Source organism: Lacerta agilis, chromosome 5, assembly GCF_009819535.1.
Source record: "Lacerta agilis isolate rLacAgi1 chromosome 5, rLacAgi1.pri, whole genome shotgun sequence".
NCBI lineage: Eukaryota > Metazoa > Chordata > Lepidosauria > Squamata > Lacertidae > Lacerta > Lacerta agilis.
Window position 1 is genome coordinate 61,234,062 of NC_046316.1, and position 69,871 is coordinate 61,303,932.

General features: G+C 41.5%; 6 protein-coding genes across 14 annotated transcripts in view; 5 read left to right on the plus strand and 1 right to left on the minus strand.

Moving 5' to 3' along the window:
* Positions 1 to 1,283: 1,283 nt before the first annotated feature.
* Positions 1,284 to 6,082, minus strand: FBXO45 (F-box protein 45). The gene is made up of 3 exons (XM_033150163.1): positions 5,510 to 6,082; positions 4,160 to 4,516; positions 1,284 to 2,708 (listed from the first exon to the last, which is right to left on the minus strand). The coding sequence occupies exons 1-3, from the start codon at positions 5,819 to 5,821 to the stop codon at positions 2,523 to 2,525; spliced, it is 855 nt and encodes a 284-aa protein (XP_033006054.1). The 5' UTR covers positions 5,822 to 6,082; the 3' UTR covers positions 1,284 to 2,522.
* On the plus strand, positions 5,577 to 11,059 carry WDR53 (WD repeat domain 53). Of its 4 annotated transcripts, none has more exons than XM_033150162.1 (3): positions 5,577 to 5,677; positions 7,815 to 8,305; positions 10,310 to 11,059. In XM_033150162.1, the coding sequence occupies exons 2-3, from the start codon at positions 7,826 to 7,828 to the stop codon at positions 10,883 to 10,885; spliced, it is 1,056 nt and encodes a 351-aa protein (XP_033006053.1). In that variant the 5' UTR covers positions 5,577 to 5,677; positions 7,815 to 7,825; the 3' UTR covers positions 10,886 to 11,059. The 4 variants fall into 4 exon arrangements, with proteins under 4 accessions (XP_033006053.1, XP_033006052.1, XP_033006051.1 ...); XM_033150161.1 differs by lacking the exon at positions 5,577 to 5,677 and adding an exon at positions 6,086 to 6,244; XM_033150160.1 differs by lacking the exon at positions 5,577 to 5,677 and adding an exon at positions 6,296 to 6,408.
* Positions 11,060 to 13,179: 2,120 nt separating this feature from the next.
* SMCO1 (single-pass membrane protein with coiled-coil domains 1) lies at positions 13,180 to 16,274 on the plus strand. Of its 2 annotated transcripts, none has more exons than XM_033150172.1 (3): positions 13,180 to 13,475; positions 15,139 to 15,200; positions 15,590 to 16,274. In XM_033150172.1, the coding sequence occupies exons 2-3, from the start codon at positions 15,148 to 15,150 to the stop codon at positions 15,972 to 15,974; spliced, it is 438 nt and encodes a 145-aa protein (XP_033006063.1). In that variant the 5' UTR covers positions 13,180 to 13,475; positions 15,139 to 15,147; the 3' UTR covers positions 15,975 to 16,274. The 2 variants fall into 2 exon arrangements, with proteins under 2 accessions (XP_033006063.1, XP_033006062.1); XM_033150171.1 differs by having other exon boundaries at positions 15,051 to 15,200; positions 15,590 to 16,269.
* A 2,090-nt stretch (positions 16,275 to 18,364) lies between these two features.
* RNF168 (ring finger protein 168) lies at positions 18,365 to 29,002 on the plus strand. 2 transcript variants are annotated; one of them, XM_033150169.1, is made up of 7 exons: positions 18,365 to 18,857; positions 21,108 to 21,445; positions 22,327 to 22,403; positions 22,551 to 22,727; positions 25,767 to 25,876; positions 26,348 to 26,435; positions 28,235 to 29,002. In XM_033150169.1, exons 2-7 carry the CDS (start codon positions 21,145 to 21,147, stop codon positions 28,937 to 28,939), a joined length of 1,458 nt encoding a protein of 485 aa, XP_033006060.1. In that variant the 5' UTR covers positions 18,365 to 18,857; positions 21,108 to 21,144; the 3' UTR covers positions 28,940 to 29,002. The 2 variants fall into 2 exon arrangements, with proteins under 2 accessions (XP_033006060.1, XP_033006061.1); XM_033150170.1 differs by having other exon boundaries at positions 18,365 to 18,680.
* A 4,655-nt stretch (positions 29,003 to 33,657) lies between these two features.
* UBXN7 (UBX domain protein 7) lies at positions 33,658 to 58,498 on the plus strand. 4 transcript variants are annotated; one of them, XM_033150164.1, is made up of 11 exons: positions 33,659 to 33,874; positions 39,011 to 39,158; positions 41,703 to 41,770; positions 44,474 to 44,539; positions 49,101 to 49,213; positions 54,810 to 54,956; positions 55,123 to 55,213; positions 55,783 to 55,910; positions 56,602 to 56,992; positions 57,416 to 57,495; positions 58,161 to 58,498. In XM_033150164.1, the coding sequence occupies exons 1-11, from the start codon at positions 33,802 to 33,804 to the stop codon at positions 58,320 to 58,322; spliced, it is 1,467 nt and encodes a 488-aa protein (XP_033006055.1). In that variant the 5' UTR covers positions 33,659 to 33,801; the 3' UTR covers positions 58,323 to 58,498. The 4 variants fall into 4 exon arrangements, with proteins under 4 accessions (XP_033006057.1, XP_033006055.1, XP_033006059.1 ...); XM_033150168.1 differs by having other exon boundaries at positions 33,872 to 33,942; XM_033150165.1 differs by lacking the exon at positions 33,659 to 33,874 and adding an exon at positions 34,084 to 34,154.
* Positions 58,499 to 68,536: 10,038 nt separating this feature from the next.
* TM4SF19 (transmembrane 4 L six family member 19) overlaps positions 68,537 to 69,871 on the plus strand; it is a 9,293-nt gene continuing 7,958 nt past the window's right edge. The window contains exon 1 of the mRNA XM_033148110.1: positions 68,537 to 68,835. The gene's annotated coding sequence lies outside the window, so the exon portion shown is untranslated. The remainder of the gene's footprint in view (positions 68,836 to 69,871) is intronic.

Here is a 69,871-nt window from a genome sequence, read left to right on the forward strand (position 1 = left end):
GCACAGGGAGACTATATTACTCTAACAAATGCTTCTTTCCTTTTATTTTAGCTCATGCCATAGAATCTTGTAGTGATATATTTTATAGCATAGTATACAGTCAACGTTTTCTGGAAGTGATACATCTTTCCAAAATCATTCATTTCTTTGTAGTACCAGTGTTGAAATGATTCATTTGCTTAATTTTAGAAAGAGACCAGGAATGAACTTGCTAAGCGGCATACTACACATAGAACTAATATTTGAAAAACATTTATTCACACATGCAGACCTCAAATGCAATTCTGTGGAATCTGAACATGGAAAGAAAGTGAGGTGAAGATCTGGGAAAGCCTGAACAGCTGAGAACATGCAACATGGACTCCTCTGGTACAGTCACTGCCCTCTTTTTTGAATCCACATTTTATCCCTCACACTTTCAGCAGCCTCATAAAAGAGCCTCTTTCTGACTAGTGTGATGCTATCCACTACAGTCCTATGCCACCAACCAAAGAATACTAGCAGTCCCAAACCAATAATCAACCATAACTTCCTTCTGCTGCTTCTACAAGGAACCAAAGGGGTTTGGAAACAATAGTAAAGCAAGATGCATTAGTATGTCAAGATGGTAGGACAGGTAACATGATGGCTAAGCCTACAGCAAGGCTAGGTTGCTGGGAAGGTCACACAGCATGACCAATGTAGGTATTTTTAAGTATTGAGGACCAATGGCACTACCCAAGATACTGAATTGCCATTTTAAACCTTGCATGAAGCAAGAATGTATGCTTTAAGCTATTTTTAAAAAATACAAACATAGTGTTTAGCAGCTTTCCCCCGGCTTTAACAAAAATAAGAATGCCTGAGGGAATTGTTCTCTTTTGCACACCTAAGGAACTAAATGTCTGCGAGACCACATAATTCTGATTATGATGTAAGGAATGTAAACAATACCTCATTTCCTCCCAAAGGCCACAATCCTACACATACTTACCTAGGAGTACATCCCACTGAACATAGTGGGGCTTGCTTCTGAGGGGAAAAAATGTCCAGGACTGCACTGAAAGTGTTTTCTCACTCTACACTAAATAAATAGATGTCTAAGGCAGAACAAAATAGCACTTTAGTACCAAGAACCAGCCTGTGGACTTACACGATTAAGACATACAAGCTGTGCAGGATATGGATGCCAAAGAATGGGGAAATGCAGTTGCTCCATCATCTGAAGGTGCTTTCTTTATGCACAACAAATTAGCTTTGTAAAACGTTTCTCAGCCATTAATATAACCAAAGGGCAGACTCCATAATTGTGTCAGAAATTTGATTCCTGTTTGAAGTTCAATTTATTTACGCTAAAGATTGAAATATGTTAAAATATTTTTCTATGCAATTTTAACATAGTATTATTTAGGTAGTACTTTTGGAAACCTATTTTTCAAAATATTTAGTTACCGTAAATATGCAATACTTGCAATCTAATATCTATACTGGGAAGAGAGCAGTACATTTGGTAATAGACCAAAATGAAGGGTTGGGGTACTGCAGACCATAATGGGAACAACCCACCAAGCATGGCCACCCACAACCACAATACAATTCTGATTAAAATGGGTAAAGAGCAGCATTATTTGGTGGACAGCTCATAGTTTGCAAGATTAATTTTAAGTCTTACTTTACAAGGTGGATTGAAAGACATATGGTCATTTGCAACACACACTCACATTTTAAGTAAAACAAAAACACTCACGTTAGAAACTGACTTTATCCTTCCACCTGCACAGAATTTTCAGCTATCAAATCTAAAGCATTTTACAATAGACATTCACATGAGATGTTGTGCAGCAAAAGAAGTGCACTTGTATGTATGCTGTTCAACTGGACAGACACCAACACCTGTTATGTAGTGGGGGGGGGTTCCAATTAACAAAATTACATCCCAGGGAAAGCAACAGCAACCCTTTGTTTTGTTCTGTTTTTTTTTTAAGTGTTCTGTACAAACTGTCTTTAAAACACACTTTAACATAACTGCACAATGTTTTGCTCTGGAGAAGTGCAATACATTATACTCCTCATCACAATGAAAATACATTAAATAAAATCCAACCAATTTCAGTTACCTTTGGTAAAACATACTGGATCAAAGGCAGGAAGGAAACAAATAATTTTAAAAATGAAGTCTTTTTCACAGAACACACTACTTACAGGTCTCAGTCAGCTTTCCTTACCCACTTCTACACAGGAGTCCCTTAGGTATGTACAGGATTCCATTCTGCCACCTTTGCAGTGAAATCTTATGCAACATGCATGTGGTTAGCTGCCCATTCAACCAACTGCAACCCCCTGAGAATTTTTCTGGTCCGGCAGAAAAAGGAAAGGTAAAACTCTCTTCCGTACAGCTGGCCTTTTGGATCGCAAATTTTGGTTTTCCTTGATGTTTCTTGGATATGCATCCACACACTTCACTCATGCTTCCCTATTAACCCACATGCAAAGTTTCTCCATATTGTCAACTTGATGTTCATGTCCCAGTTAAAAACTAAATGTCATCCATCTAAAGGTTTTCCCAGATAAACTAACGTCACTTCAGTGTTTCCATAGACAGCAGACACTGCTGGATACAGACATGTCTTTGGCAGTCCTCGGAATGCAACTCCTAGAAACTCATAGCCTCGCTCAAAAGCCAAAGTCTTGTCTTCCATGTCCAGGATGACACGAATTCTCTCACCTATCTGTAAACAAAAATAAGATTGATTGAAGAAAAGGGATAATGAAAAAGACAAGACAAAGTGATGGAAAACAGATGCTGAGACAAAATAACTTGGGGGGGGGGGAGAAACACACACAATTAACATACAGAAAAGCCCTTCAAAGACATTTTCTGCTGATCAATGGTAAAGCTAAGATTCAGTCATGGGGCTTTGAACAACTACACTGCTTCACCAGAAATATTCCTCAATTTGATGCATGCCTTACTGAATTCAACTTGGCTAACTCCCAAATAAGTGAGGTTAGGGTAGAAGCCTTACCAGGGAGTAAGCCCCACTGAGCATATTGGGACGTATTTCCAAGTAAATGTGAGTAGAATTGTGCTTAAAACAGAATGTGTCAGTTTACTATGCAAAATTCTGGAATGTATAGCTCAGGGTGGTCCAACATGTGGCCCATGAGACCTTCTTTGGTGGTCTTTGCCCTCAGACCTGTTACTACTCTTCAGCGACTCTTCTGCCTTTCCTGTCCTGAAGAGCAGGAACTTCCTCCTCTTGCTTGCTGGTTGGTTGCTTCTCCCCTCAGCAGCAAATGAGCACATGAGAGTATATGTGATGGGGAGGGATGCTTGAAAACCCACCAATAGGAAGAGGGGGATCTGGGTGCCACATTTCCAGGTGTTTGAGGTCGCACCTTTTGATTGGTGGGCTGGCATGGCAACATGGAGCGGGAGGTGTGGCTGGCGCCTCTTTGAAGGAACAACAATAGTGATGGCAGAGAGAGACAGAGCAGAGCTGCCAGGACGGAAGGAGGCCGCAACACAGCCCAGGCTCAGCAGAGGCATGTTGTGCGGCCAGCCAGCAGGAGGGATGTGGCGGGGCCTCTCTGCTCAGGACTCTGTGGGCTGCCCCTTGCCATGGAGGCTTTGCTGCTGCCCTGTTTGACAGATGGGGAGGGGCTGCCTGCCTGCCAGGGACTGCAAGGGGTCTGACTACATTACCCTTGGGGGTTCCCTTCCAACTCTACAGATCCTTCCCCCCTCAGTCAACAACTGGCCTGAAGAGGCTGTGCGGGAGGTGGGGTGGGGAAGCAGGATAGATGGTGGTGGCTGTAGTGACTGGCTGGCAGGTGAGGAGGATGAGGCAGCTGTTGCCTGCCCTACCACCCCACCTTATGCTGTCTTCTTCTCCATGGGCTAGAAGTCTTCTAAAATTATTTTATTTTGATTTATATCCTCCTCTTGCTTGCTGAGGGACTCAATCTATCAATTGTGTATTTCATTATATATATTCAATTAAATATATTAATTGCTTACATTAAATATATTAACTATATTGTGTACTCTTTAATTTACAATATGGAAATTTAATTCAGTGTGTGGCTCTGGAGGCGCACTTGGTCTAAGTGGTTGGACCGCCCTGGCATAGCTCTTCACAGATCCAACAGTCTTGTATACATTCCAGGTTTCACTCACTTGATATTTAGGGGCATTGTTGCACTGGGGGAAGCTGCCATTGACCTCTCCATTATGTAACAAGTTGTTGTCCACCAAATTCCAGCCCCAGCTCTGGTCATCACTGCCCAGGAGTGCCACATAGCCTTGACACTGCATGGGAGCTCGTTTTGTAGCAATCCCAATTACTGCTACTGTGCCAAGAGGGCCTTCCCACCAGACTTCCCAAGCATGACGGCCTTCACTGAAACCAATCTTGGTCCTTGCTCCATCTGTACTCTGTGCAATGGGATTCCGATGCAAAGTAAATCCATTCTTCTTAATGTAGACATTCCTAGAACAATCATTGGTGCTGAAAGCGTGCTGAAAGGCGCGCACCTGGAACAGAAGGTATTTTTTTTTAAAGCAATGCTGGAAATAAGATTACTAAACTAGGCAAGGCTATTAAGATATCAGCAGCAGCAACTCTACACACCTATTCTTAATAAGGCACGGTAAACCCAAATATACCGGTATGTATAATTAGCCTATCTGTGAAAGAATGCCACCCAAAGTAAGAATGCGTTGTGATTTCACAACCTCAGTCCTCACCACCTGCCCAGCTGGGCTAGTATTGGCTACCTGGCTCAACATAGAAAAACAGGCCTGCCAAGGTCTTTTGGAAACAGAGCAAGCGGGAGAAAAGCATCATTTAAACAGCAGTTATTCCAGGCATGCTGGAAGAAGGCATCAACCCCCCCCCCGGGGGGGGGTCCTCAATCCAGCTCCCAAGATGGTATCTTATTGAGCATTATACCCTTCTGCAGCTCCTACCATGCAAAGCATCTGGGCCATAGACAGCAGCTGGAAAGAGGAACCACATCCAAACAACATGTACTCAATGAGTGTTTCCACCACACTGGTATGCATATATACATGTGCAATTGGGGGGGGGGGGATGAGGACAGATGCAGGTTGCATTTTACTGGAGCTAGCAAACAGCCCAGAATCGGTGCCAGAGTTCTGCCTTGGAACAAAGTACTGTAATAAGCAGCCAGTGCTTTTGAGCATGTGCCTTAGTGCCTCTCTTTCTCACTCTCTCAAACACAAAACGGAACAATTTTCTCTCCTCCCCGCACATCTGGGTTTAAGAAGAAAGAGGTCCGTCTCACAAAACACAGGAGACAAGACCCACGGCACCTCCAGTATCTTTTCTCGTGCAAGGGATGCAGGGGCAGAGAAAGGTACCCAGATTATATTTTTATTTATTAATTTATTTTTATATTCCATATCTATCTATCTATCTATCTATCTATCTATCTATCTATCTCCTGGGTTTCCTCGCGCGCGCAAAAAGGAGGGTCGCTCCCTCCCGTGAGGGGCCATCCTGACCTTGCCCTTGTAGGTGGGTACGTTGCAGAGGATGTCGGTGCGCAGCGCCTCCTCCGCCAGGCTGCGAGCGGCCAGGCTCCGCCACACCTCGCTGTTCTCGTCGCCGTGCAGGACGCGGCACCACAGCTTGCACACCAGCGCGCAGCTCCGCAGCTCCCGCAGCTCCAGGTAGGAGAAGACGAACTCGAGCACCCGCCCGGGAAGCCGCCAGCCCCCCGCATTAGCAGCCGTAGCGGCGGCAGCAGCAGCAGCAGCCGCAACAACCACCGAGCTCGGCGCTCCTCCTCCTCCTCCGCCGGCAGCCGCCGCCATAACCTCCGGGCGACCACCGAGTCCTCGCGTCCCGCGGCGCGCGCACGCCTCGCCAACCGACCGCCCCGGCCCAGGCAAAGGCGGTGCGAGGCCGCGAGCCCACCAGGCAGCCAACCGGCCAATCCGGCTCACGCCGTCAGCGAAGGAAGGAAGGGAGGCGGCGCAGCCGACGCTCGACGTCCTTCCCACCAGCTGCCGGCAAGTGCGGGCGGAAGTGAAAGCTTTAGCTTGTGCCTGAGCTGGGCCTGAAGAGACGTCGGAGAAAGTGCTGTCTTTCCCCCATCACTGCCTCTTCGGTTCGCGGTTGGAGGAGCAGTGAGACGAATTTAGGTTTCCTGCCGCGGGTCTCTCCGACTGCGGAACTTTTATTCGCTTTTTGTTACTACTATTGTCGCGGTGGTGATTGAGAGCTAGGCCCTGAAGGTGAGCCAACCATGTTGGGTAAGGGCAGAGCTGTCAAGGGGGCTTCTCTAAATCCATGCGCGAGAACCTCACCTGTTAATGTAAAGGGGGGGGGGTGATAATAGGGTGACGTAATTTCTCTTCGCCGGAAGAGGACACTGTCGCATGGAGAGACGGCGGGACGGGTAAGCCTGTTTGAGGTAATTCGGTTATTTTTTGGCCTCCTCGGTATTAAAATACAGCAGTAGGGTGGCTTGGCTTGAGGCTGTCACCCTATTGCGTATTTATTTGGCAATAAGTCGTACTGAAGTGGTGTAGGGCTGGACTGGAGGGCGTGTTTCTGACTGGTTTGGTCCTCATAGCTATGAAGAATGCTCACCCATCTCCCTGTTTTCACGCCTTTTCTTTTCCTTCCCCCACCCTTCACCGAATGTTTCTCTAGTCCGGAGTATTGTTTGAAGGCGCTTTGCCCGTCTTTCCTTGTCAGTACTGGTCTGGGCTAGTCAAATGCCAACCACTTCTCTGCCTCCACTTGACACCCTTGTGATGATTAATGTTCGTCTGTTAATCCGTATAGAATGTTCCTAAGCATATTTATGAAAAAGTAGTAGTAGTAGTAGTAGTAGTAGTAGTAGTAATAATAATAATAATTAATTCATTTCCCCAGCCACTCTGGGCGGCTCCCAACAGAATATTAAACAGAATAAAACTTCAAACATTAAAAACTTCCCTAAACAGGGCTGCCTTCAGATGTCTTCTAAAAGTCAAATAGTTGTTTATTTCCTTGACATCTGGTGGGAGGGCATTCCACAGGGCGGGCACCACCACTGAGAAGGCCCTCTGCCTGGTTTCCTGTAATCTCACTTCTTGCAGTGAGGGAACCGCCAGAAGGCCCTCAGCACTGGACCTCAGTGTCTGGGCTGAATGATTGGGGTGGAGACACTCCTTCAGGTATACTGGGTCATCTCCAGGGAGTTAAATACATACTAAGGAATACCATTTATTTTCAAAGACTTTCTTTCAAAGAACAGACAAACTGAGCTTTGTTTTCCAAAATGCCATGCTAGGAACTTACTGTCAGTGATTTACTTTTCTTCGATCCTATTTTGCCATTCAGGTTTCTGACTGCAGTTCTCTGTTAGTGCTATACATATTCATCGTGGGTACATTAGTAAACCAGATGAACTGTTGTGGGCACCGCTTATGCTTGGTTGTGGTGCCCATATCACAGTGTATTCTGTTGGCTAGTGCAGAATGTTCCTTTCAATAGGAAAAGGATCCTGTGGTGCCAGGGAAGGCATCTGTGATTTCATGTATACTAGCAGGTGCCATGTTGGCAAGCTTTGCTATAAACCAATTGATTGAAGAGAACAGAGGTGTATATTGCATGCCTAAACACATGTCCTCTCATTTAAACAAAATCAGACTGATACTTAAAGTTGTTTTGGTTCTAGGATTATAAATTATGGTTTCAAATGTGGCATTAAAACATACATTCTGTCCATGCAATGAAGTGATGCATCCTGCATCTTTTGAGGAATTAGCTATACCAGAAACAACTTCTGTCTAATCAAGTGTTTGTGTTTTTCAGACTCTCCTACTATGGCGGAGAAGTGGGCCAATGGACACTCTTCTTCAATATTATGTTTGAATGTGAACAAAGATGGTCTGTTGGCTTCAGGAGCAGAAGGAGGGGAGCTAACCATCTGGAGTGAGGAAGGGACTCCATTAGAACACACACTTCTCCAGAAAGCTGATGATGTCACCAGTGTTGTGTTTTCTCCCACCTGTTCCAAAAGACTATATGCTTCTCATGGAGAGACTGTTAGCATTTTGGATACTAGATGTCTCAAAGAGCCAGTTGAACATTTCCATGTAAATGATGAAGAGATCAATTGTCTTTCAGTAAATGAAACAGATAGCTTATTAAGTGCTGCAGACGATTCTGGAGTAATAAAGATAATTGATCTGGAAAGCAAGAAGTTAAGCCGTTGCCTTAGACGACACTCAAATATTTGTGCATCTGCTGTGTTTCGCCCTCAAAGACCTCAAAGCCTTCTTTCATGTGGTCTGGATATGAAGGTGATCAGCATAAAATGAAAGCTTCCTATAGGGCACATACCAGCAGTGATCTTTGATACATGTTTCTTTCCTCTCCTACTATATGTTAATTTTTCTATGAGCCTCCTGTGGCATTAGATGAAGTAATCCTCCTGTATATGTATTGATCAGGAATTTATATAGTCCCTTGTGAAAGACAGTGTGAGTGCCAGCCAAGGTAAAACAAGCAGGCAAGATAAAAAGGAATCATTCTTGAAAAGTTGGCTTCCAGGGAGCCCCAGTATCAATTAAATGGCTAAATCAAATGCTGAAGTAGATTAACAGAGGGGACATATTAAGTAATAAAGAATACATCTGAGGGTGAGCAAAGTGCCCTTATGCCACTGAGTATAGAGCAAATCCCAATTTATTGGGTTTTTATGCTATATTAAGCCCTGGCATTTCTCTTTATAGAGATATCCAGGTTCATCGTCTTAAATTTCTGCTGTGTGAGAAGTTTCTTCAAGTTAGTGTAGTGATTAAACGTCTTGATTATGCATGTAGAGAAGTAAAAATGCAAGAATATTATGGCTAAAGGTAAAGGGACCCCTGACCATTAGGTCCAGTTGCAGATGACTCTGGGGTTGCGGTGCTCATCTCGCTTTATTGGCCGAGGGAACTGGCGTACAGCTTCTGGGTCATGTGGCCAGCATGACTAAGCCGCTTCTGGCGAACCAGAGCAGCGCACAGAAACGCTGTTTACCTTCCCGCCAGAGTGGTACCTATTTATCTACTTGCTCTTTGACGTGCTTTCGAACTGCTAGGTTGGCAGGAGCGGGGACCAAGCAACGGAAGCTCACCCCGTTGTGGGGATTCGAACCGCCAACCTTCTATCGACATGCCCTAGGCTCTATGGTTTAACCCACAGCGCCACCCGCGTCCCATATTATGGCTATGTTTCCAATCTCCAAACAGTGACCTAGAGATCGGGAACGTGTTGCAGGCTGTCATGGTCCCTGCTTCCCTATTATGCATAGATTCCCCTCTCTTTTCCACAATTTGTGGTATTCGTTATATTCAGATTCAGCAAACTAAGATTAGCATTCACAGAGGGCATCTCCTCCAAAACATGGTTTGAAGCAGGTTGGCACACAGTGTTTGGAGGCAAATCTGGTAGTGCTAACCTGTATTTTGTTAGATTCTGATATTGTTTTAAACCATAGTTATCACAAGAAAGGAGATGAAGAATTTGGAGTTGAAGAAACGTGAGCGTAGCATATTCTCTATCTTCAAATTAATGACCTGAAATGTGGTGGTTGATGAACCAAGGAGTCCTGAATCACACAAGCAAATTACGATGCAATTTGAACCATGTCTACTCAGAAATAAGTTATGTGGGATTCAAAGGGACTTACAGATAAGTGAGATAAGGATTGCAGTCTAATTTGGTTTTTGCAGAAGCCAATTCTATTTTAACCAACACCCATCTATAATAAAAGCAGTATTAAACTATTTAAAATGAATTATGGTATACATCTTTCAGTTCTTAGTTTCTATAATGAGGCTTCTGATTTAAGAAAGAAATAATTTTTGCTCAGTTTTTGGTTACTGGTCATTGTAATTAATACAACATAGAGGTCTGGGTGTTGTCACAGGAATGCTGATGAAGTTTTCACAGGTTAGATAATGCAACATTTTGAGAACCTGTTTCTTTGGCACAAGGTAATTTGTTCAGCTTGGTAGATGGATATAATAAAACAAATGTAGTAAAAGTACTCTTAAGAAATCTTTTGTATAATTTGTTTAAAGGTTCTCAAAGCTTAACAGTGAAACATGCTACTATATAAATGATAGTAAACTGTTTTTTCCTCTTGATTTATAGACACAGGGAAGCATCACTTGGTGACAGCTATCTCAATTTATGACTCTGGGAATAGAACAACATAAAGGAAACAAAATTGTGTGCAAATAGGAACATGAACTCATTTAGTGTGTGCTAGTATATGCTGTATACAAAGAAATAATTCTGATTTGTTCTATTTGAAGGTTATGATGTGGAACTTGCAGAAAGCTCGCCCTCTGTGGATTGTGGACTTGCAAGAGGAGGAAGTCAATGAACATTCAACTGGTCAGCTTTTTAATCCTCCATTGGCCCATTCCTTGTCTGTTTCTGCTTGTGGCAATGTTTTTGGCTGTGGAGCTGAAGATGGAAAAATCAGAATCTTTAGGGTAACAGGTACCAAGTTTGAGCAGGAGGCAGCATTTAAGGGCCACTCCTTAGCAGTGTCACAGGTTTTCTTTCTACCAGAAGCCTACCGGTTCATTACAGGAGGAAATGATGGCAGAGTGTTGTTGTGGGATGTCAGCAATGAACTAGGAAAACAGAAGAGTCCAGTCAAATCCATCCACAGAAGGAGAACTAGGATGCCCAACACCACCAAGAAACTTGACAAAGTAAATGCAGAGTGTTCAAATGAGCATGTGCCAATTTTACCAAAACTAACGATTGAACATGGAGAGAAGGTGAACTGGATTTCATATGCAGAGATTAAAGGCTCTAGAAGAATACTGGTTGCTGATCAGAGTACCAGTATATCAGTCTATCCTATTGCTGAACCTTAGACATGCCTTGGCCTAACCGTTTGTTTGATGCACCACCTTTATTACCCCCAATGTGTTTTAAACCAACTGCAGCCTTTCTGTATATTGCTAAAAATATTTATTTTAGGAGTGGATAAAGTTTAATTCATTGTATCAGTAACGGGATATCTTATGATAAACCAGATACTGTATTAACTTGCTGATGAGTTTGAAATAAAATTCAGTTGTGGATGTGTGTGTGTGTGTGTATAACTTTTTGACAAGCGGAAAAAATTGCATATTGGTACATGCTATTGTAAGTTCCATTGCCATCAGAAGACTTTCAAAATAACTTGTGCTTATGATTTAACTTTGATTTCCAGATCCCTTCATGCACACTTAAGTCAGCTGAACTACATCTACCCAGTATTTGGATTTAAGTTTTAATGTATAATTTATCCATGAGTATGCCTGAATTTGTCCATGGTGGATCCTAGAAGTTGTATTTTCCTCTATTGTGGTTCAAAAGCAAAAAGCTGACTCCAAGGAATCCTTAAGTGTTAAATTATGCAGCATAATCTAGGTTTCTTCTATGAAGAAATCAAACATGAGTTCCTAAATAATTTTTTCAACCTATTGTTACATACTGTTATCAAAAAATGTTCTCAGTATGCCCAGGTTTAGATACTTCTGCCTAGTTTATTTACATTAATATTCTTTTGCTGTTATTAAATCACAACTCCTTACATTTTACTTTTACTACACAAACTGAAAATGTAAGTTTTAAAAGAAAAAAACCAATATGCTAAATTTTCTGCCAACAAAAGCAACTTTCCTTTTATCAGGGAAGTATTTCTTTCATAGCATAGTGATTCCTGGCTCATTCTCATCCTTTTGTTTGTAAGAGCAGAAGGTGTGATAGATACAGTACTGACAACTGTATGGTACAAGGGATAGTAACAGTATACTGTACTATAAAATCCTGGGTTTCTTCTTGGTCTTTTCACATTTATGGAGAATAAAGCTTTCACTGATAAGGCTTTTGTGAGATCTGTGTATACAAATGGTGACTTAAACCTTTTATAAGAGCCTGATATTTCTGGTCATTTTCTGTAATGTAGGAAGTTTTGGATGATTAGAACAATAAACAAAAGTGTTAACTTTTGCTTTTGCCACAGTACCAAACTTATGGGTATGCAATTGTGAAGAAGGTGAAGGGACCCCTGACCATTAGGTCCAGTCGTGTCCGACTCTGGGGTTGCGGCGCTCATCTCGCTCTATAGGCCAAGGGAGCCGGCGTTTGTCCGCAGACAGCTTCCGGGTCATGTGGCCAGCATGACAAAGCTGCTTTCTGGCGAACCAGAGCAGCGCACGGAAACGCCGTTTACCTTCCCGCAGGAGCAGTCCCTATTTATCTACTTGCACTTTGATGTGCTTTCGAACTGCTAGGTGGGCAGGAGATGCAATTGTACTGGTATCTTAAAATGGCAGGTAGGCATTGACCATGCTATTCAAATCAGCAAACTCTGGTTTAGAGGGTAAGCCATGCATTTCAAGTATGGAGTGCTAGAATACAGTTTGTCAATCTGGATTATTTAGCAAACATGGAATGACAAACTGAAAATGAAGCTGTGTGCTTGAGGGGAAGAGGAGGTACACAAACCTGCAGTTCATTTCTAAACCTCTAAGCAATGGTTTGAGGGATTGGATGAACTGAGACATTGAATTATATAGCAAACATTTCCTGTGCCCAAAATATTTACCTATTTGATATAAACTGCCATATATTCTGAGCAAATTGCTGCACAGTTTTGGAACCACTACATACAGTATTTGTCCCTGCTCTGCATGCTATACGAACGAATGTCTTATAGGTTAAGTACCTGCTTCTTGGAACATACTTTGTCTTCTGGTTCTAATAACAGAATACAGAAGTCATTTGTACTCTTGTATCGACCAGAGGACAAATGAGATACATGCATCTATAAATAGCTAGTTTTTATTTACTTTAAAACAGATGTGTTCCTTTCGCATGTTTCGTGTATGCATAGGTATAGATATGTATATGTAAGGGATGGCAATTTCTTCATACATGTTCTCTTTGTACCTGATGTGACTCATGTATATTGCTACAGATGGGTATTGGGAGCTGAACAGCAATTTACCATAAACAATGTAAATGAAAAGAGATGTATTTAAAATGGGTGGCATCATTAATATTTTAAATACATAAAGATTGAAGCAATAAGCTGCTGTACCTTCCACATAGCAACCCAATATGAATCTAAACATAGATAGAAAATGAGTAACAGGTTAGTGTAGTTTGTGTGAAAATAATTCATTTACTGTACCTTCATGTAAGCAAGAGAAACTGTCACAACTGATCTGCTGTGGTTCAATAAACAACGTGCTTGTGGGCATGTGTTAATAAGCTAAACTTGGATGTCCTGGCTGGCTATAAAAAGATTTAAGTGAAAATTGACCTTCAGCACAAGTTGGAACTCCTGTTATATGTTTGCTGTCTGCTGCAAAAGAGAAGCTAGCCAACGTTTAAACATATGATTCTTTTTCTCTCACTGAAGATGGCCAGAGAAGCTATATCACTGTGTGCTCTGAACAAGACATTAAACAGGTTGTGAAGGGGAAACCAATCTGCTTTGTTGGGGATAGATTGTGAGAAACAGCAAGAAAAAATCACACCTTATAAATTAGATGTTTATAATATTGATACTGTTTTTCTGCCTGATGAATCTCCAAGGCAGCTAACAAAAAGTGATATAAAATACATTATTTTGGAAGGCAGCAGTTACTACCTTTATATAGTAACTGCCTTTATATGTCTGGATGATGGTGGAAAATGTCTACTGTCCAAGCCTTAAATACTGTATTGTTGAATATGCTGTTACATATTCTTTTATTTCTAATGAAATTATATAAATAATTAAAATATTAATGACTTGGTTTGCAGAGTTTACAGTGTTTCTTCTTTACTCTTTTAAACACCACCAGGTGTTTATTTTTGGACTGGGACTCTGCACACGTATACTGTATTTAGATATAAATGCCCATGGGTTAACATTTTGGTAAATGTATTTAGGACTGAAGTTTTTGTATGTGTTACAATATGCATCAATTATCTTTGCAGTAATTCAAGGTTAGGGAATTGTTTCCATATTATATGCTGTTTAAAAAGTGGTTAGCCTGTGATCAAGACTAAAACATGGCTTTCCATGTGGCTTTGATTCTGGTTTTTCTATAATTAATAATAATAATAATAATTTATTACTTATACCCCACCCATCTGGCTGGGCAGCTTCCAACAAGAGATTAAAAATACATTAAAACATCAGTCATTAAAAATCAACTTAAGAATCAAATTAAGTTGGAATGCACTTGCATGCTCACTGTGTTATGCATAAGACTTTGTAAGTTTTGGACCCACATCTCTGGAACGTCCCTATTGCGCTACCATTTGAAGAGTACCATCTAATGTTGATTTGCTGTACCCAATGCTATTTTTCTAGAAAAATTGGTGCTCAGCATGAATGCCTCCCTTGTTCTCTTATAATGGCAATGGCGTCCACCTGAGAGGTGGCGGAACTGAGTTCCAGTGAGTTCTGGCTGAAAAAAAAGACCTGGTTATATCCCAAGCAATGAATAAAATTCTAGTTCTTAAAGGGTCTGTGAATAAATGAAAAAAAAATGTGATGCTGAAAACTAATTCCCTTTCAAAGGGACCTGATGTTAAGATACCTATGAAATAATTGATCACTTGAAACTGAATAGTATGTCCTTTATTCTCCTGTAGTTCTACATTAAATCTATGTATAAAAGGCAGTGAATAAAAACTCTGTTGTGTACACAATGGTGTACATATTTGCTTGAAAATAAATGTGAGCTCAGTATGATTTGCTCCCAGATAAGCACGCTTAGCATTGTAGATTTAATATTCCTTAGTATCATCTGCTTTGTGATAAGTTCAGTTCTTTCACAGTGGCAGCAGCCATAATGCAATACAGTACTGTACAGAGTTTAACATGCTTCCTGATGGCAGAAAGTGTATTGCTCCAGAGCCATACGCTGATTAAATTCATCAAGTGATTACAATCAACCTGTAGATATGAGTCTCGGGATATGCAACAGAAGTGGAGACTCCTGACTAACGTATTCTGACTTTTAATAACTTCTGGCTTTTAAATCGTAACAGAGTGGAGAACAAACTGCAGACTTTAGAGGGTCAGTTTACAGTGCTAGACTCTAGCATTCAGAAATTAACAGAGAAGTTTGAGTTTCAGACTACAGTAATGGAGCATCAGTTCGACCAGGATGAAATGTGGTCATCACTGCTAGAAGACAGGTGAGAAAGAAAAACCAAGGGCAAAAAATCTAATAAAAGTTTTAATAATATTAACTTGGCTGTAAAGTGCCTGATAATGGTATCATAAGATTGTAACCATCACTTAATAGGTTTAACATATGGGCAACACATGAACATGTAGTGATTGATGATTTTAATTTATAATGATGGAATATTGGGAGAGAAATAATTCCATTTAGGACTTCTGATTAATCTTGAAAACTTTCAAACTTTATGTCCAAAATGTAAACCTAAACATCGACTTAGCCTTAGTTTTAGGGAATTACATCAAATAAACATTTTAGGATTGGGCTTAATTATCACAAACATGGTTTCTTTTGGCTCGAATTAAATTTCCACTGGTCCAATAATTCTTTATCTTCTTGCAGATTCTCTTCTGTGGAGGTAAATCTTTTCTACAGCTACATTTGTGAAACTATTAGCTGCTTACATTCTGAAGTTGTAGAAATGCTACCAGATCTGGCAAAAGCCCTGCCTACTCTGTCATCTGTTCTGAGGCGAAAAGGCAGAAACCAAAGAATTAGGCTGGCCTGGGAGTCTGTACTGGAGAAACTCGGGCTGCAAGAAGGAGATGTTAAAGCCCTCTGTGCATTTTTCATTACAAATTGCCACGATGCCTGCTATTATACTGCTGATCAAAGGCAAGATTATGCCAATGACATCAGCTCTATTATAAACAACGTGGTGAAGAACCAGCTGCTTCAGCGCAGTCTGCTGTCTGCTATTCGAGTAGTGGAATACAGAAAAAACTGAACATGCTTGCAAAGAACAAGAGACACACCCTAAAGGATAATAACCGAGAAACAAATTATCTCCAAAACTGCTTATAACTGGAAAGTAGATTTATGCAAGACTTCCTCTCAGTATTCACCCCATCTTTAACTGAGAAAAGTAGCACTGTACTGGCCCAATTCACAGAGAAGTTGTACGGATTATGAAGATTGCAAATGTGAAGCATGACTAAAGCTATGCATTATTATTATTACTACTATGAACAACTCCCATTTTGCTCCTATCTTTGGAAATCTATCATCCAGATCCTACAGTAGAGTATACGGTAATCTTAAAGTTCCCATTTTTTGGTTTCTCACATGAAATGCAGGGCCCATTCTTGAGAGGCAGGCATAATTGCATATATCACAAACATGTCTTGGTGCAAATGTGATGTACATATTTGCTGGGTCCTGCTGCATACTTCAGGGAGTGCCTCCCAATTTGTTGATCAATTTTCTCACAGTAAAAAGGGGGGTATGCAGAGGAAGGCCTCCTCAGGCGATTTTTTTAAATGCATAGGCCTACTTCACTTGCAACCTCAAGTGCACTAAGCCATCTATGATTGGCCATAATTAGCTTGACTTTTGTTCATTATGTATACCCTCATAGTTCCTATGCTTTGTTTTGCCGTTTAGATACATAGCTGCATGTTGTTATCTTCTCTGTTACCAATGTGGTTAAAAGTTAGTCACCATGTCTTATTCAGCCCCTTTTAGTTTTAAAAGCAAATTGACCTCAGAGCACACTCTACTTCTAATATGTACTGTTTGCACCCGATGAAATCACAAACTGCTCAATAAAGCGATTCATAGTTTAAAGAAAGTATTATACACACTTGTGTATGGCTGGGCTGCAACACTTTATTATTAGCCATTTTCAGTGTCTCTTCATCAGCAGAAACTACTTAAGTTTTGTTTGGAGCATAAAATGGGTAAGGGGTAATCTATGAAACACACCTAGGGCATACCTTTACATATCCATTTATATATGCTGCCACATGACATGACATGACATTCTCTATGGGTTAAATTAATATAACTGAAATAGATCAATTTTAAAAACTAAAGGAGAGGAGGGGAGATGATGACAACATGGCTTCCCGGGGAGGGGGGCTGAAAATCTCATTTTCTCCTGCTCATACAGCTCTAACTAGACTGCATAATAATTTAAAAGAACAGAAAGGTATTCAGTGGGTACCAAAACACCCAAGATGGCATCAAGTTGGTCTCTATGAGAAAAACATTCCATAGCTAGGTGGTACTACTGAAAAGCAATTTTCTTCATCCGGAAGAGGCCAGGGCTGGCCTATGCATGAGGCAAGGTGAGGCAACTGCCTCAGGTGGCAGGATCCAGAGAGGCAGCAAATCCCGCTGTTGATTTTTCTTCCCTCTCTTGCTCCAGATGTAGATCTTCTCTCATCCTTTCTTTCCTGGTGGGTAGGGGAGTGCTATTTTGGGGTACAGCCTGCTTTCCCTAATGAGGCCTCCCGCCACTGGTGCCCTTCCACTGTCTGGATTCCGTTCTTAGACAGAGGTAAAGTTCGCAAACCCAGGCACTACTTCTGGTTTTGCTGAGTTCATAAACCGAATCGTTCATAAGCAGAAATATTCTTAAACCGAGGTACTACTGTATGCCTCTGAAGAGGATCAAGCTCTGTGCCCATTTCCATCACAGAAGGAACTCTTTCAGGTAAGCTGGTCCCAAGCCGCTTATTGCATTTATATACAACTCCCCCCCCCCCAGGACCTTATGGTCCTCCAAACTCCTCTTAATCTAAAAACCCTGTCTAGATATAATTAACTGCAATCTTAAAAAGCAAATGGTTGGTTTGCTTTCTAAGTCGTACATCCTTGCATGCCAAACAGACTGAACCAATTGTAGGCTATAACACTTATGGGGGGGGGACAAAACATTTGAGCATAAACACACAAAGAAATCTCAAAATGAGTACAGCAATCCTGCAGTTATTAGTGTTTCATTATTTTATACATTGTGGCTCAATAAAACGCTTTCCCACCATAGTACTCAGAAGCCTACGGTACTGCGAATAAAACAGCACACAACTGCACTGGCCCTCCCCGCACCAGTGCAGTATTGCAACCCTATTATTCCACGCTCGAAGCCTGCGGCAGCACTAGCACAGAGGCAGAAAGAGGCGGGATTCCCCTACGCGCGCTTGTAGGTGTGGCTGTACAGGAGTTTGCAGGCACGCATGCGCGCCTCGTCTGCGCGCGCAGAGGCAGGGTAGACGCCTCTCGCGCTCCCTCGCACTTTCATAAAATAAAAGCGAACCGTTGGGCGGGCTCTCTCGCGCACGTACGCGCGTGGAAGGGGAGCGGGGGGGGGGGAGTAGCGGGTCAGAATTCCGAGACAGGCGGACAACGAGTCGCCGGGCTCGCGCACGATTTCCTCTTCCGGGGTCTCTATTTTGGCGCCTAGCAACGGGAAGTCAAGCGTTGGAACGGTAAATTGGTTCTGGAAGCCCCGCGGCCTCAGGCTCCGCTTAGTTCCCACTTGTCAGCCGGGGCCCCCTGAGGTGAATGTTTCCTAGGCCTCTGGCCTAGAAATGTGGGGCGGACGCCGAGAGGCTTCTTGGCCTTCGCTCCTGACAGTGGGGACGCTGAAGAACTTTTCTCCAAGTGTGTGAGGAGGAGAAGAAGAGGAGGAGAACCAACAGCAGTAACAGTAGGACTCGCAACCCACACTTTCCCGTGTTTATTCACTGAGATGTTCGTGGAAGGGAATTAAGCACACATATCTCTGGCTAAATTTCCGGTTGTGCGCGCACACACCTGTAGTCTTCGGGCAAAAAAAGAGAGATCTTATTAAAACAAGTTGGGAACCATAAAACATTGCATGTAGGTGAGTTTCAGGTTAAATGCGAATAGGATATGAAAGGTGATTCATACTGGTTTGACTGGACATACCTTGAGTAAGCTTTTGTTTATGGGAGTGGTCTCTCACGGTCATCCCCGCCTCATTTTTCTGTTTAGAAATTATCAGTGCTTTTTGAATTGACCTCTTGTTCCTGCACCAGTATATATCTGCAAATTGCTTTGTAAAGCTATTTTTGTATTTAAATTGGCAAGCAGCTTTTAATAAAAACCTGCCTACTTGTATCTTAAACAGCATGATTTATTGTTGTTCAGTCGTTTCCGACTCTTCGTGACCCCATGGACCAGAGCACGCCAGGCATGCCTATCTTTCACTGCCTCTCCCAGTTTGGCCAAACTCATGCTAGTCGCTTTGAGAACACTGTCCAACCATCTCATCCTCTGTCGTCCCCTTTTCCTTGTGCCCTCCATCTTTCCCAACATCAGGGTCTTTTTTAGGGAGTCTTCTCTTCTCATGAGGTGGCCAAAGTACTGGAGCCTCATGATACCTACTTGTAATGAAAATACTGTTTTATGCAATGTAAATGCATGTAACTACAGTACTCAGAAGCTTGCACTGACTGCCCATATGCTTCCATTCCAGGTTCAAGGATTTTGTATTAATTTACAAGGCTTTTAGCAACTTGGACCTGGGAAGCCTCAGGGACTGACTGATCCTTTATATTCCTAATAACTGGGGCCGTCAAGGGAGTTGTTGTTAACACACACTACTGCCCCATGGCTCAGATGCATGGCTTGTACCCACAAGGAGCCTTACTGTCAGTATTTTGGGGCCCCTTCCTCTTGATCTTCTCATGCTTACTGAAGATGTTTTTTGCAACGAACTTTTAAAATGAATTCTGATTGTATAGTGTTCATTTATTTTTCATCTTATTGTACACTGATTAGAGATGACTATGACTTAAGCAATAAACAAATTGTTGAAATTAACAATACTAAGCAGGATTCTTATTAGAATTTTGAGCTTCACAGGCACATGTGAAAAGCAGCTGCAGGTTTCTCTTTGGACTAGGAAGTGGTATTTCAATTCATTTCAGCCACTTTCAGTTAGTAAAATATGAATATATGCTTGTTTTCATCCCATTTAACAAGTCAAGATAAGGACTTGTGCTGTCTTCCTCCATACATACATAGAGAAGACGGAACCCAATAAGGCTAGTTGGTTGTTTTGACACTGATCACATTTTGTTTTAAACAAAGATCCTTAGTTCATATGTAAAGCTGAGCCACAATTCTTTAACAGCAAAACTAAACTTCGTAGTTGTAAAGAGAGGGGAACATGCAAGCCCAGCACTTCTAATACCTCAAGCTAAAAATTGGCAGAGGACATCATAAAATACAGCAAAGCACAGGCTCTTGAATGAATACCAAATATGTTAATGCGGGCTCATAGTTGATAGGGCTGCTCTATGTAGAACTTATACAGCAGGAGTCGGCAAACTAAGGCCCCCGGGCCGGATCAGACCCACCTGACTTCTAGATCTGGCCCGCGCCGTGAAGCTGGAACCCACTGTGAAGCTGAGACTCCTGGCGATGGCGACGGGAGGAAGAGGCTGAGCAGCGGTGGCTCTGCCAATCAAACGTTGCGCTTGGTTTACCTCGGCAGCGTTTGATTGGCAGAGCCGCCACCGCTCAGCCTCTTCCTCCTGCCGCCATCCTGGTGCTCCTGTGGGCCAGAGAGTGGAGCAGATGAGCTCGCTCTGCCTACCCGCTTTACGAGAAACGGCAGTGGTGGTGACAGTGGCGGCAGCCCCTGGGAAGGTAAGCACAGCACCTTCTTTCTCTAGGTGGGGAGGAAGCCCCTTTTGCGCCACCACCGCCTTTGGCGAATGAGGCAGGAAGCAAACCGAGAAGGCGGCTGGGGCTGGGAGGAGGACTACTTGCCCCCCTTGCAGTGTGCATAAGAATTCTCACACACACACACACACACACACACACACACATATATATATATATATATATATATATATATTCATATGATGATCGGCCCTCCACAAGGTCTGAGGGACAGTGGACCGGCTCCCTGCAGAAAAAGTTTGCTGACCCCTGTTATACAGCATGCACATCGAACATACGCCATGGGAGAGGTGTAATAAAAAGGTTAGATTAGAGAAGGATGTTGAGAATATTGCAAGGTAAAGAGCCAAATATCTGATCCAATAGTGATAATTTTCTGCATTTTTGATGATTCTAAGCAGATGCTGTGTCATGGTTTCAGATGCTGAGGATGCACTAGTCACCTTCCCTTAGACAGCATGTCGAAGAAATCGGAGGCTCCACTGTCCTTATCTGACTGTCGCTGTAATATCTGCATGGAGATTTTACTGGAACCAGTCACACTGCCATGCAACCACACTCTGTGCTATTCCTGTTTTCAGCTTACAGTGGAAAAGAGCAGCCTGTACTGCCCTTTCTGTCGCCGGCGAGTCTCTTCTTGGGCACGATATAATGCCCGCAATAACACTCTTATTAATTTGGAATTATGGGAAAAGATTCAAAAACATTTTCCAGAAGAATGCCAACGCAGAATTAGTGGGCAGGATGTAGAAGAAGATAGTAAGTAAACCTGGCATATATGGCTTTATAAATATGTTACAAATGTTTAAAAGGTTAGAATAATGCTTTTGGGAACACAGTAAATTAAGTATCCAGGCAGCCACCTTGTGGTCTGGAGAAAGTAAGGATATCCTCCAGGTGGCGAGACAAGGACTCATTTGAAAGCTCAAAGAGGACTGCTTTGTTAGGGAATGTATTTTTAAGGCATTGGCATGCCTCCAGTGTGGATAGTGGACAGGTGGATAGTAAAACATTTGTGGATACCAGCATTTCCTGGTTTATTTGCAAGGCTGAAGTAATAGAATATGGAAAAGTAACCATTGCTGAAAGTGAGCACTACAGAGTTGGAATAGTCTTGTCTACTTGAATGGCTCTGAAACCTCTGGGCCAGAATTTAGTTTTATACTAAGAGCTTGTCCTAGCCCAGTGAAATAAAAAAAAAAGTTTCCTTTGACCATTAGCCAAATTATAAATTCTTTTTTAATCTTCCCTCTATTTCAGTAGCATTTAAAGCCCTTTTGGATTCACAGAACTAGTTGTGTAGTTCTTTGAAACTTAGTTCAAGTATTTGTCCATTACTAAAGAAGTCAAATCAAAGAGTGGAAGGGCTGAAACAAACAATTGCAGTTTCTTTTGAAAAACTTTGAAGCCTTCTTTTACTTATTTACATTGGAGGTTTACTTAATCCTTTAGTGCCAAGGAAGTCAGAAACTGTCAGTGATAGAACAGCACTTAAGTGATCAACTACATTTTGATGTGACTTTAGAAGTGTATTCTGTCATATAGTACTGAGATTAAACTTGATGTTTCTTTATAAGAAAACTACAGTCCTTAATTGGTTCATTAATAACTATTTCTTAAATCTTTTCTTTTCTGGATAGTGTGCCTACATCAGCCAGTGCGCTGTTTAAGTAAACCTGGAGAATTAAGACAGGAGTATGAAGAAGAGATAAGCAAGGTAAATCTAGAAAGCTGTGTGGAACCCATTAATAGTCAGTTTTCAGAAAAAAAACTGCAGTCAAAAGAAAAAGCTTTTGGCTAAGGTATTCAGTCTCTAAACTGCAAGAAAAAGTCAGAAATAAGTTATGTTAAACTCTTACTTCAGGTAGAAGCAGAACGACTGGCTCATGAAGAAGAAGCAAGCAATGCAAGCAAAGAGTATATTCAAAGGCTATTGGCAGAAGAGGAAGAAGAGCAGAAGCTAGCAGAAGAAAGGAAAAAACAGATGGAAGAACAATTACTACTGGATGAAATATTGGCACGGAAACTAAGTTGCGATCTGGTAAGTTTGATCAAGATGAAATTTTAAGTAGCAGCTTGAACTTGATGGTAGACAACTCAGTTCAATTAAATTCTCAGGGTAGAATGCACCCCATCAGTTGAAGCCCTGAATAAGGGCTTTCACTTATGCAGTGAGGCATCCCCCCCTTCCCCCCCAGTGCCTTCTGAAATTGGCATAGAGGGGATCAAGAGAATCATAGAGTTGGAAGAGACCACAAGGGCCGTCCAGTCCAACCCCCTGCCAAGCAGGAAACACCATCAAAGCATTCCTGACAGATGGCTGTCAAGCCTCCGCTTAAAGACCTCCAAAGAAGGAGACTCCACCACACTCCTTGGCAGCAAATTCCACTGTCAAACAGCTCTCACTGTCAGGAAGTTCTTCCTAATGTTTAGGTGGAATCTTCTTTCTTGTAGTTTGAATCCATCGCCCCGTGTCTGGTTCTCTGGAGCAGCAGAAAACAACCTTTCTCCCTCCTCTATATGACATCCTTTGATATATTTGAACATGGCTGTCATATCACCCCTTAACCTTCTCTTCTCCAGGCTAAACATACCCAGCTCCCTAAGCCGTTCCTCATAAGGCATCGTTTCCAGGCCTTTGACCATTTTGGTTGCCCTCCTCTGGACACGTTCCAGCTTGTCAGTATCCTTCTTGAACTGTGGTGCCCAGAACTGGACACAGTATTCCAGATGAGGTCTGGATACAGTGGTACTATTACTTCCCTTGATCTAGATGCTAAACTCCTATTGATGCAGCCCAGAATTGCATTGGCTTTTTTAGCTGCTGCATCACACTGTTGACTCACGTCAAGTTTATGGTCTACCAAGACTCCTAGATCCTTTTCACATGTACTACTCTCAAGCCAGGTGTCACCCATCCTGTATTTGTGCCTTTCATTTGTTTTTGTTTTGTTTTGTTTTGTTTTTTGCCCAAGTGTAGTACTTTACATTTCTCCCTGTTAAAATTCATCTTGTTTGCTTTGGCCCAGTTCTCTAATCTGTTAAGGTCATTTTGAAGTGTGATCTTGTCCTCTGGGGTATTAGCCACCCCTTCCCATTTGGTGTCATCTGCAAACTTGATCAGGATGCCCTCAAGCCCATCATCCAAGTCATTGATAAAGATGTTGAATAAGATTGGGCCCAAGACAGAACCCTGTGGCACCCCACTAGTCACTTCTCTCCAGGATGAAGAGGAGCCATTAATGAGCACCCTTAGGGTTCGGTCAGTCAGCCAGTTACAAATCCACTGAATGGTAGCATTGTCTAGCCTGCATTTTACCAGCTTCTTTACAATAATATCATGGGGCACCTTGTCAAAGGCCTTGCTGAAACCAAGATAGGCTACATCCACAGCGTTCCCTTCATCTACCAGGCTTGTAATTCTGTCAAAAAAATACCCCAGAACAGTGCACAGAGTAAGGAGAGGGGGAGATTGTTCCACCTAGCAAGCTGTAATGCTTGTGCAGACAGAATGTTCCAAAAAGTGTACTTAGAATACTATCAGTTTATTTTGTTAAATGTTGCTTTGAGCCTTAAAATTTGAAGAAGGTACATACCAGGCACCTTTTCAATGTTACTTATCTAAATAACCTATATATGCCCCAAGATGGGGCTCATCAGCATGGGAAGGCAGCCCATCTAGGAGAAGGAAAACTGATCCTAAACCTCTGCTGCCTTGCAGCTATACTCATTTGTGAGAAAGGCTTTGGGAGTAAAACCACAGCAGAATATCTCTACCTGCTACTTTGTGGGACATCTTTGGGAGAAGAAAAGGCTAAGGAGTAAACCATACATAAATTTGAAGTCCTTAAGGCGGTTGGATGGTGTTTTGTATGCCTCTTTCTGGCAACTCCTGCAGACAAGCTGGTACAAAATGTATTTCTCTACTTCCCTTTGGACCACAGCAGCGATGCCAAGAGAGAGGGCTCTTATCATTTGGGCAGCCCAGGGCCTCCATGCATACTGCCCAGGCTAGCACCTTGGAGAGGTCATTTCTGTGCTGCTAATGCAGCAAAAACAATGCAGGAGGCAGCAGTTAAGAATTATCCGTCTCTGCAGCCACAGCAGCCACTATGATTCTCTAGCAGTTTGACTTCACCTCTGGAGGAGTAATCCATTGTCTTTTGAGGCAGATGGATGCCAACATTTAACTGCTTTCTGCATAAAACGTAGACAGATAGTATCAACGTATTGAACATTTATTCTATGTAGTCTGCTTATTTCACTATCCCAATGTAACATTTTCCCCTGGTTTCACAGGATCTACCTCCTTTGACTATTCTGTTTAAACTGGAATTGAAAAAAGCTGTGTTAAAAAAAAAATGTAACATGGAAGAATTCTAAGTTTTTTAATTACTACAGATTACACATTTATATTACAAATGCAGGAAATTCCAACCCATTACTTTTAATTTAAATTAGTGGGCTTCACTTGTGAACATTTTTCTTTAATATTCCTACTTCTAGTTAAGAATATAATGCCTGTTATGAATGAATCTTAAGTTTAAACCTAGAAGTATTCCTAGTGAAATGAGCACATATTAAACCAGGTAAAACCAAAACCCATTTTCTTCTGTGATGGGAGGTGGTGGCAATGAAAACCCACTGGATTCTATTGTACATGGGAGGAAAGTTCCACCTGGGTTTGGTCTCACTAACAGTGGTTTCTTTCATTGGTGTTTTACATTAGAGCCTACTCAGAGGTTCTGTCCCTGAATTCTTCAATCAGATGTATCTGAGGGGGGTGGATTCTGCCCTCTTCTGCCACACAGATGCTTCTTTTACACCTCCCTCTTATTAGGGAGATTTGGTGGGTGATGGCCTCATGATAGCATTTTATTTCAACACTCGGGGAACTCTGTATGATATAAATAAGGGCTCTAAGAGTTTACTTTGTTGGGAACAGTACGGATATATTAGAGTTTGTTTATAATGGTTTAAATCATTTGCATGCATTAGGATTGTATTAAATTATGCCAAAAGACTAATGGCTGTATAAAAACATGTTTATTTATATTGCTGTGCTTTTTTGTCAATACAGAACAGCTCTGCTGAGGAGCACATGAACAGCAGCCTGTCACCTGGACCCTTCCCCTCTGATTCTGGCAAAACATCAAAAAGCAAATGCTGCAGTTCTGTGGACATTAAAAAGTAAGTTGGATCCAGTAATTTGTCTCTTGGTTTCTTGGTACATAATTCATTATATACACAGTGGAAGGAGACATTTAACAGTATGATAATAAGAGCTTTATGATATAACTTTATTTTGGCAGTTTTCAATTGATGGGTTTAAAAAAAACCCAAAAACTTAATATGAAGATAGTGCATTTTCTCATTTTTGAAAACTTGGCCTGGTTTAGACTTCCCCAAGCTGGTTCTGTCCACATGCTTTTCCACCATCACTCCTGGCAACATAGGCAATATCAAAAGCTTAGTTTTATAACATTTTGCCACATACTCCTCTCTTAGACTGCAGTCTTAGTCCCACTTACCTACTGACTTCAGTAGGACTTACTTCTAAATAGAAATAGCATTGTATTAAGTCAAGAATTATGCTGACTTTGCCTTAAAACTTTGTTTTTAACATGCTGTAAAAGTATGCTTATGTTCCTTTTTCCTAAGGTATTTGTCTCCAAAGCCCTTTAATTCCTTGCCTCCAAAGAGGTGCTTTAAAGAATTGCAAGAAGAACCCTCTGGCTCCTTTTCTGAGGTAATGTATACATATCTCGATTCCTGTGGAGTATAAAGATTTCAGCATTCTCATATAAGTACATGTGATATCTACAGGTGAAACTCGAAAAATTAGAATATTGTGGAAAAGTTGATTTATTTCAGTAATTTAACTTAAAAGGTGGAACTAATATATGAGATAGACTCATGACATGCAAAGTGAGATATGCCAAGCCTTTATTTGTTATAATTGTGATGATTATGGTGTACAGCTGATGAAAACCCCAAATTCACAATCTCAGAAAATTAGAATATTGTGAAAAGGTGCAGTACTCAATCCATAACATCTGCAAAGAGTTCCTGAGCCTTTAAATGGTCTCACCCTGGTTCAGTAGGAATCACAATCATGGGAAAGGCTGCTGACCTGACAGTTGTGCAGAAAACCATCTTTGAGACCCTCCATAAGGAGGGAAAGCCTCAAAAGGTAATTGCGGAAGAAGTTGGATGTTCCCAAAGTGCTGTATCAAAGCACATTAATGGAAAGTTATACAGAAGGGGAAAGTGTGGAAGAAAAAGGTGCACAAGCAGCAGGGATGACTGCAGCCTGGAGAGGATTGTCAGGAAAAGACCATTCAAACGTGTTGGGGACTTTCACAAGGAGTGGACTGAGGCTGGAGTTAGTGCATCAAGAGCCACCACACACAGACGGATCCTGGAGATGGGCTTCAAATGTCGTATTCCTCTTGTCAAGCCACACCTGATCAGGAAACAATGTCAGAAGCGTCTTACCTGGGCTAAAGAAAAAAAGAACTGGTCTGTTGCTCAGTGGTCTCAAGTCCTCTTCTCTGATGAGAGCAACTTTTGCATCTCATTTGAAAACCAAGGACCCAGAGTCTGAAGGAAGAATGGGGAGGCACACAATGCCAGATGCTCAAAGTCCAGTGTGAAGTTTCCACAGTCTGTGTTGATTTTGGGAGCCATGTCAGCTGCTGGTGTTGGTCCACTGTGCTTCATTAAGTCCAGGGTTAACACAGCCGTCTACCAGGAAATTTTGGAGCACTTCATGCCTCCTTCTGCAGACGAGCTTTATGGGGATGCTGACTTCATTTTCCAGCAGGACTTGGCACCTGCCCACACTGCCAAAAGTACCAAAACCTGGTTCAATGCCCATGGGATTACTGTGCTTGATTGGCCAGCAAACTCACCTGACCTGAACCTCATAGAGAATCTATGGGGCATTGCCAAGAGAAAGATGAGAGACATGAGACTGAGCAATGCAGAAGAGCTGAAGGCCGCTATTGAAGCATCCTGGTCTTCCATAACACCTCAGCAGTGCCACAGGCTGATAGCATCCATGCCACGCTGCATTGAGGCAGTAATTGATGCAAAAGGGGCCCAAACCAAGTACTGAGAGTACGTATGCATGCTTCTACTTTTCAGAGGTCCAATATTGTTCTATTTGCAATCCTTGTTCTGTTGATTTCATTTAATATTCTAATTTTCTGAGATAGTCAATTTGGGGTTTTCATCAGCTGTACGCCATAATCATCACAATTATAACAAATAAAGGCTTGACATATCTCACTTTGCATGTCATGAGTATCTCATATATTAGTTTCACCTTTTAAATTGAATTACTGAAATAAATGAACTTTTCCATGATATTCTATTTTTTTGAGTTTCACCTGTATGTGAATTTTAATATCCCATACATTTCCATACTCCGTATTGCAAATATGAATGCCAGTTCTTTTTCATATTTATAACACGAGTACATGCAAAATCTTTTGGGAATAGTGAACTGTATTTGACAGCTATAATTTGCACACTTTCTTCCAGGAGAGCAGCAACACTAAAACCATCTGTACATCAAGAGAAAAAGGAAGAGAAAACGAAATGCCCACACTATCTCCACAGGCAATCAGGGAGGCAAAGAGAGGTGCGGATGGTTATGACTATAAAAATGAGAATTTTACAACAGACATGCAGTTGAAAACATCTCAAGAATCCTTCCCCGAAGCAGCAGTTGATTCATACTTAAATGATAAAAGGAAAAGAACTTTGTCACAAACTGATGATGAAGAAGAGATGGATGATATAGAAATGCAGATAAGTTTGGAGCAGCAGTTTTATGAAAGGCAAAAGCAAGAAGAAGAGGATAGACGTCTGGCTCTGAAGCTTCAGAGGGAAATGGACAAAGAGCAGAACATGCTAAATCGCAAGAAAGGGTCTCCAGATGAATACCATTTGCGTCCTACAACATCTCAGTCAGTAAAAGAATCTCCAGTTGCAAGGAAACGGAGCAGGATTTCAAAGAACTCAAAGTCTTCAAACAACCTGCTTGAAACAGATAAACGAAAACTACACAGAAGTTCCCAGAATGAGAACTGGAAACCCTCTAACCAGCTCCAGGCAAAGTCACCTTCTGTAAAAGGAGAAAATGTTTTGAATTGTGTCAACAACTCTAACTCAAAAGATGCAGAAGTGCTTTCAAGCAAGCAAAAAACAATTCTTCAGATGTTTAAGAGGCCTGCAACAAAGTAAATGAACAGTAGTACTTTCATGACATTGATTGGAGTTAATGAAGGGGCACTGTTGAAAAGCTGACCGAGTCAAACAATTATTTCTTCAGGGAACGTGCTCTCAGAATTAATGTGAAACTTGATTGGGAACCAGTAGTGCCTGCTGTATCCCCACTTGCTTTTACTTGTTGCAATTCAGTTCTTTAACACATGCATGGTAACAGGTTGCTCTGAATGTCGAGAGATGTTTGTTTAAAACCAACAAGCACTACAGCTCATGTAGTGTTCACTGTGTAATCAAACCAGTTTCCTATTATCAGCTCCCAGTTCCCTACCACAGCAATAGTAAGAAAATTTGAAAAGATATGTAAACTTGACTTGAACTGAGACATCACTCTGTTTGATGGGTCAGCATAACCTTGACAGTGTTGATGTTGTTGATTCAGACTTACACTTTTATTGCTGGAACACATAGTAAACGACCCAAATCATCCTTCACATTTCCCCTATATATATCTGCCATGAACCTAGGAATTCCTATTCCCCCCCCCAAAGTGTTTTTTCTATTTCTTGGAATTATTTGATTAGAACATAATCCATTAAAATGACTTTCAAGCTTCATGAAAAAACTATCCTATCTTGAATGAATTTCCACAGTTCAGTAGGGGATCTTAATATATATTCAAGCAATGTCTGAAGATGGAGCCTGTGCATATTTTTGTTTTCATTAATAATTAATTCATATTTTTTACAGTAATAAGTACATTTCCCATAAAAAACATGGTGACATTAAATAATCCCCACAATATTTATAAATGAATATTATTCATATTCTAAATTTCATAATAACCATCTCCCGAGCAATATTTTTATAATGTCCTACAATCTGTAAACTAGTTACAGCTCTGATAAAAATGAAACTTAAAGACCCCTCCCTGTACCTCAGTTAGTTTGATGAAATGAAGATTACAGCCATACCTCATGTTGCATATGCTCCGTGTTGTGTACGTTCGGGTTACGTACGTCCGCAACCCAGAAGTCTTCCGCGGAGCGTGCGTGACACGCAGGTGCGCAGAAGCACAAAAACCTGCGAACTTCTGGGTTTTTTCTTTTTTGTGTGTGTGCATTCGCATTACGTACGCCCGTGTTACATAGCACGACCCGGAACGGATTGCGTACGTAACATGGGGTACCACTGTAGTTCAAAAATTTCCTAGCCAATGTTATGTGGAAGACTTCTCAGTTATTTTCTCCTTTTTTGGAATATTTGCTGCAGATAGTATATTAATCAGAAGTTAAGGTCATCTGGAAAGTAAGTCTTAAGATACATTTGGAGTATGGTTACCAGATGTCCCCATTTCCCGGAGACAGTCCCTGGATTTACAAATCTGTCTCCAGACAAAATCCGTCCCCAGAATGTCCCCTCATTTAACATCCCCAGGTTTATAGTTTAAGTGTTGTAGATTTATTAGTAGGGAATGAATGTTGCGTGATTGGTTCAACAACACAAGACTCATCATATGGGGACTTCCGGTGAGGCAAAATGGCGGGCACCACAGCAGCGAGCAGCTCCTGAAACCAGCCAGAGCCAATTGCACTACCAAGCTGGCTCCGGGCTACTGAGACTGCTGCTGCAGCTGCCACTGCTGAGGGGGAACCGGGGACGCCCGATGTGTCAACTGGGGGATCCGCTGACACACACACACTGAGACTCAAATCAACCTGGTCAACTGCCCAGCAGCACTCCAGGGCCAGGAAAACCCCGGAGTCGACCTGAGCCTACTCTACGGCGGCTAGCACTCCAAGAGAGGAAGGCCACACAACAGAGGAGACCACAGAAGAAAATATATTAATTATTATTTTTTTAATAACCCCCCCTTAAAAAAAATATCATCAGATTCTTTGAAAAAAATCTGGTAACCTTAAATTAGAGTAAGTAATTGGACAGTCTCCTTCCTTCCACAAACACATTATTTCAGGCTGTTTGAATAGTACAGCAACTCCATCACATTTACAGGCAACTCCCAATTGCACACAACCAGCACACACGCTCTTGCTGACATGCACGCCAAAAATGGTACCAAAAGAGGGTGGGACGTGGGCTGAACAGGGTAATTACCTGTTTGCATACATCCCGTAATGGAACTGCTGCATAAGTGGGGATTCCCCTGTAGTTGTTTGCTCTTAATTTGAAGCACTGCCAACTTACATCCAATATTGTATATATTCAACTGGATTGAGGTACCGGTACACTTTATAGAAAACTTTAAAAATATCTCTTTTTAGTTCTAATTGATTAAATTCACTTTAAAAACAAATTTTGCACATTTCAGAGAGATTATCATGGTGGACTGCCTACCATTTTTAAATAAGCTTTTAATCCTTTTATCATACTGAATTAGAATTGTGGAGTGTTCCTACTCAGTGTTCCAGTCAGCCATACCCTCTTCAATGGCATTCTAATTGTTAATTATAGGTTTTTAAAAATTTAATGATACCCCATTTGATATTCCCTCACACCCATTTTTCATCAACAGTATTCTGTGACCACTCAACATGTTCGGTACTCATTAGACTATTGGGGATGGGGGTTCTTCCCTCTTTAATATTTTCAAACCTCAGAGCAACATGCTGATACCGCCATTTTGTGCATGAATTGTGCAGTTTTGGCTATAAAAGCAACAGAACTCACTTCCACATCAGAAACATAGTTGACTTACAACTTGCATGCATTTAACTTGCACAATCACAGCTTTACGCGCTTGGTGGCCAGTCAGAACTCAATTGTACCGATTTCACACTGGATTTCTTCTGTGGAAAGAGCTTTTAAGCTCTCTGATTGGCCTCTGAGAAGGTGTCACAAGATCTTGCGGGACTGTCCAAAACCTCACAAAGGCCTCCAGGGTCCATGCAAGACCTTCCCTTTCCCTGCTACTTCTACCTTTCACCCTGGTTGGTGCAAGGACGGCTGGATGTGCTATTCCATCATACTCCCACTTCTTCCAGTCGGATTAGGATTGCAACCTAAACTAGGAATCAAATTGACCTGACCCTGCTTCAAAACTCACTTCATGAATCAACTAGATAGCCTTAGGTTCACTACTAAGTGCCAGCCCTTTTTGCAATGTGGGAAACACTGACTTACCTTATATGATGATATCTATACAGCAGAGGTAACCAGAAATTGGACTACAATTCCCATCAGCCCCAGTCATAGTGACCAGTAGTCAGGGGTGCTGGGACTTTAGTCTAACAGCATCTGGAGGGCACCACGTTGGCTGTCCATGGCTTATAGGATAATTGTAAAAAGTGTAGTGCACTTTGGGGCATAAGTCAAGCAGGAGGAGGAGCAAACGTACATTTACCTATCTGATACTAGAACAGATACTGCATGGAAGCAATATACAAAAATGATAGCTATCATTTCCAGTCTAGATTTTTTACCTAGCGCAGCTGGACGCGGCTGTGCTTATGTGGTCCACCAGGAGGACTCCACTTGAAGGCAGCTCATGTCAGTCCCACTACTTTATGTGGCTGTGCATTACTTTCCATGAAGCGGTTGGTGATCACGGCCCATTCTTTATTATTACTATTATTAATTAGATTTGTATACCACCCTTCATCTGGATTCTGAAGATGGCAGGGCAGTTCACAACAGAAATACAAAACGAGAGCAGAAAATACTAACAACCCCGCCCCCAAACAAACCAATAAACTCCACTCCCATAAATACATTTTAAAAGGCCTAGTTACAGAGAAATGTTTTTGCCTGGCATCAAAAGATAAGTAATGAAGGTGCCAGGTGAGCCTCCTGGAGGAGAGCATTCTACAAGTGAGGAGCCACCACAGAAAAGGCCTGTTCTTGCATTGCCTCTGAAGAAGGGCCTCCGCTGATGATTACAGGGTCCAGGCCACTTAATATGCAGGGGGGGCATATTTTAAGTATTTTTAGGTTAGGTAAAGGTATAGGACCCCTGGACAGTTAAGTCCAGTCAAAGGCAACTCACTTTTCAGGCAGACAGCTTTCCGGGTCATGTGGCCAGCATGACTAAACTACGGGCACATGGAGGACTGTGATGGAGCGCATGGAAACGCCGTTTACCTTCCCGCCTCAGCGGTACCTATTTATCTACTTGCACTTTAGATGCTCAAACTTTCTTGCCCCAGTGAGCAACCTAATCACCGAATTCTGCATCAGCTGTACTGAATTAACCCTGCATGGAAGCACCATGCAGCAGTGCTTCTAATATCTACCTCAGGGAACATGGCATGGGCATAGCAAGGATTTTGTTGGGGGAGGGGGACCTCAGCTAGCTATGTGTTTTTATTGATTCCGGGAGCAGCTGCCCCTCCCTGCCCCCCGTGGCTATTCCCATGCAAGGGAAGCAGGACTTCGCCACTACTCCTGACGGTATTATTATTATTATTATTATACCGCCCTAGAGCTTTACCTTACCTAAAAATATATGCATTACTTGTGTCAATGACACAACCCAGAAATGGCAACAGGCGTGAGCTGCCACGAAGCAGCTTCTTCCTCCCCCGAGTCCCGCGGGAGAACTGCGCTGCCACTTCCTCGGTTTCCACTTTATCTCCCGGGGCTTCCGCCGGCCGCAAGTTTAAGGGGAAATGCAATCCGCCGGCCGCTAGAGGGCGTCAATCGGCGACTGGGATGCCATCTGTTGGGGCGGACGGCAGGAGCGCAAGCACCAGCACACAGAACCCCTCTTCCTCTTCCCTGTGTCTTTCAGCCTCGCGCTCCCAATAAAGCTTGGCTGTTGAAGTTGAAAGCGAGCAAGGGGAGACTGGGGTGCGGTGGTTCTGCGCCTGCGCACTGCAGCCGGCAGGTGGCGGGTGTTGTTGTTCGGCGGTAGAGGCGGCAAGATGGCGGCGCCCGGGGGCTCCGCTGCCGCCTCAGCGTTGAAGGGGTTAATCCAGCAATTCACCGCCATCACGGGTGAGGCGCGCGAAAACCCGGAATAAGCTTAAGCGAGGGCTGGAGCCGTTTCTGCTATGGGGCGGGATGTAAGGCTGGGGGGAGAGGGGCTTTGCTTGGGGTCGGGGGAGGAGAGGAGAGGAGGGCGACGTCTGTGACGGAGTTGGCGGCAGGCAGAGAGGAGAGAGAGACCCAGAGGGAGCGGGAGGGGGGAGCTGGGAGGGGGTGGCGGTTCCCGTGTGGAAAATGAGATTGTGTGGAGGGAGCCGAAATAGGAGCCCGGGGCTGTGCTTTACCACGGGTAAGGGCAAGTAACGATGTGCAGCGGGGAGTTGAGGGGGGATTCCTTTGTGGAGGAAGGTAGGGGGGGCATAAGATGGGGTCGAGTATGCATTTGGCAGAGAGCGAAAACGAGAGCGCTCAAGCGGGCCGCAGTGTGACATCCTCCAGAAGGAGTTGGGAGTTGAGGCTTGATCGTTGCCTTGGGGGGTGGGAGGGAAGAACGAGACCTGACGCTTAGAAATGCCCGCCCCATTTCATTTCCTGAGATGAAAGCTCCTCTCCTGACCTCCCTTCTTTTTTGGCTTTCTGTGCTGCTGGGTTGAGTCATTATTGACACAAGTAATGCAGTAGAGCAAAAATCAATTTTTAATAGACTGATAATGATAAGGAAGGGATTGCTCTTGGTATACATACTCTGTACAGTTGTGAGAGGAAGAATATCCTACCAAAGTATTCATTATTATCAGATACTTACTAAACAGAATTTCTGCAGGGCGACTTTATATCTGGGTATTTGAGAAAATTTGTAACTGCGTGAATTAGGCAACGCACATAATAAAGACAACAAAATACAGTTGTACTAATGTAACATGGACCATGGCAATGGATGTTTCAGGGCATGGGGAGAGGCAGCTAGTGGTAGCACATTAATTGTTTCTAAGGTAAATGACGGTCTTGTGGCAAGGCATTTCAAAGATTAATCGTGAACTGTTTAAAGAAGTCCGTCTTCTGTCCTGAACTTTCTGCCTGTCAGTTTGTTTAATGATCTTGAATACTAATCTTGAGGGAGTAGAATGTCTGGTAATACTGTCTATATATTGTTCATAATTTTACAAAGTTCTCTTAGGCCACCACTTAGCAGTCTTCTCCAACCTTCTTCCAGCCTTTTCCTGAGATGAAGTTATCCCCCTCTATGTTTTCTAGGACTCACTGACAAATTAAGGCTGCAATTCTATATGTACTTATTTTTGAGTAGATATACCAGTACATGAAATTGCCCTATAAACTTTGTTAGATTACATGAACAGTTTAAACTGGTGCTGCAAGAGGCAGATCTTTGTTTTTTGTTTTCTTAATCTGTTGCACCAAGTTAAATCACCTTGCTTTAATTGGTCTGTGCTACTGAATCCTTAACGTCAAAGTAACTTTACCCTAGGGAAGCTAATGTACCTTTGAAATGTGGTGTTAGAACTCCTAAGTGACCATAATAGTATTGAGTATTCCCTTTATCCTAGCAAGGTATTGTTTGTTAGGAAGGTTTTTTCTACTGGCTAGACTGATGTAATTGGAACTTTCTGTTTGCCTCCTTTGTGGGAGTGGGGAACTAATATCTCTAAAAGTGTGTTGAATAACAAAGATACATTTGACTGTACTTTTTCTAACTTATTTTATTGTAAGTTCAGATTTACTGTGTTTGAGGCAAAAAAATACAATATTACTACATTGTATAGTTGTAAATCATTCTGGTGTCATTACTTGCTGCTGTGTTAATTCTGTAGTGAATAGGACAGGCCTACATCAAGTATTGTGGCTGAGAATAATTATTTTACTAAATTCCACATCTTAAAAAATATTTAGAATGTAGAATTAAGTAAAGAGAGGAAAACAGAATCACACTACCCTTTTTAGTAAAAGGAAACAGGAAAAGATCAAGTTCACTATTTAACTTTCTTTCAATGTAAGGAAGTGCATATCATCTATTAAAAGGAGACAAATGTATCTTAGTATATACCAAGAAAATATTTATCCCCCATTATAAGTCTGTCAGGGGAAATGTCCCTTGGGAAGAGTTCTTAATTGGGATGCATAATCCTGTTCATCAGCTTTCTCATGTCCATTGAGATAATAAAATTACACAAAAATAGTTTTATTTGTTTAAGGGTTAATGATGAATTCTTAATTAGATGAATTTGGTCACATTTAAATGAAGGCTCATCATACTAGAGAGTGTGGCAGGAATCTTTTACTTTGAAGCACAGCCTCTTAAATAAAGAGAACTTATTTGTTAGGACTGGTTTAACTGTTTATAGCTCATGGAAAGAGGAGAGACGGTGCACTGAGCTGAATGATCCTGCTTGAATGAATGAATGCTTGTGGGGTATTTTAATATAGGTAGGAGTCCTTCTCGCCCCAGCAAAGAGGCACCTTATCTATGAGAGGCGCCATATTCACTTACTTTAATTTCTGTCTGGACTACATGGGAGTGAAGCAGAACTGACCACCCCAGTTACTTCTGATTGTTCCGCCTTGTTTAATGATGATCCACCCCACTGGATCATCACCTTGTCGTGATAAGTGGGCTTTCACATTCCTATGACCCTTGTGAGCAAAGCTGCTGGGAGTCTTCTACTCCCAGCAGAGTCACCCAAGGCGGTAAGGTCAAAAGAGAGGAACTGGACAAAGAATGATCCTAGAACAGGCAGAAGATAACAAGCAGTATGTTACAACAGCTGTGAAGGCAGATGAAGGCTGCAGCAGATAAAAATCTACCGGTCGTCATGATACTCATGCCATCAGAATAGAGCATTACTGCGAAGACTCTGCGTTGGTCAGCATGCACTGATCTACACACAGAAAACGAATTATGCACAGGCATAATCCAAAAACCAATCCCAAACCCAAAAAAGTCCCATGGCGATCGGCAAATGGTAATGGGGGCAGGACCATGAAATCTGGAAGCCCCTAGTCATGAACCGGCAGATGGGCGGTGGATACAGATTCATTCGTTCTGACTCAAGGAATGAAGCAGTTGAGTAGCTCGGCAGCTGTATCCACAACATAGCAGTCCTATTTAGGATCCACTCTGCTCACTCCAAAAATGGGGAGGGGCTAGAAAAGGTGTCGTAAACATTGTCTGCCTCCCCAGTGGTCTTAAAAGACAATTGAATTTTGGAACATGGAATATACAGACCTTGTTAGACAACACAGATAATGAACGTCTCAAACGCAGGCCTGCCACCATTGCAAGAGAATATTGCAGCGCTTCAAGAAACTCGAAGATCAGGTGTCGATGAAGACATTAAAGAAAAATTTCATTCTCAGCTGGATGCCATCCTATCAGAGACATCTAAGGAGGATAAAATTATCCTCCTGGGTGATTTTAATGCAAGAGTTGGGCGAGATTTCGATCTGTGGCCTGGGACTATTGGGAAGAAGGAATTGGCAACAGCAACCAGAATGGAATCTTACTTTTGACTATATGTGCAGCGTACAACCTTGTTATTACCAACACACGCTTTCAACAAATTAAAAAATTTAAAACGTCATGGAGGCACCCTCAGTTAAACCACTGGCATCTCTTAGACTATGTAATTGTCTAAAGATTGCCGCAATGTGCTCCTTACCAGAGCTAAGACAAGTGCCGACGACTGCTGGACAGATCACTGATTAATATGTTCCACAATGGCTATCCAGATTATACTCAATGCAGGCTTCAAGGAAGGAAACCAAGGCGCAAAATGAACACCCAAGCCCTTCAAGCTCCTATTAAAGTAGGATTGCTTCCAAACGACTCTTAACGACCAGCTGCTTTCGGAGTTCCCTGGTAACATCTAGAAACAGTGGACTAAAAAATCCATTATTGCAGCATGTGAACAAACTATTGGATACCAAACCAAGAAACACCAGGACTGGTTTGATGAGAATGGAAGTGAGATTGACAAAAAAGGAGATTAACAAAAGGAAGGCCTTACAGATCTGGCAAAGAGATAGAAACTGCGCCACTAAGAAAAAAACCCTATGCCAACACTAAGGCTGAGGTTCAAAGAAGAACCAGAAAACTAAAGAACACCTGGTGGATAAAAAAAGCTCAAGAGATCCAGCACTTAGCCGACATGCATGATGCACAGAGCTTTAAAGCCACAAAGATAATCTGTGGGCCAATAAATCATGGCGTATGCCCCCTACGCTCAACAGACGGTACCACACTTCTAAAAGATAAAGAAGCTATCGCATTGCACTGGAAATAACATTACCAGCATCTCCTTAACCGCAACTCCCCCATAGCTGCTGAGGCCCTCTCACAAATTCTGCAAAAACAAATTAGAGGTGAGTTTGCAGTATCTCCAAATCTGGGAGAGTTGTGTACAGCTATTAACCAAATGAAAAACAACAAAGCCAGCAGACCTGATGGGATACCTGCTGAAGTCTTCAAAGTGGGCGGAATTGAACTTACACAAGAACTTAACAAGCTCATAGGAAAAATCTGGGAGAGAGGAGAGATCCCAGCAGACTTTAGGGATGCCAAAATTATCAACATTTTTTAGAAAGGTGATAAAATGGGTTGCAGAAACTATCAAGGCATGTCTTTATTACCTGCGACCAGCAAAAATCTTGCAAGGATCTTAGCAAACCATCTCCTAACTATATCCGAGGCTACCCTTCCTGAATCCCAAAATGGTTTTCAACCTTAAGTGGACATGATTTTCACTGCTCAAAAGCTTCAAGAAAATGCAGAGAGCTAAACCAACCCCTGTATATGATGTTAATTGACCTGAAACTAAGGCCTTCGACACTGTAAATCGTAATGCCCTGTGAACTGTCTTACTGAAAATTGGCTGCCCATATAAATTTGTGAACAGCATATGCTTTTTTTGTTGTAAACTACCCTGTGATCTTTGGATGAAGAGTGTTATATAATTTTAATAATAATATGCCTAACCATGATACAAAAGAGGGAAAGGTAATCTATTTCTGTCTCATTCATTTGTGTAGGCTGCTGTTTCAGTTGGGTATTTCAAAGAGCATAACATGCAAAGCAAATGTATTATGAAATGTCATTTTATTTAAGAAACAAAAAGTCTTACCTTTCTGATCGCATGTATTGTCCAATTTCTTTTTAATAACTGAGCACTAATGTTTTTCCTTGTATCACAGGTGCCACTGAAAGTGTAGGCAAGCATATGCTTGAAGCATGCAACAATAATCTGGAAATGGCTGTCACTATGTTCCTTGATGGTGGAGGGATAGCAGAAGAGCCCAGCACTAGTTCTGCAAGTGTATCAAACCTTCGACCACATACAGAGTATGTAATTTTGTGAATATCCATAGGATGGATAATTTGCTTTAAAATATGGAAATGGCAGATATCAACATGTTTTTCTGTAGATGTTCTTAGTTTCAGTTACTAAACTCCTTGCATCTTACTGTTGTTCTAGAAACCTAACAGTTTAGTTCAGGTTACAATTTGCACATGTCAGAAGTGGGAAGGCAGATGTACAGGCAGGAAACAGTTCATACAGTGCTATATGTAGCACTGACTTTAATCAGTTCCCCCCCACCCACCCACTTGTAGAGAGGCTACATCTGTTTATTATTCTTATATTTTAAAGTTGTTTCAGTTGAACTTATTGCTCGTTGCCTAAATAATCTGTTTTATAGGGGGGCTCATAATACATTTATATGTAACACTTGAGGTTTATATTTTTAGGACCCAGCTTATTTTTATGATTGCAAGTTGTTTTACATTGTTTTAAATATTGTGTTTTAATTCTGTAACCTGCCCTAGGACCTTAGGAGGAAGGGCAGGAAATGAATGAATGAATGTTGTATCCAACTAAGAGTAGACTCATTGGAATTAATGGACCTAACTTAGTCACATCTATTATTTTCATAAATTTAATGTTAGATGCAGTCCTAAATAAATAAATTGAAGTACAATTTTGGCATTATATGGCAAGAAGGGTAAAGTTGATTTTATTTTTAAAATAAATCTTGCATATGGACAGAGGCAAATAACACAAATTAGAAAAAAATATCATGTATTATTCATATTTCCAAACAAAAAAGTGGGTTTAGAAATAGGGACTGGGTCCAGCAAAACCTTTGCAATTACAGGTGTCCCCCAACTTGTACGTGATTGACTAACACATCAACGCATGTGTGTGTGGCGCTGGGACATACTGTAAATAGATTCAAACCAAGAAATGGTGGGAGAGAGCTAGAGAGTCCTCATGGCTTGCAAGGAGACCCTCCCCAGAACCCAAAGAGGACTTCAGTGAGGGTGGAGGAAGTCCCAAAGAGACTGGTGTAGTGGGGTTTTGCTTAGGTTGCTCATCCTCACTACTTAACAGGTGACACATGTGGTAGCCCAGCAGCTGCTGTCCTACATGTCCTGCAGCCAGCTCCAGAGCTTCAACTCAAGTTGAAGAGAGAGTTGTGTGGAGAGAGAGCAGTGAAGAGAGCAGGAGAACAGGGGGAAATGGTGTTTAGAGGCTTTTTAGAGGGTGCTCCCCACTTAGGCGTATTTCGCTTATGCACGTGGGGCCCTGGACCCTCTGCCTATGTCGGGAACACCTGTAAATGCATCTACGCTTTCCCTATATATGTGATTATATGTGCAAATTCCTTATTTTCCTCAAATTGCTACCCTTCTCTCCCACTACTTTTTTGTACGACTCTGAGCATCTTGACCTGTCATACCCATTAAACAAGACATGTTAGCTCCTTAGATATGGGAGCTAAAGATTCCCATATCTGTAGGTTAAACAGAAGAGGTGGCTCTCACAAAAAAAATGTGTTGACTGCCAATCCCTTTTTATATATACTAAAGAGCATCTTTACTTTGATACCTACCAGAAATATCTCCATTCCAATACAGTCGTACCTTGGGTTACGTACGCTTCGGGTTGCGTACTTTTCGGGTTATGAACTCCTGTAACCCAAAAGTGTTTCCCATTGTGCATGCGATCTGTGCATATGCAGAAGCGTTCTGTGCACTTTTCGGGTTATGTACATTTCGGGTTACGTACAATGACCCAGAACGAATTGAGTACATAACCCAAGGTACCACTGTAATACACTTTAAAACCTTGTACAGGTGAAACTCGAAAAATTAGAATATTGTGGAAAAGTCCATTTATGTAAGCAATTGTTTTCATTAGCTACTGGAGTTTAATATATGAGATAGACTCATGACATGCAAAGCGAGATATGTCAAGCCTCTGTTTGTTATAATTGTGATGATTATGGTGTACAACTGATGAAAACCCCAAAGTTGAAATTGTTAATTTGGGGTTCTCATCAGCTGTATGCCATAATCATCAGAATTATAACAAATTAAGGCTTGACATATCTCGCTTTGCATGTCATGAATCTATCTCATATATTAGTTTCACCTTTCAAGGTGAATTACTGAAAGAAATGAACCTTTCCACGATATTCTAATTTTTCAAGTTTCACCTGTACAGTGGTACCTCGGGTTAAGAACTTAATTCGTTCTTAACCTGAAACTGTTCTTAACCTGAAGCACCGCTTTAGCTAATGGGGCCTCCCACTGCCGCCGTGCTGCCGCCGCCCGATTTCTGTTCTCATCCTGAAGCAAAGTTCTTAACCCGAGGTACTATTTCTGGGTTAACAGAGTCTGTAACCTGAAGTGTCTGTAACCTGAAGCATCTGTAACCTGAGGTACCACTGTACAACATAGTTAGCGCCTATGCTGTTCTGCCTCTACTGCGTTGTAGACCCAAAGTATTGGTTTAACTACCGGTAAATGAATATAGTCCTATTTTGGGCATGTAGTATAGCTCTTGCTGTCATATGCAAAAACCTATGTTTCTAATCTTTATAGAGATGAAGTAAGAGCACCTATTCCTCAAAAACAGGAAATTTTGGTAGAACCTGAGCCTTTATTTGGTGGTAAGTGAGCTTCATTTTAATGTTTACCCTTCCAAATGTTGTAGTAAGGAAGGTAGAACTCTGCAAAACTGCCTCTATAGTTATAGCATGTGCTCTTGCAATACTGAAGTATTTATACAAAAGTCATATTCCCACTACTGTCAACTTAGCATACATAATTGGTACTCCTGGGAATGATATTTCAAATACTCATTGCTGCTGCTATTCTCATTTTCTAGATATGGAACAGTGCCAAAATGTCAATGCTAGCTGCTAAGTAAATTTCTAGTAATTTTTTTTTGCAATAAAATATTATAGTAAAATATCCATAATAAAATACTCTGAGGGGCTGCAAATAAATAGTAATTTATGGGGTTAACATGTGTTCATAAGAAATTGCAGCTATGGGATGTGTACTGTTGAGTATTTTGCACTTGAGAGTTTTTAGAAACCGAAATCCAAGATTTCCATGATATTTCAGCTTCCGCTAAATATAGTTTCCAAAATTATCTACTGATAGATTTCCATTATATTAACAGGTTAATGGGGAACCTATTAGCTGTATTCTTAAAATAGTGGAATAGTTAACAGTAAATGCTGCCTGCCTCTTTAAGGAAAGGCTGCTACTTTGGGATATAATGAGAAATGCATTTTCTAGAGGCCAGTTGAGTTTGATGACTGGAAGCCATGTGATAATTATAAGTTACACACTGAAAAGTATATTTGCAGTTAAGACAACATAAGATCTGGTGAGAAGCCCTTGAAGTTACATGAAGCTGTTTACTCAACTGTAGGAAATCAGCAGAGAATGACTTGGGGATTGTAACTAGCATTTGACATAAGATTCATCACATAAGATATTACATAATATGCACCTCAGTTTTAAAGGTGAAGTGCCATAAATAAATTTGCTGCAGTAATGTATTGAATACATGTTAGAACAGTTGCCATGTTAGCCTGCTGCAAATAACAGCAAATGGGTTCTACTACGCAAAAGCCTAAGTCATAATAAATGTGTATTTAAGGTGCCCCAATAAATGTGTATTTAATGTGTCTTTGCTATAAAGCATCTAAAGTAGCAAAATGAAGTACAACAGTTAGAACATAGACGTTCACTGAATGCTTACAGTCTGGTTTAATGTATGCTGTTCACTTGAATGGGATAGCCAATATTGTAAAAAAAAAATTTTTTTTTAATTAATTTATGAAACAGCATAGGTCAAGGGTCACCCACATGGTGCACCACAGGCACATGTGCCAGCAGAAACCTTCCCATGCATTTACAGCATTTCCTCACTCCACTGAAATTAGATTTTTTAAAAGCATTATATTATAGGCAGTGTTACAGTTCCATGAGGTTTTTGTGTGTGTGTGTGTGTGTGCGCGCGCGCGCGTGTTTGGGGCCATTACTCCAGTTTGGAAATGTGTCCACAGGCCCCCCCAAAACTGGCCACACATTGCTTTGCAGATTGAATTGTTATTAGAACTAATCTCACTATCCCTAAAGCTGTTGTCTGCCATTTTTGACACAATTTATGGGTGCAAAAAGAGTGTGGCAAATGCTTTCATTTGCTTACCAGCTATGCTATGCATTATAATCTACTACAAAAGGTGTCATGTTTCAAGCATAGCTTAATTCCTGATTCAATCCACTTTGAGAAATTGCCTTATCAAATAGCATGTGCTTAAAGGAATAGGACAAAATCATGCTTTTACCTTTTTCTGGGAATTGTTCCCAGTATAGTGAGATCAGGTCAGGCAGCATATGCTGTATCTTGCCATTATCAGAAGTGCAGTTGGGGGTTACATGGGTAGCACTCAGTTAGTGCTAGCACCCAGATAGTGTTCCACAATCTTCCTACAGCAGGGGAAGAGGACACTCAGGCCCGGAGGCTGAGAGCTGCTCTCCATGGCTCTCTATCTAACCATTGGAATTCTCCCTAGGCTACAACCCTTCCACAAGCCATAGTCTTCACTGGGCCTGCTCCATATCAACCTTGAGTGCTTTTGCTTGGCCTTAATATGTTTTTGAAGTAGATATTGTCTCTTCCTTGTTTGGATGAAGAGGAATATTTGTAGAAACCTCTGACTTTTGCATGGCTGATATACAGTCTACTGTACATATTAAAAGTCCTATCTGTTGCTCCATTCAGTTTGCCTCTGCCTCCGATACTGGTATGCAGCCCCTGAAAGGTTGCCAACGTAAGAATGCAACTCTTGAATAGAAAAGGGTTCCCCATCCCTGTCCTAGAGCTTCATGTTGGAGTTTTCACCAAGCTGGGGAAATTTTTTATTTTGCTGTACCACTGGCCTTGGATGAGGTTTTTTTACTGCCTGGGTCTTTGCTGCTGGTTTTTATTGCTATGTGGCATTTTGCTGATCTATCTCGCTGTTCCAGGTGTTATTATTTCTATGATACTTTGTTGCATATTCTTGTATTTTGGTTGTTTTTATGTGTTTCAAAGGCTTTCAGGCAGAAAAGCAGCCTATAAATTTAAAATAATTTAACATCTACAAGTACCCTATTAACCAGGAACATGGACATCATGTCCTGATGGGCACATGTGTGTAACAAATTAACATAATGCATTATTGGTATTTTCAAATCACCTGGTCACCATGAGTTCAAATCTGTCTTGAAGCTTCAGCCTTTTCTACCACAAAACAGTTCCATTGAGAGGTTTCTTATGACTAATATGAGTTTTAAATTCTGTTCTTGATAAGCTCCAAAAAGACGCAGACCTGCTCGTTCAATATTTGATGGTTTTCGGGATTTCCAGACAGAAACAAGTAGGTATCTGTGAATCATTGTCTTCACATGCCATTTTCTTTGTTTATTGGCTTTATAGAGGTTAATGATGTGGATCCCTTAGACCTTGTACTATGGGCCACATCGTGTACCCCACCCAGGAGCTGCATACTGATATGGGAATTGATAAGGCTTGCATTATGTAGGCACAAAAACAATAACCTAAAATCCCACTAAGGATATAACATAGCCACATATGCATTACAAACATGAGGTTTGTAATTTTTAGGTAAAAAGAGCCCCCTGCATCAGGGCAGGAAGGTTAAATGCATATGGAAGCCAGTCAAGTTGTTCACTCTTTGGCTGCAGTTGTTAGATATGGTGTAGTTAGATTGAGACTTGAGACCAAGTTAATGGCAGCAGCGGACTTTCTTTTGCAGCATGGTTTATTAAATCCAGACTCTACATTTCATTTTGCCAGTGGCAACAACGTCCCCACTCCCAAAATTGCCTGTCCCCTAAACTCTCCTAAGAATTGCCATGGAGGTCTCTATTGTTTTTGGATGGGCTCTTGCTGCTTCATGTTGCTTATGCAAAAGCCCTATACAAAGTGAAATAAGACCCAGCCCTCATATATTTTTCTACTAGAAATAAATAAAACCATTCCTGTTTTAAAAATATTTTGTCATATCAAAGCTTGTGTTAATGGTTGTGGTGTGTTTGCATAAATAAAAGAAGGGAAATTGCTGGCCAAAGGTTTAATTCCAAACTTTTGGAGGAAATAAAATAATGTTGGCCTTCTTTGGAGGCTGTGTGTACACAAGCCAGGACTGAAATTGGTGCCAAGTGTGCTGAATAAAGTTTAATAATCATATTTTGGAAGATTTATACCTTAGTAGTTGGAAAACAGGTGTTGGTGACCTTGCAGTTATTACTGTCTTAACTATATTGAAGTTGTTTCCCAGTTCTTTATTCAACAAAATACTGAATAAATAGCCAAGATAGTTTGCATCACATCTCTGTCACTGAGAAACTCCCCTTTGCAATGCACCATCATTTTCTGAGGCAAAAAGTTATTTTTATGCAAAGCACATTAATGAGCAGTGACCTCGATCTATAGTTCTTAGGCTACCCCAGATGGCGTTAGACCACCCCAAATGACACATCCACACCACCAGGGAAATGAATGTTCCCTATAACATGCCATAGAGTTGAGTCTGGCCCACTGCTCTTTGTGCAAGGCAGTGTCAAATATAGCAACTTCACAAGAAACATCGCAATTTCACATGTTAAGTGAAATGCTTATTTAGTTTGTCCTGGGCATGTATGGTCTTACTTGTTCATTTTCAAATTAGTCATGATAATTGTCTTCTATCGCTTCTACAGATAGATGTTCATCATCCCCTTTCTTGTTCTTGTTACCACAGTTGGGGAGTTCACACATATCAATGTACGTGAGACCATTTTTCATGCACATGCATCTTGGTACCAGGTAGCTCACACAATTAAAACTCATTCACGCTTATTCAGCAGACGTGGTACCACTTAAACATTTTTGATGGTGTCTCATGTACTAGTTCAGGTATTTAAGCTTCAATCAGTTTTGTGTATTGCTCAGAGCAACACTGCAGCTATCGGGATTCTGTTAATTCAGGTCTTTGGTGTATTGTTACATTAGTCTACTTAGAATTGTTTTTTTTAAAAAAAAAATATTGTCTTATATATTCATGACTCTTGATCAGCTGTGAAAGGTGCAGCCCTCATTTTAACATCAAAAATGTTTTTCCTTATCCCTCAAAAATGCTTTATCATACTTTTCAACCAGGAAAAGTTAAGTAAAACAAGGTGTCCATTATCTCTTGGTGTGTGGGTTTAGTTCTTTAGAGTATGTAAATAAAATGGCCTATGAACACATGAAGTCTGGAAAATGACACTCAGGGTGGATGGGTTGGTTGGTTGGTTGGTTGGTTGGTTTACACCCCAACTTCTGCTATATTCAAGGTAGGTAACATACTTAAGCTTAATATGAGATTTAACAGGGTAATGTCTTAATGAGGCTTCATAGTCACGATCGCTCCCCACATCAAATGGGGGGCGACGTTTGCGTGGTCGCGCGCAGCCCCTTGAGCTCCTAGGCGACACCTGGTAGTTTGGACTGGTTGCGCCTTCCCCCAGGAGGGATACCTGGGGTCTCCGCCTGGGGGAGGCATTGCCAGGGGATTGGCCAGGTAAGGGGAGGGACTACCTAGCCCACACAATAGAAGGTGTAGCTTACCAGGAAGCAGCAGTCGGGCTCCAGAGCTTCTCCCACCCTCCACTCCCTCAATTAACGCTTATTTTTGCAGGTTAACCTCTTCTTCACAGGTATGCAGGCGCTGCTATGTCAAGGCCGTTGTTGAAGGGCCGGAAAGGAATTTCCCTGCACTGGCAGGTTTTGCCTTTCCTGTAGCAATTCGTCACAACTTTGGCGGTTTCAGGCCTTGGGTGGAATCCTTTAGTCATCTTCCTAAATGGGGAGGGGGGGCGGTGACTCCACGCCCCCACTGCGGCAGTGATACCAGGGTTCCCCGTTAAAGGGGTATTAGGGGGAGGCATTTGACCATACGCCTAGAGGTTGTCATTGCTCTCCCCCACCAGTGACGTTAAACAGGGGACGGGCTATCTGCTTGAACATATGTTCTCCAGAGCTAGCCCAATCCCTGCACATTCTGGATAACCCTGAAGTTTCCCAGATCCCTGGCTGGGGGCTGGGAAGGATAAACTCCCAATGCCTGAGCCAAGGTCTCCCTACACCTGAATCTTAATAAAGTTGTGGCCAATTTTAATCCCATAGCACATTGTCTTGTGTCATTATTCTGCTCGGGGGTCGCCTGGGGGTTGGGGGACTCCGCCTGTCCACGCAAATGTATTTACATCTATGTAACTGTTCACTTTGGATTGCTAGATTCTGTCAAGTCTTCTGTAGTTTATTATTCTGACTGATTTTGCTATTTGTGTTTCTCCCAGATTATCTATTAAAATATTCCATCTTAAAATGGAAATAACCTTTAGTGTTGCCAAAGTGGGCTAAATGTTACAGCTTACTGTCCCTTCTCAATTTAAACAACAAGCCCGCAACTTGTGCACATTCAGCTTTATGTGTAGGACAAAAAAAATCAAACCCAAACAATAGAAAGGGGGCACAGTTCCAGGAGAAACTACTTTGGCAATACCCCCACCATTGAACCCTGTGAGGTTTGACTATACAAAATTTTGGCTTTAGGCACATGTCCATAGTCTAGGAGTACTTCTGGATTCCAATCTGTCACTGGAGTTTCAAGGGTTGCTTATGCCTTGTTTAGTCTTGTTCACCAGCTATGGCTGTTCCTCCTGGACTGGGATAGCATGGCCATGATACTCTATGCCAGGCATAGGCAAACTCAGCCCTCCAGATGTTTTGGAACTACAGCTCCCATCATCCCTAGCTAACAGAACCAGTGGTCAGGGATGATGGGAATTGTAGTCCCAAAACATCTGGAGGGCCGAGTTTGCCTATGCCTGCTCTATGCCCCAGTGATCTTCTGTCTGGTCTACTGCCATTCATTTTGTGTTGGGCTGCCCTTGAAGACAGTCCAGAAATTGCAGCTAGTACAGAATTTGACTGCAGATTGGTCAGTGGGCTGCCTGATGGCACCATGTGTTCACCAATCCTGAAAGCACTGTGCTGGCTACCACTGAGCTACTGGGCCCAATTAAAGGTGTTAGTACTAGTATACAAAGCCCTAAGTACTGTAGCATGGGACCCAGGTACCTAAAACATCACATTTCCCAATATCAGCTCAAAGTCTTACAATCAGCCTTATCTTTTGGTAAGTCCATAAGAGGACTTCTTGGTAGCAAATGATATTTATTTTGATCAGTTGAAATGGGGTGATGTGCATGTAATCCCACGTCCATATGTGTTGGCAATTATATAAACTTATTTCGGAAAGAAATCACCCTTAACACTTCTCCTTATGTAGAATTTTCAGTTAAGCTTCTAAAATATAATCATGCTGCTCTTAACACAAAAGTGAGGAAAATAAAAAGTGCATTTTTACCAGTAGACGAAGAGCTATATTTCAGTAATGCTTCAGTTGTGATTCTATATAGACACTTGGGAGTAAGTCTCATTGAGGCCAGTGAGGCATGCTTTTCAGTACAAATGCATAATATTGTGCTGTGAGACTTAAGTTTAAAAATATATAGTGGGCTATCAAGAGAGAGTACCTAGCAGAAAAAAATATTTTAGGATAATAAAAAGATACTTCAGACTAAGAGTAATGATAGTCATGTTGGCTCATAGGAAAAATTCAAAAGTCCATATAAGGGCCAACCCAGTATGTCATAAAATGGTCTGCAAGCTTTCAAATTCCCCACAACTCTTTGTTAGTATGTTAAGATGTGACTTTTATACTTTCTTACTCTCCCCTTGTTCTTTTCTTCTCCCTTTCTGATTTCATATTTTAAAACAAGCTTTCTGCACTTTTAACAAATGTTTTGTTTATAGTTGACAAAAGCAGTTTAGCATGTTAGAGTAAAAAAGTTGTTTACCTCCCATTTTTTTTCTTCTGGGTTCTGCAGTTCGGCAGGAACAAGAGTTGCGGAATGGAGGAGCAATAGACAAGAAACTCACCACCCTTGCAGATCTCTTCAGGCCTCCAATTGATCTGATGCATAAAGGAAGTTTTGAAACGGTAGGTTTGCTAAGCTTTGGCATAGTTTCTCTGTGGTAGCTTGGGCCCAGCTGCATGTGAGTATGTGTACATTTGCAATCTGATAATTCAATATGATGGTTAAAGAATTCACTTAAGCATGATGGCAACGAGTTGTATTTATATAACTTGGACACAGAAGGCAACTTTTAAGCAATTTGAATTCATTTTTGAAAAAGTACCCTTATGCGGTTGTGTTCCTCTGCCATCTTCTATATCCTCCCTCCCCCGCCCCTTTTCTTAAGATGTGTTGTCCATAATTGATCAATATGTATATTTGTAACTAATTAGGGGTATAAGTAGATGCCTTATATTGAGTTAGGCCCATTAGTCCATCTAGCTCACTATTGCCTACACTGACTGGCAGTAATTTTTCAGGGTTTCAGGTGAGGGACAATTTCCAGGCCTATCTGGAGATGCCAAGGATTGAACAGTGACCTTCTGCATGCAAGATAGATGCTCTGCCACTGTGCTATGGCTCTTCCCAATAGGATTGGAAATACTCTGGCTCAATTCATAGTTCCATTGGATGGAAAAATCCTGTTTCTATTCACTGGAAAACTGTGTTGCTCTTTCTCTTTGCCAGGCTTGTCAGATCCTTCTATCGGCCTCTTGTTTTGATACATTTGGAGTTTTGTCCAAAGTAGAAAAGGCTTTAAGTATATAATGTCATAGGTTGAATCCTTGATATTTTGGGGGAAAGGTCTCTGTTTGGCCGGGTGAGCAAGGATCTTTGCTTGAAATCCTGAAGAACTGCTGTGAACAAGTAGGCAGTAGTGTGCTTGATTGGTAAATTATCTGTCTTGTTTTCAATTAACTTCTTATATCATTGAGTTTTCAGTGGAATTTGCTTACAAGTAAGTATGTTTATACCTGTAGCTAAAGAACAAAGTAGGTTAACATTAAATAGTTGTCATAAAAACTTTTTTTCCACACACCTTACACCCATTAAAGAGGGCTCACAAAACACCTTCCCTATTTTATATAGCATTAATATGAACTAAACCAAACTGAATGTTAATCAAAGAACTTTAGTTGTAGGGCATGCAGAATAGGTCAAGGATGCATGCCTAATGTTCATATCCTTGGTTGCAAGTAGCATTACTGTTGCAGCTTCAGAATTTAAACAACTTCTATATTTTTATGTGTAAATAACATACTCACTTTTCTAACCCTTCCATTTCTGCAAATCATTGAAACCACTTTCAAAAATAATTTTCTACCGAGATCTGCTGTGCTTTTTGCCCCGGCTTTGTGCTCCTGAAACAAGGAGTACTGCACAAATTGTGTATAAGCTGCACTTAGGTCAACAGGGTAAAGGTAAAGGTAAAGGTAAAGGGACCTCTGACCTTTAGGTCCAATCGCGGATGACTCTGGGGTTGCGGCGCTCATCTCGCTTTACTGGCCGAGGGAGCTGGTGTACATCTTCCAGATCATGTGGCCAACATGACTAAGCCACTTCTGGCGAACCAGAGCAGCGCACCGAAACGCTGTTTACCTTCCGCCGGAATGGTACCTATTTATCTACCGTGTTTCTCCTAAAATAAGCCATAGCAGGATTTTATGCATTTGCGAAATATAAGCCGCTCCCCGATAATAAGCCATACCCCGAAAATAAGCCATAGTGACGTGGCACCTCCCATTAAAACAGCCTGGAGAGGCGTGGCTATGCAGTGTACCGATGCGACGCAGTTAAAATAAGACATCCCCTGATATACTGTGTTTTGTTGAGGGGGGAAAAATAAGACGGTGTCTTATTTTAGGAGAAACGCGGTACTTGCACTTTGATGTGCTTTCAAACTGCTAGGTTGGCAGGAGCTGGGACCGAGCAACGGGAACTCACCCCGTCGTGGGGATTCAAACCGCCAACCTTCTGATTAACAAGCCCTAGGCTCTGTGGTTTAACCCACAGCGCCACCCGCATCCCTGGTCAATAGTGTAGCAGGTTTCAAAGGTTCACATTCTGTCATCCTCTTCCAGTTCCTTCTAATTGGTGGTAGTATTCCTTACTCTCAGTCATGACACCTCTTTCTGCCTTGAGTAAAAATCTGCCTCTAACTTCTGTGTCTTTAATGGAGTCATTCCTTATAAAACTTCATATACCTGCATCTGATAAATTTTCCTTTAGTTTTTGATCTGGCATTGCCTTTTATATTAAAATGTTTTGTTTTCTTACTTGCTCTATAGTTCCTTTAGGCAGGGTCTACCCCCCCCCCCCGGTTTACTATATAATATGATAAGAGATTTACAAAGTAAAATTCTAGTGGGTTTCTACTTCAGGGAGACTCTTAATTCATATCAACACATGTTTTCCAATCAATTCTTTCTGCGTTATGTGCTGGAACCTCATAGTAGTGCATTGAAAACACCTTTAGAATCTAAGCCTTTTAATGAGTAAAATCATTTTAGGCAAAATAAGAGTGAAATGTTTTACTGATTCTAAGCAGTACTGTACTTTTAACAAATCCTCATTGGGGCATGAAGCTCACTGGGCGATCTTTGTCTGGTCACCAGCTCTCAGCTTTTAGGGTTGTTTTGAGGATAATACGTGGAGGAGCCATATGTGCCACTTTAACTCTTTGGAGGAGAAGTGGGATAGGAATGTAATAATAAATAATGCATTTTGTTATTTTGTTTATGATAAACATTAGAAGAAGAAACTTGCCATGAGAGGCAACAGTCTCATAGGTTTCTTGCTTCATAAGAGGAGCCACATTTTCACAAGAGTTTCCTCTTTTACATAAACTGCTCACACAGCTAGACCACTGGCATGAGTTGGTTTTTCCATGTATTGGAATGGGGAAGATAGGAAGCAGATGGAAATTCCCAGCACTTTATCACCATTGATACCCAGTATGCAGTTACATACCAGTATGTCTAAACAACTGTGAATGCAGAGGTAGTCTGGTGCATGAGTGGCGGTGTCTTGTTGAGCTTGGAGGCCCTTAGTCCATTACAGCTTTAGGAATGTTTATATTCTATAACATTAATTACTTTGAGTTGCTTTCCTTCTATCTTCTTCCAGATCTAGACAGGGTTGGCAGTATATCAGTTAAAGCAAAAAGAAACCAGTATCTTTTATTCTTTCTCATGTTCACACATGAGAAAATGAGCTTCAAATCCTTGCTTGGTAGTAAGCTAAAAGGGTAACTCTGAGCCAAGTCAGTACTTCAGACTAATCTTTCTGATAAGATAGTTGTGAGGCTATACAGTATTTGAGAAGAGTTTTAAAGCATCCTATACACTGCAAAGTGCTGTAGAAGTTATTGATAAGAGTGCATCTTTTTCTTCAACAACTTGGTATGTTCTAACTTTCCTTTGCCTTCTCTGTATAGTTAAGAATTTAATCAGCAACCTATGGCTCAAGCTGAGATGCAGTCATTTTTTTCTTGCATTTATGCCCATCTCTCTGAGTTGAGGGGTTTCATACCCATATAAAATGTAGCTTTATATAGAGAGAAAAAACGGGAAATATGCTAAGGATGTAGCAGTGCAGAGCAAAAAGTAGAAATTCAGTTATTAAAATTCAATTATTAAATTCAGTTATTAAAGTCAAACATCCATGTCCTTTTGTGAATACTTTGAAAATTTGATACAGTCACTTTACCTAAATTGGAGCAAATGTTTTACTTCTATTATTGTAGCATAAACCATATATCAGTCAGCTACAGGTTATAGAAGCAAGATACATTACCCTGAATTCATGAATTGGCAAATTCACTAGTTATATACAATGTGAGCACTAAGATTGCACATTTAAAGAGATTTTTGAGTTTGCACCATGTGAATTTCTAAGATATACTAGCTTTGAAAATTGCTGTGTTATAACAATAAATTGTATATACATTTTAATAGCAATTGGCAGGAGGAGTCCACACTTCACTGTTTAGGTGTAAGCAGTATTTCTATTCCAAGAATACTATTTAAGATTTAAGATTTCAGTCTTAAATGCCTACTGTCTGCCAACAAAATCTTAAAAACATAGGGTTGTATTCAGTGGTGTTTGTGTGTAAGTGCAACAAATTCTACTCACACAAAAGGACTTTACTCTCCTCCCTGTATCTTTCTGAAATCTGCTCCAGAGACTTGAGGACCCTTCAGACAAATTGAGGGAAGAAGAGGAAGGGTAAGCCCTGCTGTGTGAGTGGAATTTTGGATTATGCAACTTTGGATTCAATAAATAATAATAATAAAATTTTATTTATACCCTGCCCTCCCCGGCCAGAACTGGGCTCAGGGCAGCTAACACCAATAAAATTACAATAAAACATAAAAGAAAGAAGAAACAGTTAATTAAAATACAGGTTAAAATACAATTTAAAATTTAAAATGCAGCCTCATTTTAGTAGTAGCCCATAAATCAAAACCATAAGGAGAGGGAAACATAAGGGTCAGACTGCCTTTCGATTCAGTCAAATAGTTCGTGTATCAAATGATTTAAATACAAATAAAATATTATTTAATATACACTTATTTTTTGAGCATCTAGTACCAAACGTTCATTTTAAAATGTGGTAATTTTTAAAATTCCAGAGCTTTTTCATATGTAACACCCTTTTCAATGATTGGGAGAAATGACTTGTTTGTTTGCTGGCCCATAAAAAGTATTGCAAAGCATAGCTATGAAGTGTGATTTGACAGTGGGTCTGCAATCCACAATTTATCCCGTTGATCACTCAGTATTCAATAGATCATATACTTCACTTTTACAAAGTGAAATCTTATTTTCCAGAAAGCAAAATTATCAGGAATTGTTTCCTTTTTGTGAAGAATTCAGTTGGTGCAAACCCATGAATAAAATCTCTTTTAAGGAAGCCCAACCATTTCCCCCCTATTTATTCAGGAAATATGAGCATTCCAAATTTTGATATAGCACTCTTTTTTTCAACAGGTATGGCAATTCAGCGATCAGAATTACATTCTTGATCAAACTCCTACATTAACTTGCAACCAACCAATCAGGCAATGCCAGCTTTGTGACTCAAACCAGTAAGATCTCTTCCTGCAACTTCAAACCCTACCACCTCCCCCACTTTCAGTCTGAATTACCATCAGAAAGTGGCTCTTGGTGCTCCAATAATATAAAAAATATAGCATATACAAACAGAAAACCAGAGGGAATGAATAGTGGAACAAGGAACTGATAGTTATCAACAATGCCAATCCACCACAATTTTGGCTCTTGAATTGACTTGTCTGTCTTGCAGTCGTTTCCTGTTCTTCATTACATAATGTTTTATTCAGGTTGCACTCTTGGGTTTGAATTTCCCCACCTCAACCCCCCCCCCCCAATGCTTTCTCCCTAAACTTTCTTATGCTTGACATGTTGACATTGAGCAGTTTGGGATAATCACCATGTGATCTTTACTAAGACAAGTTGACCTGCAGAATTATCTAACTCTGTACACCGCTTGTCAGGCTGGTTTGCAGATTACCTTTTTGAGTCCTGATTGTACTTCCAGTGTGAAGAGGTTATAGTGAAGCTTGGCACAATAAGTAGAAGGCGTCATTGCTGGCATTGTTTATTGCTAGACCTTCATTTTTGGCTAATGTTCTTATTGTTGTTTCCTGTCTTCAGGCCAAGGAGTGTGGTCAGATGCAGAACAAGTGGCTCATGATTAACATACAGAATGTGCAAGATTTTGCCTGTCAGTGTCTCAACCGTGACGTTTGGAGCAACGAGGCTGTGAAAAACCTTATCAGAGAGCACTTCATTTTCTGGCAGGTGGGAAGGCTGCTTTCCTCAGTGACGAAGAGCTTAGTAACAGAGCCAATATCTGGGTTACATTTAATTTTATTTTAGCTATGTTGTAACTCCAAGTTGGGCTATATTGTGAAATGATGAAGTCGCTCCTTCAAGCATTTAAAAGGAAATCTTGGCTGTTCCATAGGTGTACCATGACAGTGAGGAAGGACAACGATACATACAGTTCTATAAACTAGCAGACTTCCCTTATGTGTCTATCCTGGACCCTAGGACAGGTAAGAGATGAAGCACTTGATTCTATTGCAGCTATGGGTATTTTATAAATAATACCTAAACACTTTCCTTTAGAAATGATTGTAAACTTGGAGCTGATTACTTTGTAATTAATATTACTATGTATCAAGGTACATCTCCATTTAGCTCAAATAAGGGAGGGATTTTGCTTTCTCATCTTTCTCATGATCTTCCCATAGGCATCTGACTGCTTTTAGAATGCAGGACCAGAGTATGATGTAGCTGGGTCAGTGTTAACTGTTGCTTTGCCCATGTTGCTTTAAGTCTATTAGGTACAGTTGGCTATTTGATATCTGGGGTTAAGAGAAAGATTAGCATTTATTACTTCCCAGCCACTGGAATTGATCCTGCTGTTCCCTTTGCAGAATCATTTTGCAAGTATGTTGGGAGTCCTCTTAAAATAACACATGGGTTAAAATCTCCAGCATATTGCAGTGCAAATGTAAATTCTATAAAGTCAGTGTTTCTATTTTGTTCCATTCTGTCCGCTACTTTGGTGATATTTTGAAACTCCAATTATTGAAGTATGGTTTATTACTATTTTAAATAGGACAGAAGCTAGTTGAGTGGCACCAGCTAGATGTAACTTCTTTTTTGGACCAAGTGACTGGGTTCCTAGGTGAGCATGGACAACTGGATGGACATTCCACTAGCCCTCCCCAGAAGCGTTCACGTTCTGTGAGTATAATAATTGTAATCGTTGTTGAGACCTTCCAACTCCCCCATTTTTACCGGGACATCCCAGAATTATGTAAGCAGCCCTGGCTTATGATTCCATCCCGGGATGTCCCTGGATTTCAGCCAGTAGCACAGAAAAGAGCACAGAACCAAAAGACAGACACACACGAGAAGGACCAGTGCCACTTCCAGAAGTACATCCCTGCAGCCCTCCTCATGCCTGTGTGGCGGCACACAGCCAACAGTGGCACACAGATGAGAGGCGGTACATGGTGGCAGGCACTCATACACACAAGCCAGTAAGACGGCATGCAAGTGAACAGCAGTGGGATGGTGTGGGAGGGTAGTTAGGTGGGCAAGCGGCGGCAGCTGGTAAGGGTTGCAACCAGGCAAGTGTCCACAGCGGGTGATGGGGGTGAGTGGGCAAGCGGTGGTGGCGTAATTAAGGGGGTGGTCCCAGTTTCTTCTTGGGAAATGTTTGATATCCTAATGGGATTTGCTGTTGAAGGGCAGGTCATAATATTGATTGGGGGGGGGGTGACATGCTCCACATTAACACCCCAAAAAAGGTAATACTTTGCTTTGTAAGCAAAAGTATTCATAAAAAGGAGGAATACTTTTCTGTTGTCTCTGCCCTACTTCTCAGTGTAATATAATGCCTCCCTTTTTGCTTTATGGTCATATTAACTAGGAGAGTCTCATTGATGCGAGTGAAGATAGCCAGTTGGAAGCTGCCATCAGAGCATCTTTACAGGAGACACATTTTGACTCTGACCAGGTCAAGCAGGAAAGCAGATCAGATGAAGAGTCTGAATCGGAGCTTTTCTCTGGAAGTGAGGAATTTATTTCTGTTTGTGGTTCTGATGATGATGAGCCAGAGAATCCTGCCAAGTCTAGGAAATCTCCACATAAGGATTTGGGCTGTAGGAAAGAGGAAGGCAGAAGGCCCCAACCTGAGCCCACAGCAAGGACTGAACCAGAGGTGGTAACAAACCACCGAGGACTATCTTGCATGGATTCTGGGGTAATAGAGGAGATTGGGGCTAACCCAGAAGCAGCAGTGAAGGAACTTAATGTGAACGGTAAGTGTGGTGGTTAAATGTTTCCTGCCATTAAAAAATCTAATGTTTAATATTCAGTCTGCTAAATCCATTATGGGGCTTTTATTCTGGTGGTGAAGGAATAGTTATGAAAATATGAAGCTGCTTTATAGTGAGTGAGACCATTGGTCCATATTGCCCAGTACTTTCCACTCTGGCTGGCAGTGGCTCTTGAGTTTCAGCCAAAGGTCTTTCCCAACCCTGTTAAGTGTATCTTCACTGGGGATTGAACCTGGGACCTTCTCCATGCAAAGTATGTAGCTTACCACTAAGCTGTGAGCCCTCACATGAACTCAAAACTTTTTGAAATGTGTACATTTCCACATTGATTTGTACTAAAATATTAGCACACAGATTGCTAAAGCTTGTTAATGTATTCTGTTTTATTTGTGATTTTCCTATTAGGACCAAAGGCACAGCTAATGCTAAGGTATCCAGATGGGAAGAGGGAACAAATTTCACTGCCCGAACAAGCTAAGCTTCTGGTAAATAGAAGTGATTTGTAGAATCACTGCTTTTTTGGTCTTAATGTCCTTTCCAGTCTCTGTGTGCATTTAAGACATGCTTTTGTTTACCTGGTTTTTCCCCCACTTACACTTCTTATAGTACAACATATGCTTTCCCCTTTCATGTGTGACTTCTAACCACCTCTTAACAGCCTAGTCCTCTGTCAGGTCTGTATCCAAGACTGTATCCCAAATTCTTGTCTAGATTTTTCTACTGTCCAAATGTCCTGCTCCAGACAAGTTGGGCTGTCTGTTGAGGAAGGTTAATGGTCCTTCATACTACCTTTTGCTAACTTAGGCATTCACAACACAGTATATGTCGTGATAACAGCAATGCCATCAGATTGTAGGTTAAAGACCTACAGCAGGGATTGCTGCCCTTTTGCTGCAGTAGCTTTCAGTAATAAGTAGTGCAATATTTCCATTTGCGCAGTGGAACTTCCTGTCTCTCTCATCTCCTTGCACCTTCCCCAAATCTGCTCTGGAGGGTTGGGCGAGAGTTCTAGGGTTGGGAAACCCCAGAACAGATTTAGGAGGGAGGGTAAGTTCTGTTGCACCGCCAGAAGTCCTTGTGCTAAAAGAACTGTATTGGATACCACCCTGTTGTGTTTTGGTGATGCATCTGGTCTCTGCTTTCTCTCTAGGCTCTCATCAAACATGTACAGTCGAAAGGATACCCCAATGAACGTTTTGAACTCCTCACCAACTTTCCTCGAAGGAAACTTTCCCATCTGGACTATGACATCACATTACAGGAGGCTGGTCTTTGTCCTCAAGAGACTGTCTTCGTGCAGGAAAGGAATTAGTACTCCCAGCCTTGCCCACCCATGTTATCTTTGCCTACAATATTAACTCACCAGTGTGCAGTTGGCTCCATGGGATTACAGAGCTGAAATCAGACAGCAGTTTGCTGGATTCTCTTTTCTCTCCCTCCTTTCATGCTACTCTTAGCAAATGAACCATGTGGAAACAGCAGGATAGGTTTGCTTGGCTTTGATGCTGGAGGAAGGCATGTTTGCTGTATCAAAGTCAGAAGTGTTGTCTGTATACAAAGCATGTTGAGGGTACTGAACAGCCAGAATAAGAAAAGTTTCTCATTCCCCTCAGAAAAAAAATCTATTTTCTTTAATATATTTTATTTTTCAACTGGTCACATGACCAAACATTGTGGGTTTCTTTAGACAACCATGTCAGCATGTGCTAGCTGCATTGATAAAGCTTTTTGTTCCCACTCTCATATGCAAGATTTGGTTTCCAGCATGCAATGGCAAACAAGTTTTTTTTTCTGGGTACCAACATATGCTGAAAGCCGAATACTGCATGCGGTGGCAAGTGCACACTAGTGACTTGCCACAGGTCGGCATGCACACAGGCTTTCAACACAGTTAGCGCATGCCCAGATACTTGTGTCAAAAGTATTGCCCACATGTGGAGAAAAAAAAATGGAAACAGCTGAAGATCCATTGCCCATTGTCGCCCTTTGGGAGTCATCACAAGCACAGTTCCCAGGAAGGCGCAAAATGAACCACCTTAGAACATACGTTTGAGTTTATTTGTATGTGTTCCTTTTGTTGCAGATGGGATGAGTTGCTTTAAAAGAAGGTGATATAGTCAGTAAGTCTAGTATAATCTAACCGTTGTGCTCCTAACCCTCTGTGCTTCAGGGCTTCGTCTTTCCTTGTCACAGTTAAGACTGGGGGAATGAGGGATTGATTCTCATCTTCCGTCAGGATTTTACCATCAGTGGAATATGGCAAGGTACTGACCATGAATGTAAAACTTATTAAACCTCTTCTGTCATAACTCAAAAGCTGTTTTCATTAACTGTACCATTCTGGAATTCTGTCAACACTGGGCTTCAGTGTATTTGTATTTGTGCAGGTACTCTGCTCTAAGGAAAGCCTTTCTCTTGTGCTCTTCTGTTAATTTAAAAATGCTTAGTTAAATTAAGACACTAACAACATAAAATAAGATAGTTTCAAGCAGTAATATTGGTGTTCTTGAAACTCAGGTTGTTCAGACAGCTACTTGCCACTATTTGTTGTAATTGTCCATTTAATTACGGTAGGTATGGTGTGGCTTCCTCGGCCTGGTAAAACTTGCTGTAATTGAGCCCCAGTTCAAAAGATGGTTATATTGTTGCCACACTTGATAGAGCCACATGTATAAGGTCCCACAAGGACCATTCTTGCGGATTAAAATTGCTTATACTGTACTACATTGTACAGTGGAAAAATTAACCCCTTGCTTCTCTAAGGTGTTGGTAGATATTTGACCATAAAGGCCATAATTAAAGAACCACACTGTTGGCAGTGTGTAAATTCACAAATAAAGTACGTTAACAGAGTCATACTTGAGTGCTGGTTAAGAAATCTAGCTTTTGACAAAGCCCCGAAACTTCTTTAAAAACAACAACCAGTGCCAGCATACATTTGGTTTGCATAGTTACTGATCTTAGCGACGGATGAAAGGCAACATTACCTGTTGAAACTAAAAGTGTAATGTCAAATAATTGCCTGGTTAGTTACTAGTTTGTGAAACTGAGACTCACACACTCACCCCATATATTTGTAAGGTGCATGTTACTCTGAGGAAAAGATGCTGTTTGCACTCTACTGCTTTGGTTAGATCGCTTTAGCTCTGAGGAATAGCAAGTGCCAGATATGTATTTTGAAGCCTAATTTTTAACTGTCAATGTGTTTTTAAGAGTCTTTGGGTGTCATACTCATAATAGGTCCAATGTTGTATTGTATCCAATGTTAGAGTAGAACCATTGACATTAATAGACATGACTAACTTAGGTTCATTGATTTCAATGATTCTACTCTGAGTATGACTTGGTTGGATACAATTCTCCCAAGTTGTAATAGTATTACTTTCTCATCAACCCCCCCCCCCGGTCCCATAGACCACACCAACTTATTTATTCCCCAACTAAACTTTTTAGGCATTGGTTAGTGCAAGCCTTTCACTGCTTAATGACCATAACTGTTGTATTCATTCTAAGTACACCAAGCATAAGGAGCCTTATGTGCATTTTCCACAGTCTCTTTTCATAAGCAGTGCAAGTAGGTTGGCCCTTTCCTCAGAATATTTAATTTAAAGCTGGTTTGTATCCAGTGGTGGCTTTGCTTTAGCAGAAGTGCTTCCACTTGTGGAAGTTGGGGCACCTGATTTTCACTGATGACCCCTACCCTTCTAAGTCTCCCCAGATGGTGCTTATGGGGTTGGGGAACCCTCCAGAACAGAATGGGGCCTGCAGTATGTAAAGGAATTGATGAAAACTGGGTAGCCAGACTTGAGCTAGCAGAAGCACTGTCTGCTAAGCCATTGGTTACAATCCACTGTTTTTAGATGGCTTTTACAAAATGCTTTGAAATGTGTTAGGTAAGCGTCCTTTTGGTTTTAGTCATTGTTAGTCATTAAGATAGGCATCTTTTGGCAGTTTACTTCTTATGCAGCATCTTTCAAAGTACACAATTGACTTGCATGGTTTCTGAATGATTAATCCTACTGAATGGATTGTAAGATCTAGGGAGCAGACAATTTGTGCAAACTCTCGCTGTGCTTATTCCACATATCAATCTCTAAAGAGAGACTGAGAATGGGGCATGGGGGTGGAGAGATTGAGTTTCTGAGGCACCATTTAGGCAACTTATTGATGGTTTAAAATGCCTTTTCTAAGTACTAGGTATTTTAGATGAATTGGTTTTTAATCTTTCCTATGTTTTTCTGTATCCTTAAAGCAGTTCAGCAGCTTAATAGGCATGTGTTACAGAATTGTTCTAAGATATGCAATGTATTGGGATGAGAAGGTCTTGACACCAGTGTTCCTGTAAAAAGTGCCTTGAGAGCAGAAAAGCAGCATATAAATAAAAAGGCGTACCAATTTGAAACTTTAAACCGTACTGTTCTTAATATTGTGCTCTTACAGGCCTTGTATTTCAGCATGTACTTTTCAAGAAGATATTTGGACTCAAATTGTTTAAGATGTGCTGTGCATTTGAACCTAGTTTTTGATTACCTCCAGGTTCCCTCAGATTTATTAACAAGATAATCCTCGCTGTGTTAACCTGAATAGCTTTTCCAATGTTGCAATGTTAGCAAGACTGTGCTTTAGTTCATTTCAGGGCCCTAGGTTCGTATTCAGTTCCTTTGGTGGATTTGCTTTGCTATGGAAGCTTATGACGAAGAAGCAAAGGTCTGTGTAGGAGGCTTTTGATACCCTTTTCTCTCCCCCCCCACTGCAACACTATCAAATCATTCCTGAAACCTGAATTTTAGAAAGAGGTCTTTGATGCAACACAGGTAAGCAAGGATTATGCAGCTAGTTTTTAGTGGCAAGCATAGCACCTGGAAATGTTCCAAAATGTATATAGATGTACCACGTTAACTGTAATAGCGCTACAAATTCCAAAAAGATTTCTGAAATTAAAAATAGAATGACAGGTTATAGGGGGGGGGGGGTTTGAGGTGTTCAATTACAAACTATTTAAGCTGGGAGCATATGGTTTGGATACTGTTATAATCAATGTTATGGTACCCTTCAAGACATTTGGTTGACTTTTTAACGTTGGGTTGCGATCTTAAAACTTTATAGCTTAAGCTATGTAAAACTGATCTGCTACATTTTCAGTAGAAGCCATTTCCTTTGTAATTATGAGAATTCTAAGATAGGTGGGGAGAAGAGAAGATTTCAGCTTGCTGTGATGGGAAGGACCAAATTCAAGGCAACCTCTGATATACATATATATATAAATATATATATATACAATTGCTGCATTTTTATAAATATGTGTAAATGCCCTTCCTACTGTAATATTTTGATCCTGGAAATAAAGCAGACCTTTTCACTAATTCTTAGCCTGTTGATTTTTAGAAGGGAATAAGTTCTCCTGGGATACAAAAGGAAAAATGTGTTTTCTGTGAAGGCAAAATTTCAGAGACAAGGACCTAACTGTGTGTGTCTGCCTGCTGACTTTCTAGTAAATAAATGTGTGATGTGATCATGTGACATAACTGTTTCCCCATGACTTACAAGTGGCAGGCAGTGATTCTGAGCAGGGATGGGGAAAATAGTGAACATTACCAGGGGTTACAGTTTAAGTGGCAGCTACGCATATAGTTAAACTCTTAGGTTATTGGCTTTGAACTAAATTTTAAAAATAGTGGTGGTGAGTCCACATGAGCATTGTTTTTCAAAAGATGCCCTGGTTTTTGTGTTTTTTTTAATTGGCTCTTAAGGGTGGGCATATGCTATCAAATAGTTATTTCAATATGATTATTGCCTCTATCCTGTTTCTTTTAGGTAGGACTTCTCTTATATCAAAGATTAATACACTTTGCATTAGAAAGTGGAGGATTTAGAGAAGCAACCATTCTGACAACAGATGTCCTAACACTTGTGGTACTTCCTGTTGCAGGAATGTTTAGGAACTGAGGCCTCAATGTTTACATTTAGTTACTGTATGGGAAATGCATCTGGAAGACAAAACATGTTGATGAGTTAGTGATCTGACATGGAGCCCTTCCTGCCTCTGTTCCTTCCCCCTCCCTTGCTCTCGTTAAGTTTTTTGATGGTGTGAGAACAGTCTTAGATGTCTTGAGAACGTTGGGAGGAGATGAAGCCCCCCCCCCATATACAGCTGCCTCATCAGTTGTGGATGATAATGCTGGGTACCTTCTTTGATGTTGGACATTGTTTTGAGAAAGTTTGGGCAGAGTTTCTTTGAAGCTCATGCACAGACTGATGGGCCACAGGGCCATGCAAACTGAGGCTATCTGGGGGAGTCTGTTCGCCGCTTCTTGAGGGCTTCCAAGTGGCAGATTGAAGTGCTTGCTTGGTATGTATACATTGCTTGCTGTTTTAGAATAAAATCTTTAATCTCACCCACTTGTGTGTTTTGTATTGCTTCTGAATCTCATTTTAAAAGAACCACCTTGCCTTTGGCAAGACAGTTACCTAGGTTAAAAGTTGAGTGCAAAAATTGTAGACATGTATAGTAGGGTTGAGAGGAAGGGAACACCGCTGAGTGTTGCTGTTAGAAGCTGACAGAGCCTCCCCTGCCTGTTCTCAGCTCCCTTAGACTGAGTCAGATCATTAGTCCTAGCTTGGTATTGCCTATATTGTCAGGCAATGACTTTCAAGGATTTGTAGACGAGGGTCATTTCTAATCCTGCTTGGTACCTTATGCATGCAAAACATGCTTGGCCATTGAGCTATGGTCCTGTGGACATATGTAGCATTTGTTAAGGAACTAAGGCAGGCTTCCTCAACATCAGCACTCCAGATGTTTTGAGACTACAATTCCCATAATCGCTGACCACTGGTCCTGATAGCTAGGGATCATGGGAGTTGTAGGCCAAAAACATCTGGAGGGCCGAGGTTGAGGAAGCCTGAACTAAGGGTTGTCATCAGCTCTTGTTTCCTCAGAGTAGACTCATTTCAATTAATTATCATTATTGACTTAGGTTCATTAATTTCATTGCATCTACTCTGAAGAAAAACTAGTTGAAAACAAGCCTAAATGTTTAAAAAACATGCTATAAAACATTTGCCTCATTTAACAGATGGGGAACCTGAGATTGTGACTAATTGTTAAACATCTGGAAATCTGCAGATATTGTGTAATAAGGGTCAAAATTGTACCTATATTAAAGAGGAGCAAATGTTTCCTCTTCAGTGTGCCAAGCTTCCAAGTGTGTGCAAGAATGTTATGTTTCAAAAAGCAATAGAGTACAGAAGTAGAGACTGAGGCGACTCACTTGCTCAGTCATCGTGGTTCAAAGAGTTAAAGTTGCCTGACCGTATTTTCCACAGTCATGTAAACCTGTACATTTGCTAACGAGATTGCAAGAGTCACGCTGGGAAAGAACATGGAAACTGCAAGTTATGCTGATACAAGGGAGGCATGATTGTGGCTGCTGGATGGTCAATTCTTACGCAACTTGCAAGATTTATTTTTTAAAGCTGACAAATTTGGAGTGGGAGGAGAACAAGGACACACCCACTCTCTTTAGGCAGCAGTTCGGTTGCTCAATAATAATTCTCACTTGTGATGCAAGGTGTACTGCTAATATAGGAGTGTTTGAATTATCAGATGGAGAAATATGTTGAAAGATAGGGATGGCCCAACTTCTTCAGGGAAGTGGAGGCAGTACTCGTCTTACCTAGACTAGAATTTATCAATATCACAAATACATCCAGGTAATATCTGCCCAGCAAACCTACTGAACACCATGCACTAATTCCACTCCTACCCACCCATGGCAGTTTGAAATCGCCACCTATTGTTTATTTAATGATTTCTCACTGTAGTGACTCTTCCACTGTTTGAGTCCATGCCCTGTCCTTTTTTCAAAAAAGGATTTTCCCTGAGCAAGGCTCTTTACCCTACTAGACCCCAACTCCAATTAGCCACAGCCAATATAGTTACTGGTCAGGAATGATGAGAGTTGGAGCCCAGCAACATTTAGAGGACCATACGTGTGTCATTCATGGTCTAGAAAGACCCAAAGAAAGGTCTGTAGTGCATACATGCCCTCTCTGTGGATGCTGTGACAATTTTTGTAGAGAAGTGCAAGTCCAGGATAAAACATGAGAATGAAACTAGTCGTGGATGAGTCTCTGTCTCTGGCATGATGTGTGGTTGGTTCCTCCTTAGTCTGGAATATTGGCGTTAATAAAGAGGCGCTCCTGGACCGACATGACAATGTGCTGCAATAAGTCAGCTGTCAAAAGGATTGAGATTGGCTCTTTGAAGCTACAGTGGTACCTCGAGTTACAAACACCTCAGCTTACAAACGTACGCTAGTTGGTAAACAGCGGAAGGAATGGAATGTGACTTTGTCCCATCTAGATAAACGCTGCAAAGAACTGAACAAGGGAAGATCGTAATTAATTCTCCCAGCACACCAGGTCTGAAACAATATGAAGGTATATGAAGGACTACACACATGAAATGGATTTTATATTTATAAGAAGTAACAGAGGCACTGTTTGTAAGCAGGAAAGGAATGTGGTCAGCTGCAAGAATGGACTAACGACAAGTGAAGGATCAATTGGACATTAAATAAGAGATGATGCAGCTACGGGAGGAAATGATCGACATATGTTTGCAACAGGAGCAGGAAACCTGATTTTAAGAAACTTAAAGTAATTTGGTTTGATTTGCAATAATTTGGAAAACTTGTTTTAAAAAAGAGAGAATGAAACTAGTCGTAGTTCTAAGAATGCGCCATCATAGTTATTTTCAGGGCTTTTTTTCAGCTGGAACTTGGACGGTTCTTGCACCTCTCAGGTGGGCACCATTGCCATTCTAAGAGAATGAGGGAGGTGTTCATGGTGAGTTCCAGCACCTCTTTTTCAAGAGAAATAGCACTGGTTATTTTATGCCCTTTTTGGTGTGTGTGCAGGTTTGCTTTGCTAAAATCTTGCTTTGGCAACTGGCATTAATGGTCAAAAACTTTTTGCTGCCTGAAGTGGGGCAGGCTGGTTCTCCCATTAGGTGGAGTGAGGCAGCCGATTTCACAAATGGCTTCGCAAATTATTACCGGTAGTTAATTTATTACAATTACCATTTTTGTGTCTTGGAGGAGAAGAGAAGCTTGTGGGTTTTTCTGCCTTAGGTCCTCACAAAATGTGGCCAGCCTTGGGTACTATACACACTGACCTATGGGGTGGGGGGCAACATATGCTGCTCTGTCTCAGGCAGCAAAATATCTTGGAGTACAAATATTGCCCCACGCCATCCCCACCCTGCTATCACTTTAAAATTCTTGCTGTAGCATTCAGGCACTCAATCTGCAATAATAATTTATTAATGCAATAATTAAAAAATTAATAGCGCTCTGAGCTCTTCAGTGTTTGACAGCTGTTATGATAGTTTTATAAGTGGCACTAGGCCAGCTGCTGTTGATGATACATCAGCATGTGGTAGTTCGCTTGTTAGCACGGGTGTGAACTCTGTAGGAGTTCTAACACTTTATGAAGTGCCTGGAATGTGAAAGGGGAAACACCACAACAGACTTGCTCTCAAGACAGCTGATCCAAACAGAGAGTTGTGTGGCTGACGTGACATAGCTGGAACACAAGAGTGACTTGCAACATTTCCCCAGTGATGCCAAAAACAAACCTTCCTCTTCCTCAACCCCCTGAAAATCACAATGTGATTTATACACTAAAGCTGTTTCAGTGTGGTGAGTTTTGTGTGTGTGCGCGTGTGTGTGCGCACTGTATATAACTATAAAGGGAATTTTGTCGTTCTTGGTGGAACCACCTGACTTTCGTAAGTCAGTCGAGAATGGTTGACCCATATAATGATACATTAATCTGGAGCTGAAATATGGGGCACTTAAAAGGGTAAGGGTAAAGGACCCCTGGACAGGTAAAGGTAAAAGTACCCCTGACCATTAGGTCCAGTTGCGGATGACTGGGGTTGTGGCGCTCATCTCGCTCTATAGGCCGAGGGAGCCGGCGTACAGCTGGGTCATGTGGCCAGCATGACTAAGCCGCTTTCTGGTGAACCAGAGCAGCGCATGGAAACGCTGTTTACCTTCCCGCCGGAGCGGTACCTATTTATCTACTTGCACTTTGACGTGCTTTCGAACTGCTAGGTGGGCAGGAGCAATGGTTAAGTCCTACCAAAGGCAACTATGGGGTTGCAGCGCTCATCTCATTTCAGGCCGAGGGAGCAGGCATTTGTCCAGAGACAGCTTTCCGGGTCATGTGGCCAGCATGACTAAACCACTTCTGGCACAACAGGACACCATGACAGAAACCAGAGCACATGGAAACACTGTTTACCTTCCCACCACAGTGGTACCTGATTATCTACTTGCACTGGCATGCTTTCGAACTGCTAGGTTGGCAGGAGTTGGGACAGACCAATGGGAGCTCACTCTGTCATGGAGATTCAAACCGCCAACCTTCTGATTGGCAAGCCCAAGAGGCTCAGTGGTTTAGACCACAGCGCCACCCACTTCTCATGGAGCACTGTAGCAGTGTATTAACTTTTCTTGGTTTTTATATGTCATTCTTCCCCTGTGAGATATTTCCATAGAGGTCTTCCCTGACATCCTGGGTGCATCCACTCTCTTAGTTCAGCAAGTATACCTTTACATGGGATACACACCAACCGGGCACACCTGAAGCTGAGCTGCACAGAGGGCACAAACTGCAGTGACCCGCCATAGATAAACATTTGTCCATAGACTCTGAAGGTGATGCATGTAGTGCTGGCCAAGCTCTGTCCAAATTAATTTGGAAATGGGTGGGTGGATAATGAGAGCACTTTTTAAAAATGATTTATTTTGAGGACTCTGAATTGAGACATATATATTGTTGTTGGTATCCACCTGTCTCAAGAGACTATGGAGTGCACCTGCAGGGGTTGAGAATCACAGCACCTGCTGCCTCCCACATAGTTTTTGTGGTGTTAGTTAGCAACACTGAAGTGACCTCTCCAGGGCACAAGCCTGGGCAGTGTGTAAGGAGGTCCTGGCTGCCCAGACGACAAGACCCCCCTCTCGGCCCCACTGATGTGGTCCAAAGGAAAACAGCGATACATTTGGCACCAGCTTGGTTGCAGGAGTTGCCAGAAGGAGGTGTGCAATACACCACCCAACCGTCTTAGGGACTCCACTCTGGATTTGTATAGGGTTTACTCCTTAGCCATTTCTTCTCCCGAAGATGTCCCACAAGGCGACAGGTACAGATTTTTTAATACGGATTTTATATATGAGTTTGTACAGGCTTCCTTTCTATAACATATGTGCATTGCTGCTGATGTCGCGTGGACTGTATAGTGCATGCTTCATGCACAATAAACAACCACCTGGAGAGACCCTTTTATTGTTTTTGTTGCAACAATGCAGCACCACTATCTCTCTAGCATTGTTTTGTTTGAGCATGTTGCAAGCTTGCTTCATGTACAACTGCCGCCCTTAAGCCTACTTCCTCACAGAAACAGTTTTCTTCTAATCACTCATTTGTCATTTCCCTCTATGGGCAATATTTTCCTTTAGAACGGTACAGAGCTGTTGGACTTGCCCATCATGGGAAGATGGGTCATGTGACTGGTGTGATTAAAAAAAAAACTGGTTAGATCCAGGTCTGACCATCTAGGGAGAAAATAAGTTGGGGCCTGCCCAGGTTTCAGTCGCCAGAAGATTATAAATAGTTGCCACTCGTTGCTGCCTTTTCCAGAGAGACTTCTCTTGTGTGGATTATTGCAACAACGGCAACAACCTTTGGATCTGAGCGCAACTTTGATTCCACTGGTTCCTTGGATCTGCATCAGTGCTTTCTATTTCTCAAAGGTAAGTGAAAGATCTGGGAAGAATTAATTCTGCGAGGACCAGCTGATGGTGGGTTTGCTGGGGTGGCAAAGAGTCAAGGAACCTGAAACTGGAATTCACTTTTCATTTCCCAGCTGAGATGGATTCAGGACATTTCTAGACTATAAACGGAAACAGGTGTTGCTTCTTCCTGGCTGTATAATGGATCAGTACTCCTCATGCATTCATGTTTCTGCAGTGCCCACACAATGTTGTCATCATCAAATGGCAACCCATATTCCCCCCCTCCCTGCCCCCATTTAATCAAGATTTACCATTTCTATGGGAAATCCAGTTATTAAAAAACAAACAAACTCTGATGTCTACTACCCTTTTTGTGATCTCTCAGTGACCCATTTACAATAGTATGTGGCTATCCAGATGAAAGCACAGTATTATTATTGTTAATATTATTTCATTTATATACTACTTGTAGGGTTGCCGTATGTTAGAGACCAAAAACAAGGACACATTTGCAGACTTCTACTTTTAACTATGGATCTCTATGATGACTCTCATGAAATGAGGACCTGTCCTGGATAAAGAGGACATGTGGCAACCCATAGTCTCTAACTAGTGTGCAAGAAGGCAACAGAACAGAGACAAAATTGTCTTTTTCTCTAATCTTTTTGTAAACCGCATTGAGGTTTCTTGCAATCAAGCGGTTTATAAATTTTATGAAAATATAACTAGATAAAATTAACTATAAACTTGGTGTGTATGTTGGGGTGGGGGGTGTTTACTTGAAATGCCAGCTGAAATAAAGAGGTCTTCTTCACCAGGTGCTGGCGTGTGTGGGTATGTGAGAGTCCTGTATAATCTCCGACTGTAACTGTTAGAAGTTGCTAAGTTGTATACATCCTTCTGGAATTTCTTTGGGAGTAAGGAATATGTGTTTTTTTTTAAAAGCCATAAGTCTCCAGAGGGGAAGCGGCATGCTGAATTACATGGGTGTGGTACGGGGTGTTATCATGCCTTGCTGAACTTCCAGAGGTTTTTGGAGTTCTTGCCTAAAGAG

Coding starts and splice junctions, on each gene's coding strand:
- FBXO45 (XM_033150163.1), bottom strand. CDS start 5,821: ATGGCGGCGGCTGCCGGCGGAGGAGGAGGAGGAGCGCCGAGCTCGGTG. Junction 4,517..5,509: donor TACCCACCTACAAGGGCAAG/GTCAGGATGGCC, acceptor CTTCTGTTCCAG/GTGCGCGCCTTTCAGCACGC. Junction 2,709..4,159: donor ACAATGCCCCTAAATATCAA/GTGAGTGAAACC, acceptor TTTTGTTTACAG/ATAGGTGAGAGAATTCGTGT.
- WDR53 (XM_033150162.1), top strand. CDS start 7,826: ATGGCGGAGAAGTGGGCCAATGGACACTCTTCTTCAATATTATGTTTG. Junction 8,306..10,309: donor CATGTGGTCTGGATATGAAG/GTGATCAGCATA, acceptor TTCTATTTGAAG/GTTATGATGTGGAACTTGCA.
- SMCO1 (XM_033150171.1), top strand. CDS start 13,402: ATGATTCTTTTTCTCTCACTGAAGATGGCCAGAGAAGCTATATCACTG. Junction 13,476..15,050: donor CTGAACAAGACATTAAACAG/GTTGTGAAGGGG, acceptor AAATCGTAACAG/AGTGGAGAACAAACTGCAGA. Junction 15,201..15,589: donor TCATCACTGCTAGAAGACAG/GTGAGAAAGAAA, acceptor ATCTTCTTGCAG/ATTCTCTTCTGTGGAGGTAA.
- RNF168 (XM_033150169.1), top strand. CDS start 21,145: ATGTCGAAGAAATCGGAGGCTCCACTGTCCTTATCTGACTGTCGCTGT. Junction 22,404..22,550: donor ATGAAGAAGAGATAAGCAAG/GTAAATCTAGAA, acceptor CTCTTACTTCAG/GTAGAAGCAGAACGACTGGC. Junction 26,436..28,234: donor CCTCTGGCTCCTTTTCTGAG/GTAATGTATACA, acceptor ACTTTCTTCCAG/GAGAGCAGCAACACTAAAAC.
- UBXN7 (XM_033150164.1), top strand. CDS start 33,802: ATGGCGGCGCCCGGGGGCTCCGCTGCCGCCTCAGCGTTGAAGGGGTTA. Junction 41,771..44,473: donor ACCTGAGCCTTTATTTGGTG/GTAAGTGAGCTT, acceptor GTTCTTGATAAG/CTCCAAAAAGACGCAGACCT. Junction 55,214..55,782: donor TATCCTGGACCCTAGGACAG/GTAAGAGATGAA, acceptor TATTTTAAATAG/GACAGAAGCTAGTTGAGTGG.